This window comes from Brachionichthys hirsutus, chromosome 19 (genome assembly GCF_040956055.1).
Source record: "Brachionichthys hirsutus isolate HB-005 chromosome 19, CSIRO-AGI_Bhir_v1, whole genome shotgun sequence".
NCBI lineage: Eukaryota > Metazoa > Chordata > Actinopteri > Lophiiformes > Brachionichthyidae > Brachionichthys > Brachionichthys hirsutus.
Window position 1 is genome coordinate 11,579,276 of NC_090915.1, and position 70,808 is coordinate 11,650,083.

Below are 70,808 nucleotides of genomic sequence, written 5' to 3' on the forward strand. Positions count from 1 at the left end.
TGCATCCTGGAGGTCGAGCCGTAGACAGGCAGCTGCAGTTGTATATCCCCACCGCTGTTCTGGTTTCAATCTTTTTTTAGTCTCTGTCTGTAAAACGCAACAACACCGCCCTGGAGGTCTGTTGTTAATTAGCTCTGTGGTGCAGGGCCTGAGGGGTCAGACTCCAGCCATCCATCCCAGCGCTCAGCCTTAGCTGACAGGTCCTCTTTGCTAGTGCGTTAGTGTGTGCCTGACCTGTCTGTGTAATGGCTTATCAGTTTGCCTCTCCTAGTTAGTCTTTGTTGTCTGAAACAATTTAGTCTGGAATATTGACGGTAAATATTGAAAGTGGTTGGTACGCTTGATCTGGCTTACATTTCAAAATCTATTTTATGATTGCAACAAACTGTTACCAAACGAAAACGTATTCATAGTGGCACACACAGAATGAAGCGCTCGTCTGGAATCTGTACTTTTAAAATGTGGCTATAATGAAGTCCTTCTGCTTGGCAATTTATTGCCATTCAAATGGTTTGAATTATCAGTTTAATTTCATACAAAGTGGCTCAGAAATTAGCAGTGATCTGGCAAAATACAGTGGCGCAGACTAGATCCAGAAGGAAGAAGGAATAAATCACATTAGAACATGCCATGCAGTGCTGGCACGGTCCTTCCTGAAAGCACCTGGATGCCTTTGTCATGATGCAGAGGAGGACAAAGACCTGCTGTTTCGTGTTGCAGAGAATGTTTGCAGGAACAAGCTTCAACAAAATTCTGTCGGCAGGCTGCATCTCGTTTTCATTATCTGTCTCCTCTTTCATCTGTTTCTGCTTTTCCATTCTGGAAGTCCTAGCCAATGGGGCCACAAAGGGTTACCCTGGTCCGTATGCTCGAATGTATGTAACCAGAGAGGGTCTAATCACATCCCCTTGGGAAACAAAACAGAATTCAGTGAAATCCCACAGATGCTTTTGTTGGGGCCATAAATGTATTAATCTCATATGTGATTTGTTCAGGTTGCATTTTGTTCTACATTTTTAGGTGTCTTTGAACTTTGAAGATCTTCAAATTAGTTTGCTCATATTCACTATTAGGGGGTTAGGACTGATCAACACCACCTGAGTCCTTGGATACTATCTATCTTATCTATGCATTTCTTTTTGTTGCCTGAATGTGACTCTAATTGTACACTATGTCTGACTGTTTGCATCTTGTCCATCTGATGGCCTCCCTCTATAGCATCCTCCTCTGTGCCCCCTGACTGTGCATACAAATCAACAATTGATGGGTTTTCCTGTGAGCTACACATGGAGTGAAATTATGTTATGCTGTTGTAAATGTGATGGATGGGCCGACACCATCTTTTGGTGGTGTTTCTGAGGGGTAGTCCTCGCCTCCACTACTGCAATATGTTGTCCAACAACCTTTTATTTTTATCAAATCCCACCACATATATTCTCTGTAATTCAACTCGGGTGACTGTGATGACAAAATTAGAGCATTTTAGTACTTTGGCAAGGGGGAATCAGGATGGCAGGTAAAGTTGGGGGTGGTTTCATCACCCAAGATGGAGTTCCAGCCACGGTTGTTTTCTCAATGCCTCAACATGCCCAAGCTAATAATTGTCCTGTCCAAAAGTTTAATTGGGTATGGGATATATTTGATGTTATGTTCTTTACAGGAGTGCTTCTTCAGCAGCTGCTTGTTCCTGTTTCTTTTCATGAGCACTTAGACCCCTACAGTCCAGGTCACACACTGAAGATGAGACAGTTATGTTTTTAGCACAGACGGCAGTGATCTCTGGAAGCTACTGGGGGAGGACAAAGATATGTCTGGACTCTGGGTGTTGTTTAGAATTCTTGATTTCCCCTGCATCTGTGTTACCCCAAATCATCCTCTTGCTGTTATGCCCCTGCCAGGATGTCTTCCCTAATCTCCTCAAAATCCTTAATACCAGTATCCCATGCATCCTTTAACTTGACTAGTTGTGTTTATGTATTAGCATGTGGACGAGGACACCGCTACATTTGTTCCAAATTGATAGAGTAGCTCCAGTGACAGAGAGCAGCCCAAATGTGATCGTTCCTCCCAGGGAGGTCTGCTATCTGAATATAATCCGGTCAGCCTCAGAGAATTGTTATTGAAACCCTCCCCTCAAATAGTTTTTCCAACTATGATGATTTCCCTTAGTAAAGAATAAATGCATACGCTGGATTTAGCGAGGTTGTAGTTTTCAGCTTTCACAGAGCCCACCCTAAGGCTTAGTGGGCTGAGCTGCTGTCATGCCAGATGCAGTGTATTCAGTGTATCCCATGGTCGACACTAGCTGAAGGGCGTGTACCTGGTAGGTGTCTGAGCGTGTCAGTCGGATGCTGGATCGGCCTCCTGCACAGAGTCCTGCCTGTGAGTACAATGTAAATGGAGTTATGCTGACAGACCTGCAGTCTCCTGCAGCCATGTTTTACCATGTTGGATTGTACGCACTGATGGGATTCTTGCTCCTGGATTTAGGTGGATTGCATGTGCAAGGAAAAGGGAAACAGAAGGGAAGCCAGGTACCTCCTCGCGCATTCTCATTTTCTTTTGTTCCTTTGACAAAAATCAGGATGAAAAATGAAGTGCAGATTGTTCTAATGCCTTCTTCTGCACCTGGCAATGCTTTGGCAGATTTTACAACAATGAAATGCTTATCCTCTCAGAATGGCTATTGCTTTAACGTTTGTGTCTGCATCTCTCGGGAAATTGATTTTTAAAGGTCAGGGTTAGACTGACGAGAACTGTCCTGATTTGTGTTCTCATACCCCGTATAGTGGTCAGTGTAAAGTTTCACATGGGAGGTCCTGCTGGCAATAAACTCCCCGACAATGATGGTGTTAATGCTGAGCTCAACCTGCTGAACTACTGAACCAGAATCGAGTCACATGCTCATTTGTCTGCTGCACATGGCAGCCCAGATGACAAGCACACAAAAAGAAGTTCATTTTGTGTTTTGGGGCTTATTCATGTTAATAATCACAAATAAAGATTTGCTTTTCTTAATAGTTTTTATTTATTTATATTATTCTGGACACATAGCTTGTATGCTATTGTGTAATTTTCCAGGCTAGATTCCTTACTGCTGCTTGCAAGACCAAGCCAGTCTGGGAACCTGCACATACCTGAGTCGTAGGTAGATTTACCGACCTTTCCATTTGATTGTAGGGCAGAGTGTTTATTGTCTGTACGAACTGATGGTGGCACAGCCTGCAGCGCTTGTGTCGGGCATTGAGAAATCATAGGCGTCTCATTACTCATAACATTACTCGAGCAGACTGACTCCTGAGGAGTTGACGACACAGCAGTTTCATTCTATAAAATAATTGCCTGCAGGCCCACCAACATATAATGTAAATCTAATCAGCAATGTTTTCCCACATTGGTTGAGAATGCTCTCAGTTCAACGTTTCCTTTATTGTTTTTTCTGCAGCATGTACTAGACAGAGGATTGACATTCCGTTTCTCTCAGACCCTATTGGTGCAACAATGAGCGTTCATAACTAATAAACAATAGAAAAACGAGACAACTCAAAATAAAAATGGGCTAGAATAAAGCAGAAACAATAAACAGAACAACATAATGTATGGCACAAAGCAGTTCTTCAAAGGCCGTAATGCAATTTGGTAACGGTTAATTGGCAGTAGTACAATTATGACAAGGAGCTTTCATGAACACTGCGCATGGAGGGTTTCACCTAAATCCAGCATCCTGTGGTCGCACACTAACGTCTTCTTATTTATTTATCTTATTTTATTTATATTTAATTTATTATTGCAGTGTGTGTGTAAAACTTGTGTGTTTGCTGGAAAATTATTCTTTTCCAAGTATAAATTTTAGTTTCCAAATAATTGTAATTTTTTAAATTAGATTTATCTCAGATTAAATTTGATCTGAAAAAACATGTATTAAGTTTTTCTTCGCACCTAGTGTAACCGGTGTGGTTTCACACATATCGCACATTTCTTTAAAGGTTTTTACCCACGATTCTCATGCAGTTTTTTGGGAATAAACATGTATTTATTTTTCATGTAATTTATGCTCTTTTGTTCTGTCCTGTAAAAGAGGTCAGATTTGTCACTAGTTGATGGTGTTGGCAGAACTGGAGTACTTTGACGCTTTCATCGGACGCCTGAGCAAACGAGACATCTGATCCGATTTCCAGCAGAAAGGAAATCTGGCCCCAAACTGCTGTGGGAATGAGAGACCTTGCTGTTGGGTGTATAAATGTCTGTTATAATCATTTAATCATCATTAAAGGAAAAATCAGGCGTTGCATCAGAGGATAAACCAATAAAACGAGTTCATGTTTTTATATTGACTTCTCACCCTTTGGCTTTAAACATGGCTTAACATTTATATTTGTGTGTGAGATGGCACTCCTTTTTTAAAAAGTAATTTGTTGTACTATTGTACTTTGTTTCTGAGAACATTGAACTTACTACTCCATTTATTTGGTACAAGGACGGTCTTCATTAACCTGACATTTATGTGAGTAATTTGTGTTGTCACTTTGTGCATATTATTTGGGAGAGACTTACGATCAATATAGCTATACACAGACATCAAAACGTCATGCAAAAAAAATAATCACAAATTCCGTCTGTTCTTGAATGCCCTCCACTTGTGATTGTTTTCTCAACAGAATGTCTTTCCACGACAAGGGAGACCTCGAGGGGATGGGACAGTGCCTTCAGGAGTCAATCGGTCCAGAGTTATGGTAGGCCGAGGGGATGTCTTTGTGGTAGACGAAGACACAGACTTGTTAGACCCGGTCTTCCAAAATGGTGGAAAAGTACATTCTCAGTGGAGGCCGTCCAGAAATGAAACCCAGAAGAGGAAGCCTGAGATGTCACCGAAATTATTGGAGGATAACATTATGACAGACAAAAAGACAGACGCCCACGTGAGGACGTCTACACTGTTCTCTGGAAAACCATCTAATGGCATCAGTGATCCGCCAGTACGTCCAGAAATGGCTTCAGACCCGAGAACATCGACAGATTCCAGTAAATTGAGCAAGGAGACAGACGAAAGGTCCCGGCCTGTCTCATCTGCCCCTCGTGTCACCATCTCTGATCTATCTACAACAGCAGCAGCGAGGGAGAGGAGCCCCTTCACCACTGAGTCTAGAGCTGATCACGGTGGTAGGCTGCGCAGAAAGGAGCAACCTGGCATTGTGACTGTTACACACCGAGACAGAGACCTGGTGCTGGGCTCAGATGGTAAAACGTACCGCCTCCAGAGAGGCCCGCCAGGCCCAATGGGTCCTCCAGGGGAAGAAGTGAGTGTCTGTATGGCTGATTGTCCTTGCTTTAATGTAACATATATCACTGTATTCAATACTATTTTTCCAAACAACTGAAAGACAGCAAGACTTTGTCTTTGGCTCGTGATGTCTAAATTGTGCCGTGAGATCTACATTTTTTTGCCTTTATTGTATTAATAATGCATTTTATTTAGCGCTTTTCTAGACAGTCAACGTCGCTTTGCAGAAAGTACATAAGTGAGAAACAACAAAGCAATACAGACAATAAAATATGAACATGAAAATAAATGAGATAAAATGTAAAAAGAGAAATTCGACATTAATGATTAAGGCTAATGCTCGTTTCCTCGTGGAAGAACACTACCTTTGCATGATAATATCTGAGTTATCTGTTGTTAGATGAGATGTAAAAACAAAACAAAAAGAAGAAGCGTTTTGCTAAAAAAAATACACTCCAGCAAATGAGCTGTTCTGAAACCGCTACCGTCTGAATCTGATCAGGGATATTGGCACCGCTCAGGTAAATTGATAATGCGAGCCGAGCACTATGGGAAATGCTCGGTCAGGAAGTCTCAGCGGTTCGTCAAAGCGTTATGAAATGGGACAATCAGGACCTATAGCCGCTAAAGTAAACGATCTGTAAAGTCACTTCACACTATCCAGTGAGAAGGTGGCTGCTGTTAGACGTAGGTCATCAAAGCCTACGGTGTGAGGGTCATGTGGCTGCACTGGCTGATTGGCCTACGACTCACACCTGTTCTCAGCCTCTCATCCCAGACACACCTGAGGCTGATTACGACCGGCCTTCATAAGCCCTGCTCCGCCCGCTGTTCCCAGTCGGCGTACAGAACGTCTTTCTGCCGCTCCTCATCCCGAGGATCTGCCTTTGTTAGAGTTTTGTATTTTGAGCTTGCTTATTTGGTTTGTTCTTTTGGCTGTGCCTTTTTGTTTAACAAGATATTTTCGTTGGGCTCCAGCCACCCCGTAACCCGTGCGCAGCTCCGGGATAGTGACTCGGCTGATGAACATTACAGTAAAGCTTATAGTCACGTTTGTACTGTCTCCGTCCTCTGTTTCTTGGGGTCCTCTCGCACCAGTCCGTAACATACGGGACTGACAGAAATGGAAACAAACTGCACATCTGGTCACATCTGGGTCAGTCTCTAGAGGCATTCTGCCATATAATCCACAGAATCACTCAAATACGATTGAAGAACCCTGTAGAGAACCTGAAGGAAGTCATCCTGTTGATTGTCTCATCTGAAAGAGGATGGAGAATGGATGGTGATGAATTGTGAAAGATACCCAAACTCCATAGATTTCCAACCGTACAGCTGTTTGTTTGATGGGTGATGAAATCTTTTGTGTATCCTTTGTGTGTTATTGTCTTTTGAATGTGTTTATACACGTTACTGTTACTGTTTTCAAAGGGACTTTGCGGTGAGCGTGGCCTGCCTGGGTTTAAAGGCAATCAGGTAAGAGAACTTTGTTTACAGCATAATGGTCTCGGTTACCTGCACCTCTGAAAGGGTGTCTGAGGTTGTGTCTTGTTTTAATTTACACCAGAGCTCAAATGTTCCTTCAAGTCTTCTTGATATGTTAGCCAAGGCAGTGCTAATGATTCCATGCATTGCCTAAATTAAAGCATATTTTTAATCACCATGGCTGGCCAGTAGCACTTTGTTTCAATCTTTCACAGGGCAAGAGGGGCCCTGTTGGGAATCCAGGAAGGAAGGGGGAGCACGGACCTCCAGGACCAGCAGGTTTACCAAGCTTCTATCTGTGGAAGAACACAGTCGAGGAATGGACTGCTTTTCAGGTAAGCACAATGTGATTTAAGCTTTATTTTTTAAAGAAAATATTTAATGAAATAATAGCATAAATATCTTCTAATTTTTGTCATACATCTTTGTATAGAATTTATATATATATATATATATATATATATAAAGTAGGTAGTGTGAATTAAAATGATTGTATTATCTTTTGTATTTGAAACAAAAATGGGGATATTATGATTGATTTGGAATTCTGGCCAACAATAAGTAGTGTTTGGAATGCATTGGGTACTAGAATGTCTAAATATATATTATCTAACGCTCTGATTTTAGAGTTTGCAAAGACATTTTCTTTCAATCGGAGGGACTTTCCCCTTGTCTGCACATTGTGTGCAGAACTCTGCCATGCATTTCTTCATGCAAATATTGGTAACCTCGCCCGGTCCCTCGTGTTCCTTTAAACAAACTGTGTCTCTAGTCGAATTCCTTTGATAAGGCGACTTTCTGTCGCTTTTCTGTCCGTAAGGTCTTTAACATTTCATTGTCAGTTACCTCAAAGAGACACTGGACGTTAAATGTTTCTTGTAGTCCCAGAAGTTCCATAAGATCCCCACGACTATCTGTTAAACCTTTGATCCTGCAGTGGTGATCTGTGGAAGACCTAATCTGTTTCATCTCTCTGCCGCAGCTTGATGCTGTAGAACCGATCCATCAGTAAGTCAATGTGATGGACAGCTGCAAGTCTGGTATTATATGGCATAAGTCCATTTGTCTTCTGTGAAGGGAATGACTGTGCTAGATAATGTGACCAACTCGCAGAGGTCAATCACATACCTCCAGTCATGCTGAATGGGGATCAGTGATTAGACAATGATAGATCTTCTGTTCTCATTTGCTTTCATTGTGTAAAATAACCAGAGCATTTCTATTTCCCTTGTAGAAAACCAGATTCTACCAGTTGCTTCGCAGTGGTTGGCCTGTAAGTATGATGTGACACGTGATTCACTTTGTTGTTGGGGATTTAGTTGTTTTGTCAGTTCCTGCTGACCTGAAGCTGGGGTCCTCTTTGTGAGCTTGCAGAATGAGGAGGGCCCTGCTGGGCCACCGGGAGAGATGGGCAGACCCGGAATACCGGTTAGAGGAGGACACACACAATTATAAATAGAATTAAAAAATCTGGACACTGTACACTTTTGAATCATTTTCTCACTGTCCATTTATTCTAAATGATAGAATCATAACATTTTTCCTTTCCTTCTTAGGGGCCACCTGGTGAACATGGGGACCGAGGACAACCTGGGATCCCAGGAGAGATGGTGAGCAACTAAACCAGCCCCTCCTGATTCAAGTCTGACTTTCAAAATATATTTTATTTATTTATTTATTTTAAAACTCAACTCTCAAGTTAGGATTTTGATATTCAGAAAATGCATTTTCAGGGTAATGGGTTGTCATCAAAGGATTTGATAAAGGGTGAAAACAGTGGCCAACAGCCAGATACGGTAGCCCGAGCGGCCTGTCAAGCTAGATGAGACAAAATGTGTTCCTCTTATTCCTTTGAATTCCTTTTATATGTCTTTATCGTTGTAGAATCACTGGATTTATTACAATTTGAATTCCAAAAAAAGTTTCGATGTGGTAGGTAAAATTGTTGAAAATAACTGAGTCCACCGCATGCTCTTCTCAGCTCATGCCAGTTCATTTGATTAAAATGAGAAACGCCCAAAGCGCTGTCTTCATCGTGTGAGGTCACAAGCCTCCACCCTGTCCATTTAACCTTAGTTTGTGTCCGCTGAACACCAAGGTGCATGCAAAGTGGCATGGATGGCACACGAAGCAAACACTGAGCCAGGCATACGTGCAGTTCCATCATCGGCCTCAGTGTGACGCAAGTCAAGCCGGGCTATGTTCCATGAACTAGCAGCTCTGAGGACCAAACATTGGGCTGATGCCGCACTGCTCCACCAGATCTATGTTTCTCCTGTGCACAGGAAACAGAAGCGGTTTGAAGTGCTTCCCTCGTTTACGCATCACCCTCTTCTCTTGTATCTGAATTTAAATTTGTTTTGAAACAAACTTTTAATATTTTCTGTCCTTCATGGTACAATTCAAATCTAAAATCTACCATGAAGTTTAAACATCAGTTATTGAAATAAATAATAATTTCTAATCACCTAATTTGAAATTATAATTATATTCAATCTGAAATGATATCACATGGCCAGCCAGTTTGAAATAGAAATCCTCATTAGATTCTCGACTACGTCTGCGTCTCCCTGCACGGAGTTTGTCTATTTAATGATCGACAATTATTGTAAAAGGATTTCATACGGAGTTCCAACCGCAGTCACTTCTGACCCTGATGTTAAATGAGGCTCGTAGTTGCAATAAAAAAGTCACTTTGAATGGATCAGTAAAGATATATGGACATTTTATGTTTATTTTCCCATAAATAGAGTATGACAAATTCGGTCTCACTGGAAATTTTTGATGTTGCTCAAAATTGAAAATTAATTTCTGAGGTATTTAATTTAACGACTGCCCATACATGATGATTTTGTAAAAATAAACCCGCCCTTGGATCCAGCGATTGACTGTCAAGTTAAATGAAGCGTAACATAGATGTTGGAGCCAATCTGGTGTGGTTAAAGGGAGTGGGGAAACTCCCTGTGAGGTAATCATTCTCATATTGAGGGAATGAGCGATGAAAGGATTACTTCAATATTGGAGTCTAAATTCGATTGCACAGTTGTCTTAATTTGTCTCGCGTTATGTCATAGGTTTCTCATTCTCTCACGTCTTGCCATATTGTGCAACTTCACATCGTATTTGAAAACCTTGGATGCAATTTGTTTTGGCTGAAAAGCTCGTCATGGTACATTTAGCTGAATTTAAAAGCCATTTGGAGACATGGAAACATGAGTCCTTGAAGTTCAGTTTGATGCTGTGGAAACGTTGAGGCTGTCGGCACTTATTGTGTGAAGTGTCGTCAGAGGAATAGAGTTGTTAATGGTGTGGTGTCGGATAGTTGGACTCCCTTGTTCAACTATCAACTAGTTTTTGTACAGCACAGAATATAGATATATGTATGTAGCCTGCATTAAAACACCAAGGTTAAAATATGAAACTAGTACACGGCTGTTAAAACAACGTAATTAATCTCATATTTCCAGATGTAAGATTTTAATTTGTAGTTTGTAGTTTTAATTTGTAGTTTTGTAAACCGAGGGCTCTGTACTCACCCAAAATAGGTCACAGAATAAATAGCATTATTTTTGCAATCTAATCCTTTTCCTTTACGTGCTCTAAAAAAATGGGAATAAATCAATCTCGGGGGAAGAAAATGACATTCACAAATAATGAATGGCTGCACAATGACAGACAATGCCCCGCTGAATTTCAAATTCATCAATTGAGCCTCATCAGGGAGATATGGGTGAGAAGAGTGACAGAAAGAAAGTGAAAGAAAAATACCCCCCCCCCCACCACCATTTATTCCCACCACCAAGAAACCCTGAATCACCAACTCAACAGTGATCAAAATTCAATTTTATACGGGCAGTTTACAGATGATGAAATTGTTAATCAGTTGTCATTTTGAAAATCAAGCAGAAACACCAAACCAGCTTTTCAAATCATCACAACTGGATGATGTCTTCAGCCTCCCTTTTATGATAGACCAATGACAATGAGAGCAGGATATTTTGGTGACTCCCTGAGCTCCCACCACAGGCTCTTCCGTCATCAACTGTGAATGCATGAATGCTTTCCACCTTCTTCAGCCAGCTATTGTATGCAACAATTTTTGTTCAAGTAGCGCCTCATCAACCTGATGAAAAGCTCTGTTGGGGGGGGTCCTCATTATACAAATGTGTAATTTATAATGTCACTTTCCCAGTGAGAAGCTCATTAGGGTTCTTCTTGCACTTCTTTGACTTTTACTTTGTCAGTTTTGAATTCACGGGGTTTCCTAATTAAATTGCCAGATAGGCTGATTTTAAAAAGTGTAACAGTTCTTTAAACACTTTCTGTTGTCAATAGGGAGAGTGGGGTCACAGGGGCCGTCCGGGAAAGGCAGGGCCACCAGGGAGAGATGGCGAGGATGGTAAAGATGGCCTGCCAGGGCCGCCTGGTGCTCCTGGTTCGCAGGTGGGCACGTCTATCTTTAAAATATACTGCAAATATTACACAAACTGCATCCTGTGTTTCAGCTTGGAAGTTATTGTTATTGCAATTATTGTATTATTCTATTTATTTCAGGGTCCCTGGGGTTACAGGGGAACGCGAGGGGCCACAGGGGAACGAGGTGATGAGGTGAGGAAGGGAATGGCACCACTGCTGTTTATTTAATCTCATTTAAGTTTTAGATTTACCAATTGTGAAATTGGAGCCATAAAAGGTAAGGTTAAACGTGTATAAACTTACCTTTCAGCTCTTCAGCAAGAAAAACTGTATATGGGTCCGTTAATGAAGTCGTGATCACCTCCCAAATGCAATCGCAATTATGCTCAACTATTTTCTGCTGAAGAGAAAAAGCTGGCATTTTTATGAGTTATGTAGTTCATGATCTGCTTTAAATAATATTTAAACTCTTGTAAGCCGAATATAATGAGACTGGCATTATCTTAACGTTGTTCTTAATGTTGTTCTTCCCTACGGCTGCAGGGTTTCATTGGTCCCAACGGTCCAACTGGAGAAGTTGGTGAACCTGGTGTGAAGGTACTGAATATTCAATTTACATTTTTCAAGTATTTTAAAACGTTTTTCTTACCTGAACGACTCATGTTGGCCAGCATTAATCAAACAGCCAGAATCCATCAATGGTTCCGTTGTACTGCCTGTAGCTTCTAGGACAGGGTGGGATTGTGTAATAATCTGCTTTTTGTGTTTGAGGGCTCAACTGGTGAGCCAGGCCCGCCTGGTTCTGTCGGACCACGAGTGAGTGTCCTGTACTCTCCTTTGTGTTTGTGTGTTTGACATTATTTTCATTATCAAAGGAAAGTAGGATGTTAATACACCCCCCCCCCATCTGCTTTATCCATGACACTGAGCTGCTTATGTATGTTCATCTTCATGCACTACTGGATGAGAGTTTAAATTTAACATTAAGGGCCGTCCTGGTGTAACATGTCTTACCCATCCAGCTGGAGGAGTTTGTGAGACAACACTCAATCCTGTAGCCTTTTAAATCTGTAATCCAGTCTCTTTTTGATCTTTGATTCTTCTTGGCATGAAGCCAGAATCTCAGCCCTCATATTATTAGCACGTGCACGCTGACCTTTTGGAAGTCGTCTGATTGGCTAATCATCCCAGATAATGTTGTGCCTTCTGTGTGTTTTAATGATGTGTTGTTATTTCTTTGTCATTGAATACATGAATCTTGTCCACAGGGGCCTCAGGGGGTCCAAGGCAGATGTGGACCAGAAGGTCCCATTGGACCAGACGTGAGTGATGTCTGTAATAAATTGTCCTTAATCTTAAGGCACTTGTTCTGTCTTTATTTTCTTTGTTGTTCCTTTATTGCGTTAACCATGTGTTAATCCTTACATTCACAATAAAAAAGTAAAAGGTCATTCTTCAGAAGCGCTGCGGTCATGCCAGTCGATTCCACTAAATGTTAATTTAGTGCATTTCTTATCACTTTGATGATGATGATGAATATATTTATTAGATAGAATGTTAGCGTACAAATACAGTCACACAGTAGTATGTATTACAGTACAAGTACAGTCAAACATCCTGTCTAAGAGGAGCATTTCTAAAAAGCCCTTGCGGTCTTGTTTCCGTTGAAAGTCCTTAGTACATAAATCATCGACATTTAACAGTACAATTTTCGCAATACAATTTTCTCTTCTTCCCTGTTTCCTATCATTCCTTGTATATTAAGGGTTAGGGTTAGGGTTAGACAACACAACATCTTAAAATAATACTATTATTCTTAAAAATGTCCTTAAGAGCACATTTAGTGCATTTATAAATGACACAAGCTTCAGGTATGCTCTTTCATGTACGATTTACGAAACAGCAATTTAATACAATGTCTAACAAACTATTGCCAATTACCTTCTCAAAGGAAATCTTTAAATCCTGAGCGTCAACACATCATTGGGCACATTTGATTTGTCTTACGCTGGCTTATGGAATTTATTACCACACCAAATAAAAACCCAATATTTTAGGTACTCCCTTAAAAGGTTGCTGGCTGAGGGTTTGGTTTATCTGAGGTATTTAATATTGGATTTGAATGTCTGTTTATATTCTATAATAACTAAAAATTGAATGCATTATTGATGGTTTTATAAACGTGTTTTTATAAGGGGGAGAGTGGACTGGATGCCCCCCCAGGTCTGCCAGGGCCACCGGTAAGCAGACGTCCAGATTAGTACGCGTTACTGTCAACAAATGAATGCAAATATTTAGATTTGATTGTTTTCATGGCAGGGTGCACCAGGTTTTGCAGGAGAAGTTGGTGCTCAAGGCTTTAATGGCTCAAGGGTAAGATTACAAATTAAAATAAAAAATCTAAATGAATCTTTCCTCATTGAGAAATCTCACACGTGGCATTGAGGTAGAATGTTTGGGGATGTTGTTGTAGTAATTTAGCCATGAGTACCATGATGTGTTCCCGAGTTCAGCATGAACTTGTCAGAAAATTGAGGTAAAAAGTCGTGACAAAACTCAAGTTGTCTTTTTAGGCAATTTTTTGAAAACAAATTGCATTTAAGATTAAAAAAAATGTGTCAATAATAAATGGAGTGAATGTAAGCATTAGTGTTGTAGTTTATGCCTAGAAAGTTCTGGTCTGAAGCTGCGCCTCTAAGTGCTTTCATAGATCAGTAGTTTATTGTTCCTTTCAGGGAGACCTGGGCCCCGCTGGCAGCGTCGGCCCCAAAGGCCCGCAGGTATACTTCTTGTGAAGTTATATTTGCTACAGCTATTTGACTTGCAGGAAATGTTTAGACACTGTTTGATTTAAAATGTGTTACTAGGGGCCTCCAGGTTTGGAGGGACAGAGAGGACCCCCCGGACTCAGAGGAACCCAAGTGAGTACAGGGTTAGGGTTACGCCTGACAAGGTCAAGACCTTGAAGACTGTGGTTGTTGAGGTGTTGCGTAATACTTCATTGACTTTGCAGCCATTGAAGTATTACGCTGATACTGTATGTGCTTTGTGACAGGGTCTCCCGGGACTGATCGGCGCTCCTGGACCTAAAGGAGATCCCGTGAGTTTGTCTGGATGCACTTTAAGCGCATGGAGTTTAATGAAAAATCCTGAAAATCAAAACCTGCTCCAAATATTTTCACACAAAAAAATTATGAAATCTCCCATTCAAAAATAAAATAACAATTCGACAGGTTGACTTTTTTTAGTGGATGTTCTCCATTGTTATGTCATGAATAAATTACTTAAGGTGCTGGTTAGAGCTATCAGTGTGTTTCAGCCTCAAGAAACACGCTTTATTTCTGTTCACACAGATAATGTGAGGAGTTGAGAAGGTGTCTGTTTGACCATGAAGGACAGAGGACACGTTGTGTTGCCATTGCTTACCCCTCTGTTGTTCTTTTCATATCAGGGGCCTGTGGGGACCATGGGTTCCCGGGGAGATTCTGGCCCTGAGGGGCCCATGGTGAGTTGCACTTACATTCTCCAGGTGCTTGCGTCATTGCATTGCAGTCAAACATATGCATATGAACAGACGCGTGTAATGCTGCTGTGGGCAACTATCTACAGTGTTGGTACTTGGATACGCTGTTCTATTTACTCATTGAGCTCTGCAAGTACTGTTTGTCTGTCTCACAGCGCCATCTCCTGGTTGTAGAGTCTCTCTGGCTCATGACGTGATGCTGAGAGATATTGGAGCGAGTGTTCATTCCACAGAGTTTTTCTTTATTCAAGCTTTTTTTTTAAATCACCATTTAATCTTTGATTTATCTTTAAATTAATCGTAAATAAGCTGTGATAACTTTGTCTTCTTTGAATAATTGCCTTTTAAATATGCTTACTGTGCTGTAGTATTTAATCATCATTACCCTTTTTTTGGGATTGTTTCTAGGGAGCACAAGGGGAACGGGGTCCTCTGGGTTTCTCCGGCGTATCGGTATATACCTATTATGTACTGCATGTAACAATATTACATGTTTATGGAGAAATATGATTGGTCTCACATCTTGTTGGGCATTCGCCTCTTTACAGGGTGACGTAGGACCAGATGGTGACAAGGGTGATCCGGGACCTGAAGGCGATAAAGTAGGAGCCTGTTTAATAACACGGAAAGAAGAATGTTAGACTTCCTTATAAAGATAGTCAAAGACTGATGTACAGTATAAATATCACTCACACACACACACACCCTTGTTATCTCAGGCTGTCTTCTTTGGGCTTTGACTTTTTACATTCAAAGGGCTGTTTGGTGCTTTATTTAACTCTACGATGACAGAAACACGATGATCTTTAGTCAAGAGGAACAAGATGTTATAATGGAGGAATATTATTTTAGATTTATTTTTTAGATAATTAAATATTAGAATTAGCTGAATTAAATATTTGGGTTCATATGTTGATTATATAACTCCCAGCTGTGTAGAGATTCTAGACTAAGTGGATGCAGGATATTTAACCATTACACCTGATAATCACACTCAAGTTGATCTCTGGTCGAATATATGAAACTTAGAAATCACTTTTTGGCCAAGTCAGAGTGAAAGCAGTATTATTACATTGTTTGTGATAAACATAAATACACGAATCAATTCACTAATCAGTCTGACTAAATGATAGCAGAGTCTGCAGCAGCTGAGATGACCCTTCCAGGGGACAAATACAGGATCAGACAAACAGTCATAATTAAATAATGGCATAATGAGTGGACTATTGACCAAGAAAAAGGAGTCATTTGCTATTTGTCATTTTCTTTCCTCGTTGGTTGTTGTTTTTAATCCGGATTTGCTGTCAGTGACTCGTGTGACAGGATTGGACCACTTTAGTCCTTGTTTTTTTTTAAAAAAGGATTTTCTCTTACAAATAAATCCAGTCCTGTGAGGGGTGCTTGGAGATAATGTGGTCTTCCAGTGTTTTCTTGACAGGCATTCTTTTGAGTCTGACGACTGCAGTGTTTGACTGGCAGCAAGTAGTAATTATAATACTCAAAACTAAAAGACTTCACTTACAATTTATCCTGAAGTAAAGCTTTCAGAAAATCCTCTCTGCCATACCACATTGCTAAAATAGTTTTTCTTCATGTTTTCTCAGGGTGCTCATGGAGCAGCAGGTATTAGGGGTCCTCAGGGAGAGAGGGGCCCCAGCGGCTTCCAAGGTTTCCTAGGCTTCAAGGGCCAGCCGGGGCCCACAGGAACAGAGGTACCCTTAACTCTGTTTGTTTGGTTTCGGTGCGCTACTGATTCTGTTCGCAGCACTGAACACTTGATGCTTTCAGACCAGACCTGCTGCATCTCAGGTCATGAATGAGCGGCAACACAAACGCATAACGCTCCTGATGACGCAGCGTGTGTTTGCTAGCAGTTGTGTTGGTGTTTTATTGATTTACGGCAGAAATAAGTGAGGCAGTCTGCATGCAACTTGTTTTCTTTTTGTTGAGGTGAACGATAGTACTTGGTGCAACCAAAAAAAAGATGAGCTTGACTTACTTTTTATTTATATTCAGGGCACGCTCGGTGAAACTGGTCCTCAGGGTCAACAGGGCAGCCGAGGGTTAAAGGTCAGTGATGATTTGTGCTTCTGAACCCTAAGAAGTATCAAATAACTTCCTATGTTTTATACACGCCTAACTGCCTCTGCACTCCACGGGAATGGAGTGTACTTTGTAGCGTTAGCAAAGTGTAAGTCAAAGTGATTGCGTCTCTGTGTGACGTTCAAGTTTTAATTAGAATATTCATCACAGCAGAACTCGTGCTCCAATTTCTATAATCGATTGTTGTAGAACAAAATGATTCAGACAAATCATAAATAAGTCTGAGTTCATAGTTGGAGGAATGATTCCAAATATTTTCCTCTAAAATATTAACGTAGGCAACACAGTGGCACAGTAGTTAGCGCTGTTGCCTAACAACAAGAAGGTCACAGGTTCAAATCCGACTTTCTGTGAGGAGTTTGTATGTTCTCCCCGCACCTGCGCGGGTTCTCACCGGGTTCTCCAGCTTCCTTCTGCCTCTCGACAGCACGACCCGCAACCCAGCAATGAGCAAAGCTGTTAAGAAGATGAATGAATGAATATCAATGTACCGGCTCTTCAGTTCTGAATGCTCAGGAAACTGAACCATCGTCTTCGGTGCTGCAGAGTCTGTCTGCAAAGGCACCACCTGCAGAGGGAACATTTGTTGATTTGCAGTGGTGACTTTAATGATGATGTCAAGTAGAAAATAAAAGAGTGCTTTCTGGCTCTATGACAAGAAAACAATCTGCATCATCATCATCATCATTATTTTTGTGAAAGTAGAAATGTTGAAATATGTAACTTGATACTTCCACATACCATTTCTGCCCACGTTAAGAACAAAGATCATGAGAATATACAAGGTAAAACCGTGACAAGCGGAGGGAGTGCTGTGTTTGTAAATCTTGACTTTCAGCCAGTCATTAATATATCAACCGTCTTCTAGGGGGGCAGGGGACCGGTTGGACGAAATGGCAAACCAGGACCCAGAGGGAACAAGGTAATCATGGAAATGATACGACAGCGATGTGAAAAAAAGCTTCTGCTTATGTTATGTATTTATGCACAGCTAAGACCTGTGTGGTTTTGTTCCCAGGGCCGGATTGGACAGAGGGGCCACGCTGGCCCCCAGGGCCCGCTGGTAAACTTTAAGCCCATTTGAAATGTTTCCACGCTTCAGTTGTTTCTGGCTTTGCTAAATCTTATTACATGAATATTGGTATACGAGGCCCTAAGACTGAATATAGGAGGGCATTTATACTTCTAATATCAGATCTCATTTTCATCGTTTTATCATCATTAAACTAATTTATTTGGCAGTCGGAAGATCTTAAGGCCGGTAAAACTCTATATTAAACGGTGTTAGCAGCCACATTAAACTACAGCTGTCCTCTTTAATCAGCTGTCACTATGAAAAGGCATGAAAGCAGTCGTTTAGATTTTGTTGAATTGATGTCAGACCACACCTGTCAGATGAACAGTTTGAACAGCTGTTTCTGGTCGATCCCCTCACAGGGTTTGCCGGGGCCACCTGGACCAGAGGGAGCTGAAGGAAAGCCTGGTACACAGGTTCCCATTCTCTATCATATTTCAATTCCACCCCCCCGTAATTATTCTGTCTGTGTCTGTTTCAACTGCTCTCTGCACTACCCTTTATCATATGGTCTAATTTTACATGTGTCACATTACCTTTCTTGGTTTTAGTCTCAACGTCATGTTTTTGAGGGTAAAACTGGTGGTAGAATTTAGAAGGAAGGAACACTTTCCTTTTTCATTGGTTCAATTCTTCTCTGATTCCACTTTTTAAATGTTGGATGCAAGAAGACAAGCGGCAGGCAAGAGAAGGAATCCAACAGGAAGTCGGTATGAGAAACATGGGTGCTCGAATTTACTATAGAAATAAAATGGAATTTTATTAGAGTAGAGTATATACCGGTAATATGATATATAATGTGCGAGCTGATTGGAAGATGAGCCACAGGTGTCCACAGCAGCACAGGTGATAGGAATGAGGTGATTGCATGAGGTGGCGAGGGATCTGGACAGACAGGAGATGTTAGTGCATCGAAAAACGCTGCATATTACTCCTGCGTCAGGACGGGAGTACACCTGCACTGTACTGTACTGTTAGTGGTGCAGAGTTCATTCTGGCTCCTTCAGTCTCAGGTTTGTTTTTATAAAACACCAAAAGAAATGTGCGTCAATATAAATATAAACACATTGCAGCATCTATATCCCTTTGTTTTACAAAATCAATCACCAGATGAATTAGTAGTTCAAATACTGTTCATTTACAGTCTTAAAGTGGGATGAGTCGGTTTCACTGTTAATTAGTGATGAGAATTCCATTTTCGATTCCGTATAACGGTTCAGTTCTTGGTCGATTCTCTTACCGATTCTTATTCGGAATAAAGGAGAACAAACGGGTCGTTTAACATCAACTTTCAGAATTTTCAGTTACACGACCTCACAAACCCAACAGTTGATGTTTTTATTCTTTGAAGATAATAATCATATAAATATTCTTCTGTAGAAATTAACAAAATACAACAAACTATTTTGTGGCAGTTACAGAAGAATGTCCAGAAATTAAAATTTTCTCATTTTTATAAGAATATAAGAGCTGAGCACTCAAAACTAAAACTACATCAGCAAGTATACAAAGTATATATATATAGATCAAGCAGCACTCCTGTTCTGTCTACAGGTAACAAGCCCTCCATCCAGTACCTCTAACAGTCGATAATAACACAATGTCTGGTTTGTAAATGAGTGTATCTTGTTTTACCATACATTCTGCTGTGGCCGTAACGTCCTATTTTATCAGCAGAAATAAAAGTGGCATCAATCCCTCTCATCTGTTGGCAAGAATGTAAAAGAGTGTTTAAACTGTTAAACTTGAACATTAATGTTAAATCTCTTGTGTCCTGAGTCTGTAATTTAACTCATTATAGCGACAGCATGTTATTTGCTCACTGAATGACCTCTGCCGTGGTGAAGCATTGTATCATCTTTCCTTTTTTTTGTCTTATACTGTGTTTCAGGGTGCCCTGGGTGCAGCTGGGAGTGCTGGCGATGAAGGGCTGGCGGTAGGTCTGCCTTACAATTAGCGCACGACATCATCCTTCCAGCGTTGTGAGCTCAAGCTACAGGCTTCAGCCGAATTAAAACACATTGTTAGACTTCTACTTGTCAGCCCAGCAGAAAATGTAGGGGATTTTATTGATTCAGCCACAACACCCACACACAAAAACTGAACAGGATTTGACAGTGCATGATGGAAATGTCCAGTGTGTGAATTTAAAGTGGTTGTTCAGAGTTCCTATACTGATTCTACACAGACACATCAGCATTTCCTAATCCTTTTTGACAAATAATTAATTGTTTTCTGCAGGGGTACTTGTTGTTGAAGTTTGCAGCGTGGAGCGAAATGGAAAAACCCTAAGTTGTATGATAAATATAGGAGATTAATAGAAAGAAGAGCAGTTTAAATGATGGGGAGAGCGCTGAGGAGACCAACGAGGGAGTGAGCTAGCAGGTAGTGGGTTGGTAGTACGATGGCGAGCAGACTGGAATATGAGTGATGATCCTGGGGCAGAAAGGAAAGAGGTTTGCTAACTAGACACCTGAATCATCAGCAGCTAACACAAACACATGCAGAGTGAAGCAGGAACCCTGGTACACGAAGAAGGGGAAATGCAGTCCGAGAAGAAGTTTACTTTGCTCAAAGACGAACATAAACGACTCCTACTTTAAACTATCAGTCACTAATACGTGATCCACAGTGAAGCTGTAGCCTCATGAATGAAATCGGCTGAAATGGCCCAGAAACAATTAAATGGGAAATCAAGCAACTATTAGTGAACATCAGCTCATTTTAACCAGCAGTTTAAAACAGCTCCGTGCACATCTGTTCATTAAGCTCTGTAAGAAATGGAGTGCATGGCAGTCACAACCCCATTTGCACTTTTACATTCATAAATCATATTCACATGTAATTATCATGGCATTTCTTGCATCTTTGACTTCTGCTGCTGCTTTCCAGGGAGTTCAGGGAACAGCTGGAGAACGCGGAGCAGGCGGCCCACAAGGTTCTCCGGTACACCTTTCTTATTGTTAGTGACTTTTTTCAGAGGAGACGAAGACAGCCAGGAGATGAACAGAAGCTGAGAGCAGCTGGGTTTCCTGCAAAAGCCCTTCCGTGTGAAGCATGTGTTAAATCAGCAGGTGTTTGGACTCGAAGCCGAGCGAAACTATTAAAACATGCACTGTTGATTTCATTGTCAGTTTCGTTGCTTGTGGTATTTCCGTTGCAGTCTTGAATAACCGAACACAAACGTGTGGTAATGGTTGGTGCTATGGATCTTTGGTGATACAGTTGTTGTCCTTTAGGGGCCACTGGGAAGAGCAGGACCTCCAGGACCCCCAGGACCCCCAGGGGACAGGGTTAGTCCATGGCCACTCATGACGTCCATTACATCACACACGGATATCTGATGTGTGGGTTGAATAATTAGGTTTCTGTGTGTGGTTTCTCAGGGTTTCACTGGGAAGTCTGGCATGGAGGGACCTCAGGGCCCAGTAGGCATGTATGTAAGTGATTTTGCAGAAGGGCGCATACAAGTAATGCACCTCTTGTACCTGTTGATAATATAACATTTACATTATATATAACAATTATACACCAGAATTATTATAGATAATGACGATATTCACCTAATTTATGCAGAATCCACAGTATTCATCTCAGGGCAGCAGTACTTCCACTTTGTCTTCTCTCTCGCATGTTATATTTGTCTTGCTAAAAATTATTTAGAGTCCAGATAAACTCCACAATGAATTCATGCTCTGGAAATGTATTTCTCACACCAGCTAACTCTGTGACTAATCAGTGTGAAAAGAGGCTGCCGATTAATTAAATGCTTCCATCTGTTCCTTCTCCTATCAGGGCATCCAGGGCAGCGTGGGCATGCGTGGGTCTCCAGGGTTTGGGGGAGAAAGGGTAAGGTCATCTTCCTCTCACTTAATTTAACATACTCAGACGCTGCCTCCTTGACGGGGGGAGATGAGAAAGGAACAAGACGGGAGCTTCAGCTGTTAAAATAAGCAACGATGTTACAGCTTTAACTGTAATGAACAAAGGTTTTCATCATACATTTCTCGCCCCACCAGGGTGAGCAAGGTTTACGAGGTTTACCTGGACCTGTTGGGAAGCCAGGACCTGCAGTAAGTGTCTGGGTTCATTTCATCTTCAACTCATGGTTACAGTTAAGAGATGTGTGAGGCTGTTGATCAATAGATTTGATTAAGAGAAGCTGTGGTGAGTCACAACGAAGGGGGGTTGGTGTAATTAAAGTAAACCAGGCAAGTGCTAAACTTATGTGGAAGGACCTCCTTTTCATGAGGTCATGAGGTCGCACTGATTGTGGGGGGGGCTGCAAATGAATATAGGAACTCATGTTCAACCTGTTCGAGGAGCAACGTTTTAACTATCAAGCTGAAAGGTCAAACCTACTTCTGGAAGCTAAGTAGACTTCCTCCCTTTTCGGTTGCCTGGATCTGAGAATAAAGTCTCTCTTGCATTACATAATAGAAGCAGGAGTTTTCTCAGAAGCCTACAGTTCACCCTGCCGTGTCATTGGACACACTCTTTACTCACTCACTCTCATGGTTGCAGAGAAATCCATCAACATGTCAGAGTTGGTTAATACGCAGTACAAAGAAGGTGGATTCATCACCTGCTGACGGTTTGATACAGCAGCGTTCTGAGTCAAACATGGCCGAGGGCGTTGAAGGACTCACTCCTCATAGAAGTAACAATCCTGTTAAGAAAGGAGACGAGCTGCTGTTTGCTTAAAATATCCACCCAACCATCACATCCGTAATTCACTCCCAGAGGAGGGGGGGTGCCGGGTGGAACCCGTAGACATTGTTTGTCCATTTCTGTTGCATTTACTTTTATGAAGATTTGTTTCATGAAGAAATAATAAATGGAGAAAATAGTATTTGTATATTCAATGATTATGACACGTACATTTAGCAATTGAATTCACATTTACATCATTAGTTCAGTGGTTATTCAGAACCTTTATTTTGTCAATGTTTTTCTACTGGTGTGAAAATGTTCTGGCTCCAAATTATACACAACCTGACAACAAAAGATTTGGACGTTCTCGTTCTGGGAGTAAAATATTCTGATGCAGGGTCATCCTGGTCCCGCTGGAGAGAGAGGACCCCGAGGACATCAGGTAAGAACTTTAATAGGTTCTTGTGCTCTAAATTCAGAGAGCACTCGATAGTTTCCTTTACAGACATGTTGCTGACGGACCTGAGCTGCATTCGTCATTTCATTATTTAGATCTAGATTTAGATTATTTAAACTACATACATGCCTTGTGAACAATATTAGTGATGTAAATATTGTCAATATTAGCGTGTCTCAACAACCCCACAACAGCTGATTGATTGTTTCTCACAGGGCCGCCCTGGACACGGAGGACCCAAAGGGATACAAGGCCTTCCAGTAAGCTACGGCAGTTTGCATTCAGAGAAGTGGATTTCAAAATGTCACAATACTGTCAATATTTTAAACTGCACAGTTTTTTTTCTGGGTTATTTGAATTGAGAAGGCAGGAGGGGTTTGTTGAGTTTTATGGCCGACAGCAACTCGATCTGAGCTGCTGCTGCTCGTCTCCTCATTGGATGAATTCAGCTGCTGCTCTGTTGAACAAGTCGGACTTTAACTGTTGAACTTTAGTTTGGTCAGCATTGCTGTACAATGTGTAATGAAGTCTCTGACGGATCTCATCCCTGCTGAAACGCTGTGTGCGGTATGGCGTGCTGGGCTGTAATCATGGATGCTATATAAACTAAGAAAGCCTTATCACAGGATAAATACAACGCGTGAGATAAGGCACTGAAAGGCACAGGTTCTGACGTTTCACTCAGACCAGCCATGGCAACCCTTTGGGACTTTTAGGGCCTTCCGGGTCTTCAAGGTGGGGCTGGTACAACTGGTAAACCTGGACCCATAGGCAGCCAAGGACCTCCAGGACCCAAAGGAGCACAGGGTCCAGTAGGAATACCAGTAAGTGGGTATATTGTTAAAACAGCATTTCAACTCATATGTTCCAGACTTCTGAATGTCCAGAAGGATCGATCAGTATTTTAATTTAAATAAGTGTATGAAGGAATGAGTAATAACTTCTCACATGAAAACGTGATTGATACTGTGGTGGGTCCCTTTAGGGCCCACAGGGAGCTGATGGATTATCAGGAGCGGCAGGGGAAAGAGGACTCAAGGTAAACTAGAGGTCCTATACGAATAAACAGTGTTTATGTTGAGGTTCTGAACTGATACTGTACCCTTCAGGGTTTACCGGGCTTGGCTAGTGACGCTGGCCCCCCGGGACAAGATGGGCAGCAGGTTGGTGTTGTTTAGTAGTAAAGCATCACATTATTTCACTCTTTATTGAGCCGTATGATGAAGAGCGGACCTGCCTTTTCAAGAAAGTTCTTTAAAATCTCCACTCACTAAAAACTCACATTAAAAATAAATTATTCTCATAAGCTAGTCATTCAACAATAGGCCTGAAAATCAATGTTTTTGGTTCAAGCATTGCGTCTGTTCATGTGAACGAAGCTGATGATTCTAACTTCTCGCTCACCAGGGTCTCCATGGTCAGACGGGAACTGAAGGACCACCTGGACCGAAAGGAGATCAGGTGGTTGCAGCAGAATCCTTTCTTCTGATCGCTCTCTGGTCACACCACAAACAGTTGGACAAATGACCTTGAATTGAGGTCATGGCCATTTAGTTTTTATCTTGTGGAGCAGTGTGAAGGAGTGAAACCCTTTTGACAGCCCATGACATGTAACGGTGTTGATAAGCCTACGGCCACTATCCATAACTGAAACCTGTTCTCTCTTGTTGCCATGTTTGACAGGGGGACAAAGGGTCCCATGGTAAGCCTGGTCCTCCGGGGATACCAGGTGAGAGAGGACTTGAGGGCATTAAAGGCTTGCCTGGCTCACCTGGACCAGAGGGTAAAGAGGTAAATGTATATAATAATTATTCAAAGCTGATTGCAGATGTTAAACTACAGTGTCATAAACCAGCTTTAACAGGGCTGATGACTCTCTCCACAGCTCAGCAGTCATAATAGACTTTATGATTGCTTTTGTAAATCTGAGGGAAAAAATAAATCAGTCTTGAAAAACAGTCAAATGTGATTGTAATTTTTCATCTGCCCGGTTGTTTAAAAGGTTAAAGGGGGGGGGGAGGCAGCAATAAAATATCACATCACATAGAACAGTTGCAGCTTAATTTTCCACTGGATTGTGTCCGTCTTATTGTTCGCGCCAATATATATATATATATATAATCCCAAGCTGCTGACCTATTTTTTCCAGTGTGCTGTAAGACAATTATTTAGCGCATAATTAATTCTCTTCTGCAGGGTGATATCGGGCATCCTGGTGAATCTGGAGATCCTGGACCAAAAGGGGAAAAGGCAAAATGCATTCCCTCTAAAATAATAATAACAGTTCTCTGATATGGAAAATGATTGTTTTTCTGATTTTTATCATTTTCTCTTGATTGCTGTTTTTGGCAGGGGGAGGTGGGACGTCGAAGTCTGTCTGGTCAAGAAGGCCCTTGGGGACCCATAGGGGAAGTTGGGGAAAGAGGTGCAAAGGGGAAGAAGGGCAACCTCGGACTAATGGTGAGCCACACATTGTGGAAATTATGCATTTAATATTTTGGTTACTTTTTATCACACTCGTTGACTCCAAAATATTTACCTCCGCCGAGAAGGTTCTGTTTTCGCTTGCATTGGTTTGTTTGTCTTTTATGATGATGATGATGAGTGTATTTATTAGATAGAATGTTAGGGTACAGGTACAATCACACAGTATTGTATTACAGTACAAGTACAGTCACACAGTAGCATGTATTACAGTACAAGTACAGTCACACAGTAGCATGTATTACAGTACAAGTACAGTCAAACAGTAGCATGTATTACAGTACAAGTACAGTAACATCCTGTCTAAGAGGAGCATTTCTAAAAGCCCTTGCGGTCTTGTTTCCGTTGAAAGTCCTTCGTACATAAATCATCGACATTTAACAATACAAATAAAAATAAAATAAAACCAATATTAAATTACTCAATTTATACAACATAACAATAAAAATAAAAAAACATTACACCACAGATGCTAAATAACAATAAATGAAAAATGAATTACACCACAGATGCAGAATGACAATAAATTACAATACATTCCAAGGACAACCATCAACATAACTCAAAATGTTCTGTCCATATCCAGATCGGATCTAGAATGTGGATACCGTCACAATTCGGATTATCCCATTTACTTATAATGGAGGCTTTTTCAAAAAATCATATCTTGTCAAATATGCAGTCAATTCACTCACCAAAGGTCACAGTCATAAAGGGGTCTGATATGCGCCATAATGAAAAATGTCTTCTGGATCTGATCCAGAATGAGGTCAGGACATCAAACCCTATTTGTGAGGCTTGCTTTGGTGACTGTTGCTCGCAGGTTGTCTCGTGCCTCGGAACACTCATATGTCAGAGCGCTCTTATGTCGAGGTATTACTGTATAGGTAAACTAAATGTAGACTCATTATTTTGGGTTTAAATCACTAATATAGGGAGACTGAGGTGCTCGGCGGAGGTCTGTGCTCTCTGAGTGCTTTTCTTGTTGTATTCCTGGCCCACAGTGTTACATGTACTTCATTATCATAAACACTTTACCATTGAACAAATGCATATTACCATTGCACAGCACTGCAGTAAACACAATGGAAGTAATGTTTGAGAATTGAACTGCTCAGATTAAACTACAGATCTTTTTTTGAAATGAAACTAAATGCTGTGTATTCATAACCCCAACCACCAAAGAGTAGAAACTGCTTATGTCATGTTTTTCCTCTTTAACAGGGTGAGCCGGGTCTTATGGGAGAAGTGGGGCGTCCTGGCCTGACCGGGCTAAAGGTAAATATGTTGCCGTCTGTGTCACGATGCTCCCAGCATTCTTTAAATGAACCTTTATTTCAACTGTTCAAACCCTGGGATGACATTTGTTAATCCCTTTTACTGACACTTTTGTGCTTTTCTAATTACTTTAGGGAAACACAGGCCCTCAGGGGCCCCCAGGATTAGATGGACCTCAGGGCCAGAAGGTAATACTACTTTCTTTCAGTTCCGAGCCATTGTCATGTGTTCACTAAAATATTTCAGATATTTGTTTCATGCAAGTACTGGAGGGCAGCAATCTGAAGCAGACTGCTGCAGAGATTACTTGGTGGCTTCATGTAGTTTGCTGAGTTTTTTGAGTCAAATTTGTTTTCTTCATCACTTTTCGGTTTGAGTGAAACAGTTTTCTTATTTTGTAACGATTGCATGATTGGGAGCCCATTTCCACAATCATGCATTTTTTTTTAACAAAGCGCGGCACAAGTGACTTCAAGAGACTTCAAACAGAACAGCGGATTGTGAGATGGTGGAGGCAACGGGTCGCCCGCCGAGGATCACGTACTCTGGTTGTTCTTCCATGAAGACATTGTTTAAAAGCACTTTGGACGTAGGATTTGATTGATCAGGCGTGTATTTCTGCAGACGGAAGTGCAGAAATCCAGCTGTTTTGATCCCAGAAATGTAGTTAATAATTAATTATATCTTATATGCAATTGGCACCTTTTGCTTACATGTACCACCTAAACGATGTTAGTATTTCCCTCTATCCTCCTACCGTTCTGCTACTGCGTTACACTAGCATTACCACTGCAGGAGTGCATACGAATGATAATATTCACATATACAGATAGTAATACACAACACACAGCTAAATTATGTTCTCCAATTTAGAGAGTGATTACCCACTGGATATTTTACTCCACTGGCGCATCAGGATTTATCAGGACAGCTGTTTGCTAAACAATTGTCTGAACTTGTAATGTCTGCTTTAATTTGCTTGCATGTTTAAAGTTTAATTAACATTAGATCCTGTCGGCATGCCAAGTGAGTAAAATGAATGACGTTATGGTGCTGTGCCGCATCGTGCACTCATCATTTCGGTTGCTAATCGTCACTGCAGTTAATGTAGTAATGAATATTTTCCTCAGTAATGCACACATCGCGTACCTAGTTAATCAAAGGGATCATTTTTACAGCCTGGTTTGCCATCCTGCTGCCTCTGTACATCACGAGGCCTATGGACACACGCGGGGACGAATAGCAGCACAGTCTCCAAAAAGCCCCCCCTCACTTCTGGTTATATGTACATGTCTCTCACCCATCTGTAAAATATGACCATAGTACTTAATATGTATATCACCTCAATCTGTTATCAACCTGTATAGTACAGTATTTATAATATGTCATTATCATTCATATACTGTGTCCATGCACTTTAATCTATGAATATTATAATTTCATCTGTATATTTGTCTATATCCATCCATCTTTTGTACATCTCTGTCTAGTAATTGCACTTCTGATGAGATGCTAGACTGCATTGCGTGACCTTGTACTTGCGTAACTTTCATTCCGGGACATAAACTGAACTCTTTCAAACATTTTCATCTGTCTCTCCAGGGGGAGTATGGGCCTGCAGGACCTGCTGGACCCCCAGGGGTAGCGGGTCAGCAGGTAATTTCCTTTAACACTTTGTTTTTAATGACAGCTTCGGAATATGACAGAAGCTGTAGATGTCCTCCCTACTCCATCACACAGGGAATAACTGGTGCAGGTGGCGTCGGCGGAGACGCCGGGGGAATGGGCCCACCTGTGAGTATCCTGTCTGAGGGGGCTTCTCTGGCCTGCGTTGATTCTTGCGTCTGGCATTAGTGGTGTTAATGGCAGCTCAAATTTAATCAGGTGGTTTTCCATCTGTTCTATCACAACTTACATCCACAAACTAACTAAAGATGGAACTCAAGCGTTACTTACAGAGTCATCTAAGCAGGACACACTGAATGCATCAGCTGATCCTCTAAAACAGACATTCACGAGAGCACAAACCAATGTCAAAACGGGAATCCGATCCTTCCAACTTTGTTTATAGGCATGCGAGCAGACTGGCACTGCTGGTCTGTCCACCAGTCTATTATTGGATGGATGCTGTGACATATGGTTGTATATTCATGGCTCAGGGATTGAGGAATCCTCATGACTTGGTAATCACCTCAAGGTTGACAATAACTGCTCCTACTGGAACTCAATACTCATTGGACCGATTTCTATCACTTATGGCGAGACAGCAGCCATGATCATTACGATGTGATCAGGGTTTCAGGATTGGGTCTTGCTGAATGGCTTGACAGCAGTCCTAGAACTTTTCAGAGTTCCAGGACTGCGTTTCACCTCGTAGCATTTGGTACATACATTACATGTGTCATCTCAAGTTGTTATTAACATGTTGGTGGTCACTCATCCAACGGCTATGTCTTCTGATCAGATTTTATTTTTTAAATGCTTGTCCTCGTTTTGTTGTTCTGTCATCCAGAGGTCCATTAGACACAATCGGGTTGTTTTGTGGAGCTTCTGCTCGGTCATCAGTATTTTATTCTTGTGCTGTTTGAACCGATCAGCTCAGTCCGAAGCTCATTTTAAATTGCTAAAATCAAATCATGATAACTCATTAAGGTAATTGTACACTTCTTATTCTGTCTGCTGGCAGGGTGTGGTTGGAGTCCTTGGACCACTGGGGGGATCAGGACCTGAAGGTCAACGTGGGCCACAGGGACTGAAGGGAGAGCCAGGCGCTGCAGGGCCAACAGGGGAACAGGTTGGTGATGTTTTCACATTAGACTCGTGGCATTTTGAACAAAGTCCATGCCAGTGAGGTGCTGCACCTTCATGATGAATAAGAGCTATCCATATGACTATGACTTGTACAGGGTGACGAAGGTCTGCCAGGAATACAAGGTCCTCCTGCTTTGCCGGGGATTGAGGTGAAGGCTACTGAACTATTGAATCAACGCTTGCTCTGATATTAATTGCCTTTTAGTAAATCTCTAACTGTCATTCATTCAATACTTTTGTATACATCTTCAGGGGCCCTCTGGAGAGATGGGACCCCAGGGTCTCCCTGGTCCCTCAGGGGCTCCTGTAAGTGTGAGGGCATGTACAGCAATGTTTTTATAGATTTTGTTGGTAGTGATTATTAATTATTGATTAAGGAATAGTCAAATTGCTGTGCAGCTGTGTGCTTTCTGGGTCTGATGGCCAGAACGACGTCCTTAAGAGCTGACTCACTTGCTTCTTTGCAGGGAGGTCGTGGAAGATCAGGACCTGAAGGGAAACACGGCATAAAAGGGGAGAAGGTACGTTCCAGTGTGACATGCATTCATTTTCCAAACCGCTTTGTTTGATACCGGGTCGCGGGTCGTGCTGGAGCCTATCCCAGCAGTCAACGGGCGAGAGGCGGGGTACACCCTGGACGAGCCGCCAGTTCATCGCAGGGCCGCACATAGACAGACAATCATTCACGCATAAACCTACGGGCAATTTAGTGCCACCAATTCACCAAATTCACATGTTTATGGTGGTGTGAGGAAGCTGGAGAACCCAGAGAGAGAACCCATGCAGACATGGGGAGAACATACAAACTCCTCACAGAAAGGTGGATTTGAACCTGTGACCTTGTTGCTGTGAGGCAACAGTGCTGACCACTGTGTGACATGTATAAACGCTTGTTTGTAAGCCAAATGCATTTGAAAGTAAATGTATCGTTCAGACGCTGAACGTGTTCGTCATTAGCCGTGCACTCTCCCATGTCCTTTGTGTTCATATGGCTACGTCGACAGGAGGACGGTGAAATGACAAACAATGAAAACCGTGTAAATGAGGGCGATTGTGACATTAATGCCTAGTAAATAAGAAGGAATGTTCTAATCCGTGGGCTGTGAGGCCATTCATTAGACTACGACGCGGGGATCAACCCCCTCCCAGAGGGTTATGGGAGAAGATTTACTTCGTAACACTGTAAACAATGAAATATAGATCTTAATCTGTCTTTCATCAACTAAATGCAATTAATGATAGCTATATAATTACCCACATATATAACCTTTTTGCAGATTAAAAATGCTGTATATATAATTACACACACAGCTTCAGAAATGTTATTTTCTCCAGTTGTCCATTATTCACTTTCTCACAATGTGGATTTTACCTCCTTAGGGAGACGATGGCAGGAATGGATCTCCGGGGAGGGCAGGTCATGCAGGAAGGAGGGTGAGAGTTTTCAATCGTTACCTTGTGACAACTTGGTGACAGAGTTTTTGTGTAGTCTTGAAAAATGAATAAAAGCAAGAATTAATTCTGAAAGGGCTGCATGTAGAGAATCATGTTCGGTTCCTCAGCACAACTCTCTCATTGTTCTTTCTGTTACCATGAAAAATGGCAAACTTTGTCTGCAGGGGAAACGAGGTAAGGCAGGAGCCAGAGCATCCAGAGGAGACAGAGGGCCAAAGGTGGGATAGCTGGTCGCAGGGTATCTGCACACCTTATTTATGAGTCTGTCATACACTGTGTTTTGTTGTTCAGGGGCAAAAGGGAGACACAGGAGAGGTTGGCCTCCCTGGATGGACGGGGCTGATAGTAAGAAAATCGTTTTGCTTTTCTTTTCTTTTTTTTATATCATTTCATCTGGGGTTTTCTTTGCCCATTTAAAAATTCAAAGATGAGAATAAAATCAATAAAGATGTGAATTTTACAAATTGAGTGTTTTAACATTTAGTGAGTTTATATCCACCTTAAGATGTGTCTTGCTTTTGTTTTCAAGGGAACCCAGGGCTTGCGTGGGGAGCTGGGGGATCAAGGTGAAAAGGGGAAAGAGGTGAGCATTGATATACGTGTCACTGGTCCAAACCCCAGCTGCAAATAATTAAGATTAAAAGAATATATTATTTTCTGTGTCAAATATTGTTGCTCATTACAGTATGACTTGGGTTACCATTGAATAGGGTAAAAAAAAAAATCCCCTGTAGGTCATCATGATCAGAAGCTAATAAAGAAAGCATTCACTGTGACTAATCACAGCAACTCAAGCCTACCTACGAGTACAAATAAAGCAGCCTTGAGCCTTGATGTCTAAATATGGATCCTAATAGGAAATAATTGTATCATTAAGCAGAAGTCTTTGAGTTTTCAGAAAAGCGCTAAATAAATAAAATGTATTATTATATTATTATTATTAGAAGTAAAGAACAAACACAATACGGTGCTCAATTTTCACTTTGTTTGTCCTCAGGGTGAGAGAGGTGAGAAAGGACTCCCTGGACCAGTTGGAGATGATGGCATGAAGGTACGACAGCAAAAGCATCTTACTGCACTAATATTTACAGTGACGGAGTAGAAATATCACCAATAGTTTTTTTTATTTGTGGTTATCTGGGGCCGCTTCCTGTTTATATCCCGCCTCTCGCCCATAGAAAACCTGGGACAGGCTTCAGGAACGCCTGTGACCCGGAAGGTAGATAAAGCAAACGTGAAAATGAATGAATGAATGAATGAGGTTCCTGACGAGGCAGAAACAGCCAGACAGAACTCAACTTGTGCCTGAGCCAGCATTTAGACAGCATTAACATCCAGCAGAGCCTGCAGAAGGAGGCCAGAGACACGATGAGACAGGCTTAGGAGCAGAAGTAGCAGCCTTTAACATGGTGTTAAAGAAATAGATAAAAGACCATCTTCCTACATCAGAGGGGATTTCTCTTTGATTTGACCAAAGCAATCGCAAAAATATTTCATCCCAGGCTGTCTTGAATCCGAAGACAGTCTTGTACTTGTATTTTTGCAGCATGTAAACTCAGGAATATTACAAGATCTGTGGTATTTGTTCAGGAGGAATCAGGAACATATTACTTCCCAGGAATGCCCCCGGAAGCTGATGTCTGCCTATATGCATCATATTAGCAGCTGAAGCGTCTCCAAAAAGTACTGAGCTGTCTTTATATTAAAGGCCCCGTATATACCCTTTTTCCACGTTAATGCAGGTCCCAAAACCTTCTATGAAATATCTGTCATTCTTTGGTCAAAATAGCAAACAGATGCTGCTTCTAAACCCAGAAGGAAAAGTATGTTCATAGTTTTCCCCGCTTTCCCCACGGTCACAATTTCTTCCAGATGTGTTTCAATAGGTGATTACAGAACTACTCAAACTACGCAGGATTGACTGGATGGTTTATTTTGCTGTTTTGGGGTTGATAAGGACCCAGAATCAACATAATAGTGTAGAAACATGGCAAAAGTGAGTTTTTCATAAAATGGGACCTTTAAAAACATTTGTAGCAGATGTTGAAACTCTTAATTAGCTGTAGATTCTGAAAGCATAACTATGTTGTCGAGCATTGAACAGTGGAGTCCGATCTGAGTCCGCTCTATCTACAATCATTCATTCATTCATCTTCTGAACCGCTTTGTCTGTAATTGCTGATCACTAATTTTTTAATGCAAAGTGATCAACAACTTGAGACGTCAGTACACCGAGGCCTCTCGTTTGTCCAGGCTCGGTTAGATATTTGTCAGAGCTTGGATGCATTCTGGTCCATATTTAAACAGGAAAATGAAGAATGCTGAAGTCAGAAAACAACTTAATCCATACTTACATTCTAATTGTCTGAATTTCTCATGTGTCACTGGAAATATGATGTCGTTCTCATTTTTGGTGTGTGTTTCTTCAGGGTGTTCGAGGTGCTGTTGGGTTACCAGGACCCCCGGGTCTAAAGGGAGAGCAGGTGCACTAATCAGGATTGTAGCTGCTGTTCTTATTTTCACTTCTTTGTTTTGAAACTTTTTTTTTCATTTCCATTGACTAAATTATCATGATTTCCAACTTTGACAAATGTGTTTCCATCCCGCTCATCTCAGGGAAACAGTGGTCGAACAGGAACAATGGGAGCACCAGGAATGCCAGGAATGCCTGTAAGTTTTAAGCACAGTACAGTTAAGATATTTTATTTATCATTTGAATAAAATAAATACCAGAGCAGAGCGCCTTTATTTATTTATTGATATTTAATTGTATGTATATATTCATTTTTGTATTTTCGTACTTTGTTCACATTCCAGCTAGCTGGCGTTTCCCAGAATCAGTGACGTTCCTGTCCTTGGACAAACATGAACTCATTTTAGTTTGGCTTTAAATTTGTTTTTTTATGTAGGTTCGCTGCTGTGTTAAAATTTGTTTTGGGTAAATTAAATTATATTCTATATTTTGAATTCATGCATGTTCGTCTGTCACTCAGATACAAAACAGAGGCAGACTGTTTGGTGGAAATGTTTTTTTTTTAATAATGACTCAATAACTTATTCCTGCAACGTGCAGACTGTTATCTTATCTCCAAGCAATTTTTCTTTGGCTGCCACTCTGCTGAGTCAGCAGTTCAGTAACCTACTGTGTCCTATGATTTTAAAAATTGACTGCGATTATAAAATTTGAAGGCCATAACTGATGAGTTCTTAATGTGGCAGCTGACGTTTGATGATGCATTCACTTCACACTGAAAAACCATGCTAATGCCCCTTTCTCCTCATGGCCCCTCCTCTGCAGGGTTCATTTGGATTACAGGTATGATATCCTCTCCTGACAGATCAAGCTCTCCTCAGCTCTTACTCACCATTATCTGAGGCGAATGCCCTGCAAAACAATCTCCATCTGCATTGATCTGCCTTATGTCGAATCACAAAGCTGTCACACTTTAAGTCTGTTGGATATCAATGGGCTTTATGATTAATGGTGTCATATTGGAGACCTGTGTGTTGTGCTTCATAGATCATTTTGCCTGCAGGGTTTGAAAGGCCACCAAGGTTTCCCTGGTACGTCTGGGAGGAGGGGGATTCCAGTAAGTCTCCATCAGAGGAAAAAACGAAATCAAATCTGAATGGATGAAATATATGTGTATACTCTGAATATCCTCCTGAGACCCAGCCCGCTGACATGCGTCCTCTGTAATGGACAAATGTCCTCTGTAGTGGACAAAGTACAAGAGCCCCAAAGTGTGCATTGATGCTTACTTTACAAAAAAAAAAGCTTTTTCAGTTCATTAGCTGTTACTGAAGTTATTGTTTAAATAATAACTCAATTATCTGGAAATATTCGCACTGCCTTACTTGATAATAAAATGAAGCAATATGTAAATTCACCCCTTCACTGAATTGTTCTATGGATCATCTGCATTTTGAATTTGAACTCATGAACTCGTTTTTTTCAACGTGAAAGATTTTATTTTTCTAAAAATGTCACTACCGGTAATTTTAAGTATTTCTGAGGTGTGTCGAAGAAAGTCCCGACTCATGAGATCGCTGTGCTCTGCACGTCGCTCACGGATCCACTGCTTCTCTCGGAGTACCGACACATTCGTTTGCATGGCGTTGGTGGCGTAGTGGTTAGCATAGCTGTTCGATTCCCAGCCAATGCAGCTCAGATCTGTAGATCTTGGTGTTTCCAGCAACAGGGAAACACAACCTGCTTTCTTTGTGAGGAGGAGACTCAAGTTTCTAAATGCTGTTATTTTAGACCTACAGTTCTTATTGTTCTCGCAGCGTGGATACAATACGTACAATATAATCATTGAAAAGATTCCTCCTGTGCAGTTGTCGTAGCGTAACATGTTCCTTTCGTTCAAGGGTCGTCCTGGAGTTCCTGGACCCCCAGGACCATCACTGAACATGACGCTGACTCAACTCAAGGCAAGTAATGAATGTTATATTCAGGGCGACGGTGGCGCAGGCGGTTGAGCGGGTCGTCCTGTGATCGAGAGGTTGGCCGTTCGATTCCGGGCTGTGTACACTGTTGTTGTGTCCTTGGGCCAGACACTTCACCCACATTGCCTGTGTGAATGTAGTGAGCGAGTGAATGTTGGTGGTGGTCAGGATGGCGATGGCGCAAATTGGCAGCCTCGCTCCTGTCAGTCTGCCCCGGGGTAGCTGTATCTACCCCGGGGCAGCTGTATCTACCCCGGGGCAGCTGTATCTACCCCGGGGCAGCTGTATCTACCCCAGGGCAGCTGTGGCTACAGTAGTAGCTTCACCACCATCAAGTATGGAGTGAATGAATAAAGCACAATGTGAAGCGTCTTTGAGTGTCCAGAAAGCGCGATATAAAACCAACGCATTATAATTATATTCCCAAAGCCTTTTTCAAAAGCACAAACAGCCACGAATGGAGAGTATATCAAGCTAATTCTTCTGTTTGCCTCTGATGTTACATGTTCCCTTCTGTTTTCTCTTCTGTGTGCAGAGCCTGATGTATGTGTCCGATAAGTCCGGCTACACTCTGCTACAGCCTCTGCTGGATTCTCTGCAGCAGGATCTTCGTCTGCTGGTAGATCCTCCTGACGGCAGCAAGCAGCGTCCTGCCACCACCTGCCTGGAGCTCTGGCTCTGTCACCCTGAATACAGCGATGGTCAGTTCAGGGCAAAATAAGAGACGCCCATGAATAATGCTGCACACTGTCCTCTCTGTTCCTGTCCTGCATTAAGCAACATGGTTTTCATTTGGCACTGCACTCAGTGCTTTCAGTAAAGTTACCACTTCAACCTAGCTCCTCGTACTCTCATTGAAACCAACACAATAACAAAGTATTTCATTGATTAATAACTGACATTTTTCAGGAATCAGCAGATTGACGTGTTTTTTTTTTTTTATTAATCAAGGTTAGTTTGTCGGTTCAGTAAATCTAATGGTTGATTTTCTGTTACAGCTGTAGCACTATTTTAAATGAACTTGGAATGAGATGGTACTCCATTTATTATATTCATAAAAGGTACATTCTGCATACTGGATACTGCTTTACTCGCTCAACACTAATAATAACAGCAAGATGGGTTAAATATTGTTTTCTTTTAAGGTGCAGGAAATATTAATGCTATTATTACATAGATATACCGTATATGGAATATTCCATTCCTGTCAGCTGTGTCGGAGTGTTCTCTTTATGAATTTTCTGGTCTCTGTAACTGTGGAGTACGACGCTTTGATCCCCTCAGAGCTCTTTGAGCATTCACAAACCTTTATGTGCAGGAATGTATTACATTGACCCCAACCAGGGGAGCCCAGCCGACGCCCTGCTGGCCTACTGCAACTTCTCCTCCACAGCAAGAGAGACCTGCATTCATCCCCGAGACTCACAGGTAGAAAGACATCACCAGAGAAATACCTCTCTGGATCAGTGGCGTGCCCGGTAACGTCCCTGTTGCTGTTGCATGGCTTGGATCTTGAATTGTCAGTTTGCTCACACTCTGTCTGACTTAAATTTGAACTTGTGGAGGAGAATTTTTTTCCAATATAAAGAGAGTAACAAAGTGAACCTTAAAATGAAAAATGTTGCTTTCTGCAGGGAGTAGTTGAGCAATGTATGGCTAAATAAGAGGCTTGAATTCAAAAAGGCACTGGGACGATCAGGAGACAAATGTTGGTCAATACAATTAGCGTGAACGCAGACCTAAGAATAATGAGGCTGGTGGATGCATGTTGCACAAAGGTAGCTAACATATTTCTCCTTCACTCTTGGGCTGCACGTTGATCTAGACTTCGCCAGCAGCTTGCTGAAAACTGCTGGCATTCCGTCTCTCACCCGACAGCAGGACTATATTAGACATATTTAGATTTGCAAATGTGTGACTTTGTCTGCCTGCAGTTGGTCGTCCGAGCCTGGATGGAAGACTTTTCTGAAGAAGGATCTTTTCATTGGCTCAGCAGGCTGGAGGAGGGATTCCAGGTGAGGGAATCCTTCTGATGGGGACAAAATAAGGTCATATTCACTGATTTCACTGATGTGGTTTAGATGCCGGGAGGCGGTAAAAATCACGCCGCTCTCATATAAAAGAGGCTAAATGGTGTTGCTGATAATGAAATGTTGTGCTCTTATTCATTTCCGATCAGTTTTCCTACCCAGGTGCTAATGTGGTCCAGGTGCGTTTTCTGCGGTTGCACAGCAGCACTGCCGTCCAGAAGATGACCTACTCCTGCCATCCAGGAGCTGCACTGGGCCAGACGGGCAGAGGCGTCAAATTCCTGACGGACGCAGGGACGCAGAGTTACCTCGGTGCTCTGAGAGAGTGCGTGGTATGTAAGAGGTTTGCGTTCTCTCTGTGGGCCCAATGCTAGCTGACCTGGTATTGGTACACTTACCTGTCTGTTACCTCATCATTTGTATTTATTTGGATACTTTAGCAATAAAATTAAGAGCATTTAAATGTATAGAAAACAATGATTTTGTTTCTGTGTGTCAGGCTGCAGAGGAGGCTGCTTCTGGACCTCAGGAGTCTGTGTTTGAGTTCGAGGACCTGCATCTGCTTCCTCTGAGAGATGTAGCAGTAATGGGAGGTGAAAATGTCTCTCATCCGTTTGGCTTCACCTTGGGACCTGTGTGTTTCAGCTAGAGGATGCTGAGGTCCAGGATTATTCAGGACGTTCCAGGACACAAACCTCAAATCAGAGATCTGAGGAGGAGAACTGGAACAGCTCTTTCCTAGGAGGTCTCTTCCTTCCCTCTTCTTTAGTGGAATTTGATCTCTCAAGTCGTGTGATTCCATGCTCCTGGGAGAACACAAGCATCCCCAGGCGTTTGTCATGGATAAGTCAGATTTGTTTACAGAAACGTTTACCTTGTATCGAATAATTTAAAATGTATGTTTTATCCTTTATATTCAGTGCATTTTTTTCTCGGTCTAATTTGTGTTATGTGGTTGGAGCTTCCAAATAGTCCATCTGATCTCTTCATGTAAAGCCAGATCACCCTGAATGACCTCTGAACGATCAATGTGCTCTGTGTTGGCGACACAGCTGCTGTCATCCTCTGACGGTGCGTTTCAACTGGCTGCAGGTCAAATGCTGTAAATGAGCTCAGATGTGTCACTTCTGTCAAGGTGCTGATTTGGTTTAATTTGCAAGACCAACATTGATTTAATCGAAAAAAATAAAGAGGGTGGCAGTCATATAGTCTCAACTACAAAAGCAGTTACCTACAATTGTGTTTTTGTGCGTCTCAGGAACGATTCATTGCAGGTATGCCCTTGGCACTGAAGGATGTCAGTCAGTTTTGTAGTTTATCGTTAAAACATGACTTAAAGGTCATTTGTGGAATATTCTGAAAATGCTTGTGAATAATGACACTGGCTGCCATTAAGTGAGCTGCAGTCAGCATCCTGCAAGTATCATCCGAGTCTGATTTTTGGTATATCGCTTAAAACATCTTTGACTCGGCCAGTGACGTACACGAGACTGGGCTTATCAATGAACACTACATGCTGGAAAATAAATTACAGTTATATTTAAAGTACTGAACTGTGTGCAAAATTATTTGGACCATTGGTTCAAACATTTCCATGTTGTATTTTTGGACAGGGAGGTTATGACTGTAATGTCAGGGGCTTTCATTTCCCCGCTAAACTGACTGATCGCAGCTGCCTGGTCTGCTGCCCCACCGGGACCACGCCTCCTCAGGAGTCACTCTTCACTCATATCAAAATAGTTAATTTTGGAATCTGTGTGAAACTCCATTTCTAAGATAATGTCGGGTGATGCTGCAAACTGTTGGCCCTGGAGGTAAGGGGAAGAGAGGCCAACATTTAGCAGTGTCTGATTTTCAAGCTATCTGGCGTCCCACTGATCAATCATACAGTCCAGTAATCACTCACATTTTAAGCTGCATTCACGCTTTAATAAAACAAAATGAAATGTAAAAGGATTACATGCTGTAACTTTAAGAAATGTGAAAATTTGAAATGTCTAAGGAAAAAAATCCATGCAAAGACCAAAACCAACACTTAAAGGGTTAAACCTCAAAACAAACATTGATTCACAAACAAAGCCTCGTGTGTTTGTAGTCCAAAAGTCCAAAAGGTATAGAAAACAGTACGCCACAAAGCTGGTGCAGGAAAGCACTCGTTCTCACTGCAGGTCACAGGCAGAGGAGGGGCACGCCGCGGGGCCACACATAGATAGACAACTATTCACGCACACACTCGCACACTACGGACAAGTTAGATTGGCCAATTAACCTAAATTGCATGTTTTGCAATTCAGGATCTAACGTTTATCTTTACAAACTTATGCTCTCTCAGGAGACACTGAGACTCCTCCTCCTGTCTCTGAGGGTGCGTCCAGCCACCCTGCGGAGGAAACTCATGATCGCTTGTATCTGGGATGTTGTCCTTTCAGTCATGACCCAGAGCTCATGGCCGTAGGTGAGAGTAGGAACGGAGATTGACCGGTAAATCGAGAGCTTTGCCTTTTGGCTCAGCTCCTTCGACAGACCGGCACAATGACTGCGTCACTGCAGCAGCCCCGATCCGTCTGGCAATCTCACGCTCCGTCCTTCCCTCACTCGTGAACAAGACCCCAAAATACTCCTCCGCTTGAGGCAAAGGGAACTGCCACCTTATTGTGGTGGGGGAGTTTGAGTGCCCGAATGATCCCACTCAACTTCCCTGGGCTTTTATACTGGTGTGGTGAGAATGTATCAAAATATTTTATTTACTGTTTTATTGCATGGGTATACAAGTTTAGACTAAAGACCGATCATGGAGTAAGTTTAAAGGCCCCAAACAGGACCACTCTCAACCAATCATATTAAGCATGGTGACATTGATTCCTGCGTTTGAAACAACACGCTGCATCCACCTGTCATTAAGTGAAATCACATCCTCGTTTTACTTCAACTCCTCATTTATGATATTGAGATTATGCAGCTCTTCCAAATAGGAGCTACACTTTTCTTTGCCACTCTTCTCTCTCTTGCAGCAGTTTCTAAATGTCTTTGCTGTCTCTTCCAGCAGATCCTCTCTCTGCTCCAACTTTCTTTTCCATACTTCTGGACACCCACTATATGTATGATCCTGGAAAATTAATGTAACCTACAGTAAAGATAGCATGACTGGAATATCTGGAATAAATCTTAATTCATGCAGTTGCAAGAAAACAACATATTTAGCTTCCTCATTAATGCATTTATGTTGGGAAATGGTATTTTGATTTTCCGAAGCTGGAAAAGTCTGCTGCTGTCATGAATGTATGATCCAATAACACGGGTTCTCTGGTTTCGTCTCACCTCCAAAAACATGGAATTTAGGTGAACTGATTACTCTAATTGTCCGTAGTGCATGAATTGTCCATCTCTGTGTGGCCCCGCAATACGCTGGCGACGCATTCGGGGTGTACCCTGCCTCTCGCCCATAGTAAGGTGGGATAGGCTCCAGTGACTTCAATGACCCGCAACGCGGAGGAAAATTTATTGATGGAACTCTTTATGTGTATTTTTTTTTTCTTTGTAATACTGAATTACATTTTTAATTCACAATAATATTATCCCAAGTGTCGAATAAATAATGCTATTTATGTATTCCCGATTTGGCCCGGAAATAAGTGTTGTATTTGGACACTTTTGTGCATGATGTTTGCCTATATGTGCTGCTGTTTACTTTCATCACGTCAACACTTAGTAATGGCGTCACGGTGCGCACGTCGGTGGGCGTGTCGATAGCTGGAGTTCGCTCTGACACGAACCTTCAAAGCAAGGAAGACGTGGTTACGTCACGTGAGCTCCTACTTTTCTACGTCTCTGTGCTTCTTCCATCGACCCTTTAGCCTCGTTTCCTCCACTCGAGTTTATTCCACGTTTCGTCCGGCAGCAGGCCGGAGTGTGTGACAGTCGGACGGGCCGCTGCGTGACGTGTTGCTTCGTGGATTAGCCCACCAGCGTCGCTTCCGTTCACCACGACAGGAGAATTAAGCTAGCGTCTCGAAGTTAGCTAAAGCTGATAAGGTCTCCGCGGAATACCGTCGCTGTGAAGCAACCAACCAGGCGCGAAGCTAAAGGTGAGGAGGAAGCAGCTGGTCGCCATTAAAGGCTTCGTGATGAAACATGCTATCAAAGACGAGGAGATAGCCTGTTTACCCCTATAGCCTGTTTACCCCTATAGCCTGTTTACCCCTATAGCCTGGTTACCCCTAAAGCCTGTTTACCCCCTATAGCCTGGTTACCCCTATAGCCTGTTTACCCCTATAGCCTGTTTACCCCCTATAGCCTGGTTACCCCTATAGCCTGGTTACCCCTATAGCCTGTTTACCCCCTATAGCCTGGTTACCCCTATAGCCTGTTTACCCCCTATAGCCTGGTTACCCCTAAAGCCTGTTTACCCCCTATAGCCTGTTTACCCCTATAGCCTGGTTACCCCTAAAGCCTGTTTACCCCCTATAGCCTGTTTACCCCTATAGCCTGTTTACCCCTATAGCCTGTTTACCCCTATAGCCTGGTTACCCCTAAAGCCTGTTTACCCCCTATAGCCTGGTTACCCCTATAGCCTGGTTACCCCTATAGCCTGTTTACCCCTATAGCCTGGTTACCCCTATTGCCTGGTTACCCCCTATTGCCTGTTTACCCCCTATAGCCTGGCTACCCCCGGTAGCCTGGTTACCCCTATAGCCTGGCTACCCCCTATAGCCTGTTTAACCCTATAGCCTGTTTAACCCTATAGCCTGTTTAACCCTATAGCCTGTTTAACCCTATAGCCTGTTTACCCCCTATAGCCTGTTTACCCCCTATAGCCTGGTTACCCCCTATAGCCTGGTTACCCCTATAGCCTGTTTACCCCCTATAGCCTGTTTACCCCCTATAGCCTGTTTAACCCTATAGCCTGTTTACCCCCTATAGCCTGGTTACCCCCTATAGCCTGGTTACCCCCTATAGCCTGGTTACCCCTATAGCCTGTTTACCCCCTATAGCCTGTTTACCCCCTATAGCCTGTTTAACCCTATAGCCTGTTTACCCCTATAGCCTGGTTACCCCCTATAGCCTGGTTACCCCCTATAGCCTGGTTACCCCTGTGTACCGCATTTCTTTAATTGACTTTATGTGCAAAGGACGATGCAAAGGACGGGGTGAAGTGGAGAACGTTGGGTTGCTGTGGCGACCCCTCACGGGACAAGAATAAAGTACAGTAGTAGACGCGTATATTAAAATCCAGTTTATATGTCTACATTCATTATATCTTCCATCCGTTCATTTCGGTATCGGGTAGTTCTGACACTTCCCATCTCCTTCTGGAGATGATCTTCACCCCAAATAATTGCTGCCTTAATAAGACAGAGGCTTTAGTCCCTCCGTGAGGACACCTCCCAAAATAAGTTGCTCTCAGAGAAAAGGCCAGACAGAGTGATTTGAAGACCCAACATGATCTGGCAAAATAGGAATGATGTCACCGGGCCACCGTTAGAGAGGGTCCTCTCTGGAAGAGACCCAGACAGGGAGCTTACTTTATCTGGAGGACGGTAGCGTTACATTTGTGATTAATGCACCAGCACGACTAAAAACCTCCGACCAGACGGGACCAAATCAAATCAAACCTCCTCCCCTGAATGTTCCAACACTCGGGAAAGAGATCAATATGAAACGGATATCTGTGCAGGAATAAAGTGAACATCCTATTGGAAACACAAAGGCGTGTTTTTATGCGATGGGTCTATTCTGCACAAAATATCTGGAGCATATCTAAATGGAAGGATGCATGTCATGTGACATGGAACAGGCTGTTCCCGGTCTGTTTTCAGATTAGTCCTGATTGGTTGGTGCATTCCCCTTTAATATTTAGACATGATGCTCCAGAAACTCACCGGAACCCTTCCGTGACTTTACCCCTCATCCCAGCGCAGCCTGGCTTTCCTGTAGATACTCTGAAGTATTAGTCCAGGTTCCCATTGTGCTGCACACACTGGGAGTACGCAGTTGTGTATTAGTCCCTGCCTTCCTTTGTCCTCAAACTGTATTGAAGGCGTGGTAGTTGTGTTAATAATGTGATCATTAGAGTTAACCTTTCCTCTTCTCATTCAGCTTCTATGAGCTACGACCTTTGACCCCATCAGATGATGCACCCACCTTCCAGAAAGGACTTCATCTCTCTGACTCTCGGTGATCCTTCCTCGTACAACAACGGCAAACACCGGAGGACGTCCTGCTGGAGGGTGAGTCTCTCTCGAGTCTCTCTCGAGTCTCGACCGAGTCCAGAGCGAGTCCAGAGCGAGTCCAGAGCGAGTCCAGAGCGAGGTTATGAGCCCGCGTTGAACGTCACAAATCCATCCCAGATTAACCACCAGCAACGTTACAATGCTGCAGAAATACTTCAAACATCGCTGCTTGTTGCTTTAACTCATGCTGCCTTTATCACAGTAAAAAGCTCTTTAGTGATGACGCTGGGTGGCTGCCTGTTTTGCAGCCTGATCCATAATGAGATATCAGAGGATGCCTCAGCTGGATGTGAATGGTAGAGCAAGCCTTCTGCTTGTTGACTGATCATCGCCTATGATCGTGTGTGCTGAAAGGCTTCAGCTGCTAGCGTCCAGCTAAGCAACGGTATTTGATCGCTTCATTGAGATGGAGCAGCTCTGTTCAACCAATCGGTGATTTGTTTTCATCCTTTCTCCTCTTTTTCTGTGACGCCGCCTGAATGTTTCCGGTCATCACAGTGGAGTAAATTTAGTTTTGTTCTTCTCCTACGATTGATGTTCAGGTTTTGCAGGTATATTGTTTTTCACAAACTGTTAATAACTAACGCTTATTCACATGATCTGTTCTCTTCTAGGAAACTCGTTTTTCCTTTCTGGATGGGCAAATATTTGATAGCCATCCTCTGAGTCGTGTTCTTTGGCTTGTTAGTTTTTGTTTTTTTGTTTTTGTTTTTTTTTTGTTTTTTTTTGGCTTGTTAGAACAGCAGTAAAAAGGATTTCGATTTGTTTTTAACGTCTCCGATCAGATGCTAGGCAGGCTGGGAATCTCTCCGGCCTGGTGAGGCCTCATCTTTGAAAGGAATTCCCTCTTCTGATATCAGGGGTTAATGTCCCAGAGCTTTTACTACAGTATATGACTTAATATCGACACCTGAATGCCACAAGGGGAGCTTCAGAAACAAAGTCTAAACCAGTTTTACTTAAATAAATGCTTCTTTTGTATAAGCACAGTCCAGAATAAGGAAAACCAATTCCATGCAAGCTTTGCTACGGCGCATTCTTAGAATGCTTCAGTTCCGGTGCATGAGCTGCAGCCCAAAAAGTAAACGTCCTCAGAGATCGAGTGTGCGCAACAGTTTCACGGTGTTGCCCGGGTGTTCATTAGACCAGGTAGCGGGGTGGTGTCCTGAGAGACGGTGATCACGTCTGTCCCTCTGCCTACAGAAATGGAAGCAGCTGTCCCGGCTCCAGCGCAGCATCGTCCTGATGCTGCTGGGTCTTCTGCTCTTATTTGGACTGCTCTGCTTACCCAGCATCACGGAGCAGTGGTCAGGTAACACACACACACACACACACAGTGATAAATGCATGTCTGTGCTTGTGTGTTTACTAGATTTAAGTTTTGTGTACTCGTGGATGAGCTGTGCTTGATGTCTATGCTAAGCTAGCGTGTTTGTCGGCGGAGTAGATCGATCTGCTTCTCGTGGAGGCTCGACTGCTCGGCTTCAGACGTGCTGACCCGCGGCCTGTCTTCCTGTTCACTGTGTGCGTGTGCGTGTGCGTGTGCGTGTGCGTGTGCGTGATTAGGGTTGGACGACAGGGCCCACTGGCTGGAGCTGAATGAGAGGTTCCTGAGGACCGTTCATCCGCATGTGAAGTCTGCGTTGGGTCAAGCTGTGGCTCCTGTGGCAGGACCACATGTGGGGCCAGCTCTGAGCCTCGATTCAGGTCCAGATTCTGAGGCCAAGTCCAGAGAGCCAGACGTCCCCATGCTGGCTAAACCTCCCATAAAGGTGAGATCAGAACTCATCTCACCTTTACTCACTCCAGTCCAGGTTTTTGATTCTCCAGAGAGAACATCTCAACTTTACTTTGATGAAACTTTATTGATATCAGGGCACTACTGGACTGACATACAGATGTGTTTTAGTTGTTTTCCATTATCTGTTCACGTCCCCGTCCCCCCCATTTGTAGTCCTAGCTGCTCTTTTATCCACAGAAAAAGATTTTCACAAACAAAAGAGGTCCGCCCAGTCTGCACAACGATGTGGACACAGCAGGCAGGGAAAAGCAAGAAGAAGAGGTGGTTGAAGAAGAGGAGGATAAAAACAAGAAGATTGTCAGGTGAGCGGTTTGATTTTGTATTAAACAATTGCTCGGCTTTGTCTTAGTCTGACTTCAGATGTCCACATTAGATTAGATCTTCTCTCTGTTATTATAAATATTAAGTTGAATTACCCCCCACTCTCTCACACGCACACACACTCTTTTTCAATTTTATAATCCACTATTGGCACTCACCTTTATCTGTGAGCTGCTTGCACGTTGCCCATACTGTCTTATTAACTTTAATCTATTGTAATTTTGCATCTGAGGTGTAATTTAATTTGAATTTATTGTTATTTTATATCTGTGGAGTAATTTATTTTTAATGTATTATTTTATATTGCATCAATTGAGTATTTTAATATTAGTTTTATTGGTATTGTTAAATGTCGATGATTTATGTACGAAGGACTTTCAACAGAAACAAGACCGCAAGAAATGCTCCTCTGAGACAGGATGTTTGATGTATTTGTACTGTAATACATGCTACTGTTTGACTGTACTTGTACTGTAATACATGCTACTGTTTGACTGTACTTGTACTGTAATACATGCTACTGTTTGACTGTACTTGTACTGTAATACATACTACTGTGTGACTGTACTTGTACTGTAATACATACTACTGTGTGACTGTACTTGTACTGTAATACATGCTACTGTGTGACTGTACTTGTACTCTAACACTCTATCTATTAAATATATTCATCATCATCATCATCATCAGCACAGAGGAAACAGGACTGCTTTAGTAAAAACACATTTTGTCATGTTTTGTTTGGTCTTGTTTTGTCACGCAAAGAAACATATTTAGGTTGTTATTTTTCAAATGGTATTACTAAGTGGTAACAGCCCCGCCTTTATGAATACTCGTGTGCTGCAGAGGACGCGATCAGGTCCTATTGCCTCGTTAAACCCAGGCTCAAGACGGCTTTATTCTTCACATGCAGCTGGAGAGGAGCCATGATCGAAGCCGACCAGGCCACAGAAGCTTTACCGTTCACTGCAGCCGCCCCCCCCAAACCTGCTGACCCAGTCCCACAGGCAGGTCAGTACAAATCTGAGGAATGGAAATCCCAGAGAGAGCAACAATTACTCCTGCAGTCTCTCCTTTGTTTTTAGCGTTTTGAAAGTTTGGACATTTTCCCAAAGCAACAATATCAACACATCACAGAGAATGTTCTTCACTGACTCCTAAAATGAGATCTGGACTGCTGAGAGACCGTCAACAAAGACGTAACTGCCGGTTGTGTTTATTTATTCCTGTGTTTGTTTGTTCCAGCTGGAGCTGTGGACAGACTGGAGGCCGTACGTGACGCCTTCAGGCATGCATGGAAAGGTTACAAGAACCATGCCTGGGGTCACGATGAATTCAAACCTATCTCCAAGTCTTTCGGCGAGTGGTTTGGACTCGGGCTAACGATTGTTGACTCTCTGGACACCATGTGGATTATGGGCCTTAAAGAAGGTAGTATCATCAGTTATTGGAGCGACGTTAGATCTTTGCATATTTTGAGCTGTGCGCAGATCGGTGTCGCTCAAAAATATCCTTGTTTGAGCCCAACAAATGTTACAGGAACGAAACATGTTCTGTTGAGTTTTTAGTGTGACGTGATTCGTACCAGACGATTTGATTTTTAGACTTTTAATTAATGCCTCTCACTCACTCCAGAGTTTTTAGAGGCAAAGAACTGGGTGGAGAAGGAGCTCTCCTTCAACAAGAACGTGGACGTGAATCTGTTTGAGACGACTATCCGGGTCCTTGGCGGCCTGCTGAGCACCTACCATCTGACGGGAGACCAGCTCTTCCTAGAAAAAGCTGTGAGTCGGTCCGTAAAAGCCCGTCGCTGCTTTGAGTCTGACCAGAATAAGAATTAGGCGCTCGGGGCCTAATAGATCTAATTTTCTACCATAATAATGTTTCTTTTCTCCACTTAAAGACGGACCTTGGGTCCAGGTTGATGCCTGCTTTTAAAACCCCGTCAAAGATCCCGTTCTCAGACGTAAACATCGGGAAGGGAACGGCCCACCCGCCCCGATGGACTTCAGACAGTACTCTGGCTGAGGTCACGAGCATCCAGCTGGAATTCCGAGAGCTCAGCCGTCTCACCCAGGAGCCACAGTACCAGGTCGGGAGCGACGGAATGAGAAACGGCTGGAGGCAGCAGAAAGAGCATTGCATTGTGTAGCCTGCCTGACGAGCATCGAGTCCATCATCAGCCCAGTCCAATTAAAATGGAGCAAGCGCTGATACGCAGTTGAAAGAGCACTTTTTAAGCAGTTCAGCATGCTGGCTGTCGGGCGTGAGGCGGTTGATGGCTGTTTTACTCGTTACAGGAAGTTGTGAATGAGGTCATGAAGCTGGTCCACAAGCTGCCAGGGAAACACGACGGCCTGGTGCCCATGTTCATCAACACCAACAGCGGCCAGTTCACCCACAAGGGAGTGTTCACGCTGGGAGCCAGGGCAGACAGCTACTACGAGTACCTGCTGAAGCAGTGGATCCAGGGAGCCAAGAGCGAAGACGAGTACGCGCTTTCAGAGGAGTCACATTTCAAAGCTGAATATTTAGGATCATCATCGGTCCGTTCTGAGTGTGACCGTGTATCTCTGTGAGTTTGTGGCGCCGTGTGCACGATGTGTTACGTTAGCTGTTGCCTTCTTGTGATTGGTCCAGCCTGCTGGAGGATTACATCCAGGCTGTAGACGGCGTGAAGAAACACCTGGTGAAGCAGACGGGGCCCAGCAGACTCACCTTTGTAGGAGAGTTGTCCAATAACCGTTTCAACCCCAAGATGGTGAGGATGCTCAACCTGAACTTCTTGTACAGATATGGGGGGGGGGGGGGCATGAAGTCACATGTTCCTTCTTTAACCAATGGAGTGGCTGGAAACCCCCATTTTCAATCACATGCATGTGCTGCACTGCCAAAACTCAACAAACCCACATCGACAGAACGCCTTCCGTATTAACGTGCTTGTGTTGGTCCGTCATCGGCCAGACCGACGCGTCTGCCCCTGTAGCAGCCGGGCCTGTTGTTGGTCCGTCATCGGCCAGACCGACGCGTCTGCCCCTGTAGCAGCCGGGCCTGTTGTTGGTCCAGGGCCAGACTGACGCGTCTGCCCCTGTAGCAGCCGGGCCTGTTGTTGGTCCAGGGCCAGACTGACGCGTCTGCCCCTGTAGCAGCCGGGCCTGTTGTTGGTCCGTCATCGGCCAGACCGACGCGTCTGCCCCTGTAGCAGCCGGGCCTGTTGTTGGTCCAGGGCCAGACCGACGCGTCTGCCCCTGTAGCAGCCGGGCCTGTTGTTGGTCCAGGGCCAGACCGACGCGTCTGCCCCTGTAGCAGCCGGGCCTGTTGTTGGTCCAGGGCCAGACTGACGCGTCTGCCCCTGTAGCAGCCGGGCCTGTTGTTGGTCCAGGGCCAGACCGACGCGTCTGCCCCTGTAGCAGCCGGGCCTGTTGTTGGTCCGTCATCGGCCAGACCGACGCGTCTGCCCCTGTAGCAGCCGGGCCTGTTGTTGGTCCAGGGCCAGACCGACGCGTCTGCCCCTGTAGCAGCCGGGCCTGTTGTTGGTAGCCTATCATTTCAGTTCCCTCCCTCCTGCAGGATCACCTTGTGTGCTTCCTGCCAGGAACCTTGGCGCTGGGGGTTCACAACGGCCTCCCGGGGGACCACATGGATCTAGCAGAGAAGCTAATGGAGACGTGTCACCAGATGTACAGACAGATGGAGACCGGGCTGAGCCCCGAGATCGCACACTTCAACCTGCAGTCGAGTGACGGCCGTGACGTCGTGGTCAAGGTGAGGCTGGTGGCTGACGGATTGTAAGTCTTCATTTTTAGCTTGTCTTTGGGTTTCTGTCCCCGTAGTAAGCAGGTGAGAGCTTTTTCTTTATTTCACAGTTGTGTACTGATTCTTTCTTTTGAATGCACATTTTAATCAGTCTAATTCCATCATGGGGTCGTAGCCACAGCCTGCCGGTGCAATCTTCATTTTATTAACTTGTCTCCACTGCTGCCTTCACTAACCTCAAATATAAATATAAAGCAGGAGCTCATTATGATTCTAGGCTTAGCGGCTCCACTTGTAGAGCACTTACCTCTGATCGGCATTAATGCTCGCAACATGTTTATTAAAATGTTTCCTCGGTTCAAAATAATGTGTAATGTGTGATCTCTGAAATAATTTTAGTTTGACACATTCCGTCCCCCAGCCTGCCGACAGACACAACCTGCTGAGACCAGAGACGGTGGAAAGTCTGTTCTACATGTACAGATTCACCAAGGACACCAAGTACAGAGACTGGGGATGGGAGATTCTGCAGAGCTTCAATAATTACACGAAGGTGCGATCCTCAGCGTGTATATGTACGTAGAAAGACAGAGCACCAGTGTGTGAGGATCCTGGGTTGGACCCCTCCCTCCAGGGATTATGTGTGACTCGTGGATCACTTGGACTAAAAGGGTCTGGAAGGGTCTGGGTCTTTTTAAGGAGCTCTTTAGCAATGGAGACGCAGTCAAAATGTTAGCTAATGCTGTTAAAGAGGAAGACGCGTCCTACGAGGAAGCATTAAATGTCCCGGTGTTGCCATGGCAGCCTCCTAAGATGGGCTGCAGGGTCACAGTGGCTGCAGAGAGGTCTATAATTGACGTTCTCAATTTGAAAAGAAACTGTGAAATTCTGAGCTTTGGTCTGTTTTGCTTCGTTTCTGGTGTTCTTCTTTGAATAATGTGGACCTGCTATTATTCCATGACTGTTTCTGTCATTCAACAACACTCAAGGAACTAAGGCATCATTGCACTTTAAATAAAGATTTAAGAATCATTTTAAGATTTTACTAAATGTGGATTTCTTTAAGACTATGGTTCCATTTTGTATTCATACTTTTATCTGACAATTGATCCGACTTGTAACTTAAAATCTGCTCTGATCCAAACTGATTTGTGATCCGTTGCACCTCAGAACTGACCTGAATCTCACTGGTTCTGCAGGTGCCGGATGGCGGCTACACGTCCATCAACAACGTCCGTGACCCGGCTAACCCCGGGCCCCGGGACAAGATGGAGAGCTTCTTCCTGGGCGAGACGCTGAAGTACTTGTATCTGCTCTTCTCCGATGACATGGAGCTGCTGAGTCTAGACAAGTTTGTCTTCAACACAGAGGCACATCCTTTCCCCATATGGCCCTCCCCTCCCAAATGATATCACCCTGGGGGAGAGGTCTGTGAAGAGGAGTCCCACAGGGTCCTGTTTGAGTCAGAGACTGTCATCGCTGCTCAGTCAGGCGTCTGAAGCAACCGTCCAGGCTGGACTGCTGCGCTGAGCGGGGAACCAGATCTATGCCGTCCGCCTGCGTGGAGGAATTTACTTTCCCGTGTCTTTACTTTCCTCTTTATTTTGTATTCTTCCTCAGGAAAAGGTTCCCGTTAGAGCTGGTCTCTAATGTCTAAAGAAAATGGGCATGTGGTGCTAGCAGGAGACAGGACAGCGTGGGGGGGTGGGGGGGGGCTCTGTAACTCGTTCTGGTGTGTGTCTGTGCTAACTACAGCCGTTTCTTCCCTGGGGAAGTCATGCGAGGTGAAGGAGACTGACCTCAGTGGTCGCTGGTTCTTACTGAAGGTCCAGTCAGTATTACTTGTAACTATGGCGATAATCAGCTTGATTTGGGTTCGGTGTTTCTGGTGGATGAGTGTCGTTACGATTGGCTGACGTGAACAGACATCAGAGAGACATGCTTGGACACGTCTGTCCTGGCTGTTGTCCTGGAGTCGGAACCAATTTCAGTTTTCCAGCCAGTACATTTTTTTTATTTGATAAATAATTCAAGCAGGATGCTTTTAACTAGCAAAGAGAAGATTTTATTAGGCCCGAGCGCCTATCCTAGGCGTAATTAGGCCCGAGCGCCTATCCTAGGCGTAATTAGGCCCGAGCGCCTATCCTAGGCGTAATTAGGCCCGAGCGCCTATCCTAGGCGTAATTAGGCCCGAGCGCCTATCCTAGGCGTAATTAGGCCCGAGCGCCTATCCTAGGCGTAATTAGGCCCGAGCGCCTATCCTAGGCGTAATTAGGCCCGAGCGCCTATCCTAGGCGTAATTAGGCCCGAGCGCCTATCTTAGGCGTAATTAGGCCCGAGCGCCTATCCTAGGCGTAATTAGGCCCGAGCGCCTATCCTAGGCGTAATTAGGCCCGAGCGCCTATCCTAGGCGTAATTAGGCCCGAGCGCCTATCCTAGGCGTAATTAGGCCCGAGCGCCTGTCCTAGGCGTAATTAGGCCCGAGCGCCTATCCTAGGCGTAATTAGGCCCGAGCGCCTATCCTAGGCGTAATTAGGCCCGAGCGCCTGTCCTAGGCGTAATTAGGCCCGAGCGCCTATCCTAGGCGTAATTAGGCCCGAGCGCCTATCCTAGGCGTAATTAGGCCCGAGCGCCTGTCCTAGGCGTAATTAGGCCCGAGCGCCTATCCTAGGCGTAATTAGGCCCGAGCGCCTATCCTAGGCGTAATTAGGCCCGAGCGCCTATCCTAGGCGTAAGGGGCTGTTGCTTTTGCAACGCAGAGGACGACGAGCGCAGGTCGTCAACCCTCGACACATGCGTCAAGTCAGGGCAAAAAAATATATATATTATGGCCACGCCCCCAGACACACAGGAAGGCGGCCATATTGGATTAAAACTTAAAAACTGCTGAGTCAGCGTTTGCACACGCACACTCCAATCCAAACCAGATTTTAAACACTTATTGACCCTTCCTACCTGGACACTAGGGAAACTTTGACAATCAGCCTTACAGCGCCCCCTAGAGAACGATAACAAAAATTGAATGGGAATTTAAAAAATACTTTGCCAGAAATGATTGAAATTTTCCAGAAAATTCCCTCATGTGGTCCCGATCAAAAAACACAATCGTAACCATGTTGTTGTTTTTATGCTGTTGCCATGGCGATGGCAACCCCTCCTATGGGGAGGGGTCCGACGCCAACTTTGTCGGACAGCCACGAAATTCGGTACAGACATGCGTCATGTCAGGGCAAAAAAAAAAAAAGGAAGGCGGCCATATTGGATTGAAACTTAAAAACTCCTGACGGCAGATGGCCATATAATCCAAATAACGATTTGACTAAACTGTGAGCTACTCATGCAGCTCAAATCTAAACACTTGTGAAGCACTCAGGACAAAAGCGCCGTGCGTCGGCGGGTCAGCTCAACGGCCTGTCGGCCGGCGAGGGCCTACAACGCCGCTTGCGGCTTTAATTTTGATTGTTTTTTCAAGTTGACAGAACGAAACTTGCTTGAGTTGCTGTCATTGCGCTTCCAGCAGAACGTTCTGCGTTCTACTGGGGGTAACTGGTTTTGCTCTCTTTGATCCCAAGTGGTGAAATGCAGTGAGCTTTCCTGCACAGTCTGTGTGTGTGTGTGTGTGTGTGTGTGTGTGTGTGCGCGTATGTGTGTGTGTGTGTGTTAATGAAGGGAAATCTGTCCGTCCATCCGAACATGAAATGTTTATCAGGTGATACGAGTGGACCAGACCGGACTACACACCTACAGTGAGGTCTTGTTATTCCTTCGGGTGAATGTGTGTCTGATTCTGTGGGCTTCGGGTGAATGTGTGTCTGATTCTGTGGGCTTCGGGTGAATGTGTGTCTGATTCTGTGGGCTTCGGGTGAATGTGTGTCTGATTCTGTGGGCTTCGGGTGAATGTCTGTCTGATTCTGTGGGCTTCGGGTGAATGTGTGTCTGATTCTGTGGGCTTCGGGTGAATGTGTGTCTGATTCTGTGGGCTTCGAGTGAATGTCTGTCTGATTCTGTGGGCTTCGGGTGAATGTGTGTCTGATTCTGTGGGCTTCGGGTGAATGTGTGTCTGATTCTGTGGGCTTCGGGTGAATGTGTGTCTGATTCTGTGGGCTTTTGGTGAATGTCTGTCTGATTCTGTGGGCTTCGGGTGAATGTCTCGTCGTTTCCATGCGGCTCTGATCTGGGCAAACATGAGGGCAGCTTATCGTCTCTGAGCTCGCTACTGTTCAGTAATGGATGTCTGTGGCTGCGCTTGTTTTCAATAGGGCAGCATCGACCAATCAATGAAGGACCTCTGCTGTGTTCTGTCGGTGCTTGCAGGGCAGCTGAACTCAAACACTGTTACTACGATTCAGCATCCCCCCCGTCTAAGAGCCATATAAGGATGCACTACATCAGCCAATGCTCTCTGTGCCTATTGGATGTGTATTATGGTATGGCTGCCTGTTTAACTGCTGCTGTCTCAGTGGCGTTTGGATCTGCTCTGAATGAACGCTGTAAATAGTTTGTGTAAATTTGAAGCTTTCTCTGTCATCGTGATAAAAACGAAACGTTCTTGTTCTTCTGCTCGTCTCTCTGCTCATTGGACAGCAGTCCATCTGGCGGCCCCTGGCAGAGTAACACGGCGTGGATGTGACCGACAGGGCGTTTCTTCATGGGATTTCTCTCATATCTATCTGCTCACATGCTGTTAAAGTTAAATCCCATAATAAGTGGGAGTTTAGCATTCGCTGCCACTCTGATATTTCATTTCTTTTGATCCAGGGGCAGCAAATGAAACGTGCTAATTTAAAGGAATATTCTTCTCACAGGTCCAGTGTCTGTGAAGAACATCTGCACCACGGCCGGAACAGGATTCAGAGTTCGTTATTCCTGATTAAACCAGTTTAACTTCTGTTCGATTAAGAACGGTGATCAGATCAGATGAGATGATCTGTGAGGTCAAAGGTCAAACAGAGTGTTCCTACCGGGTCCTGATCCCTTTGATGCTGGAGGAGTCGTTCTGCAGGAAGCCAGCCTTCATGTCGGATATTCAGGATCACGCGTTTGTGTTGTGAGGCCGGTGGCGGAGGAAGTAAACGACCACGAGCTCCTCTGCTCCCGGGCTGAGCTTCTGAAGCCAGTTCTTCACACACGTCTGCATTTTGCTGTCTAATTGTTGAGCACTGCTGATTCCTTTTATGCGTATAAACATTAGTCTGGTGTAAGTCAATTTCATACAGGAAGTTATGAAGTAAGTGCTATCCCGTTGTCCACTTGACATTGACGTCTTCATGCAAGAGTGTTCAGGGGAACTGTCAGAGGAAGCAGAAGAGCCAAGCAAGGTGATGTAGCCTGGACTGCAGCCCTCAACCTTGCGTCACCAAGCCCGCCCTTTGAGGACCCTCTGCAGTCCATCAGCCACGGTAGACTAGTTCAAGAACAAAGAGCGGACCCAGCTATTGGGAAAGTTATGGAATTAAAAGAAAAAGACGTGACGCCAACAGAAGAGGACAAAGCCGAGCTTGACACAAGCTCGAGAAGACTGTTGAGAGAATGGAGTCCTCTACAGAAAGACAACAGAACGTAAGCAACTAGTTCTGCCAGCTCTTATTCATCTTCACAACAATATGGGCCATGTCGGTGTGGAGAAGGTCCTGAGCTTAGCCCGAGAGCGATTCTATTGGCCTTTCATGAAGAGAGAAATTGAGGAATATGTCACCAGGAAGTGCCCATGCATAAAGCAGAAAAAACCAGCGATGCATGAGAAAGCACCGATGGGCAGTATAACATCCAATTCACCGCTCGAATTAGTGTGCATCGACTTCCTGCACCTAGAGACCTGTAAGGGCGGGTATGAGTACATCTTAGTGGTTGTCGACCATTTTACCAGGTTTGCACAAGCCTGCCCCACCAAGAACAAGGCCGCAAAGACAGCAGCAGACCGGCTCTTCAGTGATTTCATACCCAGGTTCGGATGTCCCTCCAAGCTTCATGGAATGTATTGAACCGCTGTGTCGGATTGCAGCTTGAAAAGTGCATTTTCAAAATGAGTTCTTCTAAAGTACGGCTACACCAGGTGGACACGGCGACCTGGCTGACCTGGACAGATGTGGCCAGTAGCTGCAGGGCGGCGGCATCCAGACCGTCAGAATAAAGAACTTCATATTGATCTTTATAGGAAATATGGCTGATAATAACCTGAACCACGTTGGACAGGGTGAATAATTAGCATTTTGACGTTTGACACGTCTACTGAATGAAACACCTTCTGGGAGGAGTCTAACCGGTTCCGTGTTGTTATTACGGGTCAGGATCAGAGAGATGCTCCCACGGGCGCCCCTCCCATCATGTGATCTCTCACTCTCTCTCTCTCCCTCCCGCTATGCTCCGGCTCTGACGTCAGACGTGCTCCTGTTCGGTTGCCATGGCAACACATTTCCCTATACCCCGTCCTCTTCCCTCCCTCGCGCTCTCTCTCTGCTCCGGTCGGTCCACATTGGTACAGCACGATGGTTGCAAGGTGGTGAGCTGGGGAGAGCGAGTGATTCAGCATCCGACCTTTCTTTCTTTCTTTCCTCATCTCCTCTTGTTTGGGGGTCTCCTCCCCCAGCGCCCCCAACATTCTCGCCATCGTTTTTGACTCTGATCGCCGCGATGTTTCGCATTGGGACGTTTTGAAAAGGACTACCGCCGGACCAGGATCGTCATCAGCTGGCACGGAATGGTAAGGCCGGGTGGGCTCGGACCCCAGCTGCCTGGGGGGGGGGGGGGGTGGTGAATATTGATCTTACGGGAAGGGACCAGTGGAAATACTGATGCAGTCACGCGTTGTTGTTTAATAATAGCGTGGATTTCATTCTGGCAAAACGTGAATCACAGCGCACGCCTTCAGCTCAGGGCTGTCTCCATGGCGATCCATCCTCCCCTCTGATATAACATCGGCTTAACATAATAAAGCATCACAGTGTTTGATGAAGGACTGCAGGCTGCATGGTGCAGGCCTGCGCGCAGTGTCTCCATCCTCCCCCTCAGTTGTCAGCTGCGCACCTTGTGCATTATGCAAAGCAGCATGACTTCACCAGGAATCTGGGGCTGGTCCCAGATCCAGGAGGAGGGATCCGGGACAGACCGAGCGGAATGGGGGGGGGGTGGATGCTGTGGGTGTTGATCTGGACTCAGAGCGGTCCTGCTGCAGAGGGGATGCGATGTTGTCCATCCTAATGTGAGCTACAGTCTGTGGGGACACACTGGATTAGCAGAGATGAAGCTACAGGGGGGGGGGGGGGCTTAATCTTCTCTGTTTGGTGCATTTTATTGGCAAGGCGGTTGATTTGAGCGTGCCCAGGTGTGCAGAATGATCCGGCAGGTATCTCTGTGTTGTGTTTTGCTCGCGCTCAGATTGGGAGACGGTGAAGGATTGAAGGCGTCCCAACAAGCCGTCTGTGTCCGGGACAGGGAGGACCGAGGAGGACCGAGGAGGACAGACGTGCTCGTGTTGGTGCTGTGACCTTGCTGCTGAATTATTCAGCAGCAGGCGTCCATGCTTGTGAAAGTGCTGCAGGGAACACGCTTAACAATCAAACAGAGCTGTTTACGGCTGTTTCTGCAGCGGAACACAGAGACAGGCCTCTCATCCTCTTCATCACCATCATCATCATCAGGTGTTGTTTTTCTGTTGCTAGCTGAAGTTTATTGCTCTGTAGGTAGGCAGTGCTGGAAACGGGCTCCGGCGGGCCGACGCTGTCCAGCAGCAGATGCTGCTTGCATTTTAATTCCATTTTGTTTTGCAGACTTGGCAGCATCAGCTTTATTATTTCTTTATTACGTAACAAAATAAAGCAAGACAGATAAGGGTGGGATTAATTCTACAACTGAAGAACTAATTGAATTCAATTAGCAATAAATCTCCTAATTATTATCCAGCTAAATGTATTTGTGGATTTGATTTGTTTCTTTTATGTGTATATTTTATTTTGTGCAGTCAGCAGTTATAAATCATAAATCTAATTTATAATGCTGTAAATCAGTCAAGGTGAAATTGGAGGCAGTATTTGCTTTAAAATATATTATACATGTGGACATTGGGATAAAAATGCTGTCCCAACAAGAATGAAAGGGAGAACATCCCAGAACGGATCCTTCCACGGGATCTGAAGGAATTCTGATTGGAAGCATTCCTTTGAACTCTTATGTAAATATAATGGCGTAAATGTTCCAGAGGAACGCAGACAGAGGGAGGAAGTTCCCGTCCCGTAGCGGCGGGTGAAGGTTGGGGGTGAGACGTTCTGGCTGATCACATCGTTAATGCTCCTCGGTGTCGTCCTGCAGGGTTTCCATCAATATATGGGAGATCAAAGACGTCGCTACGAGGAGACGGATTACCGAGGTTCAGTCGATCAACACTTTATCGCTCTGGCTGAGAACTACAGCCCCCCCACATAGCTCTAATGTATGAAATGAAATCAGTCAGGAGCAAATAGAATCAATACGAAGGAAAGAGGAGTTGAATTGTTACCTGCAGGAAGGTGTGCTGCTAGTTTGGGTCGTGCAGTGATCAGTAGGTCAGTGGTTCGAATCCCAGCTCTGAGCGAACCCATGGTACCGTCAGAACCCTGGAGATGGGTCTCTATGAGGGAGTGTGTATCCGACCTGAAAGGCTCATTTACACAGAAATAAAGTTCTATTTAACAGAATTAAAGTCTCCCTGTGTTTACGTCGGACCTCCCACCAACCAGGCAGGAAAACGGCGTAGCTTTAATTTGTAGAGAACATTTAAAGACGTTACCCTGCGTTATATCCAGTCCCGATCACCTCCAGACAGAAGACACGCGCTCGTCTTCCAAAGACTTCTTGCTTTTGCTTTTAGTAAATCCGGTTTGTTCGTAGGAGGTGCGAGCCTCAAGGTGTGGTGCGATCTATCGAGGGAATGGGGCTACTGGTGCAGCAGCAGCAGCTTTGGTAACCATGGCATTGGAAGAGGGGCGTGATCATGAGAGGACGTCGTCTCACCTGCCAGGTGTGAACATGTTGCTGCATGTAGCTTCAGGAAACTGCAGCGTAAGCAGCGCTCCAGCTAACAGGTGAGCGAGGGAGCAGCTCCTCGTTCCCCCCCCCTCAGCTCTTCCAGCAGCTCCTCGTTCCCCCCTCCCCTCAGCTCTTCCAGCAGCTCCTCGTTCCCCCCCCCCCCCCCTCAGCTCTTACTGCATGCTGCAGGAGACGATGAGGATGCTAAACCAGGCACTCACAACGGAGCTCCGAGGGAGGGGGAGGGGACAAAAGAGAGACAGCAAGGGGAGAACAGTGGCTCCCATCACTGTGAGGAAGAGGAGAGCATGGCTGTCGGAAGGAACAAGGCTGGTCCAGCAGTCAGTAAGATACAGTCTGTAAGGAAGCACCAGCAAGAGCTGGGCCGACTCAGAACCAGCCCGGCGGTGCTGTGGACGATGCTGCTCCTCATTCTGGACCGCTGTCCACTCGGGTTCTGCTGCCCCACGCAAAGACGGGGTCGTCCTTCACTTCCTGCAACATAGTGATCTGAGGAGGACGATGTCCCCGTCACACTTCTCCAGTAGATTCCCGGAGAGGTCAGACCGCCCTCTGAACCTGTGTCCCTGCTTTTTGTCTTGCAGGTATTTATGAGCAGACATTTCTTATATAACTGCAGCCAACCAATCCTGGATGTGAAGATAGCCTTTTGTCAGGTGTGTGTTCCTTACAGGTAAAAAGGTACAGTATGCATTCCCTATCATTCCCCTTCATTGCTCTATCTGCTCAAGCAAAGTTGTTTGTCTGCAAGCCTCGCGCTAAATGGAAAATAAAGAAATGTAATGAAAGATGAAGAATAATTCAGGCCGGCCTGCGGTTGGGTTTTTATCTGGCTCTGAGACTAAAGGCAGTAACAGCAAAGGCCCGTCCTGACCGGAGCTCAGGCGTCTCTCGAGTGGTCACAGATGTAAAGCGTCCGTAGATTCCATCGTGCTGGCTGCATCCTGAGTGTTCACCTGCTGCAGGAGGAGCCTGCAGCTCACCCGCTGCACGCTGCTCCGCGCTGCAGCTCACCCGCTGCACGCTGCTCCGCGCTGCAGCTCACCCGCTGCACGCTGCTCCGCGCTGCAGCTCACCCGCTGCACGCTGCTCCGCGCTGCAGCTCACCCGCTGCACGCTGCTCCGTGCTGCAGCTCACCTGGTGAGCTGCAGCACGGAGCATAGAGATGATCAGCATCACGCTCAGCTGATGTCTGACTCATTAATGCTTCGCCGTGTTTGTGTTGCAGCAACACGCAGCCCTGTTCTGTCTGAGCTGTGCTAATTACTAATTACTAATTACAACCTGATTATTGTGTGCATGTTCCTGAAACAATCATCTACGATTTTCATGTTGTTTATTTGACCTTTCTACTTGCTTGCTTGCATCGCTTACAGTTTGTCCTCTCCATGCAGGGTTTTGGAAAACAAGTGGATGTGTCATATATCGCCAGACATTACAACATGAGCAAAAGCAAAGTGGACAACCAGTTCTACAGTGTGGAAGTGGGAGACTCCACCTTCACGGTTTTAAAACGGTACCAGAATCTAAAGCCCATCGGCTCCGGCGCTCAGGGAATAGTCTGGTGAGTTTCTTGACTTCTATATGGTGTATTTGTATGCAGTATTTAAAGCGATCTACTCACCCGGGTGTTCTTCTTCTTCTCATTCGCCCCCCTGAGCATTAAGGGAGGGGGATCTCAGGTTTATGGCCGGCTGACCATGAGAAACGCAGCAGGCAGCCTCTGACTCACCTTTACAAAGAACAGTTTTGATATTTTTAAGAGCAAATAAACCCGATTAATTCATGTTTTCTGGTAAATGAGTGATGTTTAAATACAACATTGAAACAGGCCTTTATGTCAACACAGAATGAATGAAAGGTTCTAACGTTTGGACCTCGTGGTGCTGGATCCAGTCCCGCCCTGTGAGCCGCTGACATGTCTGTTTAGAATATGGGGCTATAAGGGCCTAATAGGGAAGGGGCTTTAAATGAACCCTTAATCCGGATCATCTCACGCCGGTCCCGTCAGGACACAGCAGAACCGCTGCCGGGGCTCCGCCCAGAGGAATGTGTTCCTGCCTGAGTTGGGTTCTGTTTGTCTGCAGCGCCGGCTACGACGCTGTCCTGGACAGAAACGTAGCCATCAAGAAACTGAGCAGACCGTTCCAGAACCAGACCCACGCTAAGAGGGCTTACCGGGAGCTGGTGCTCATGAAATGTGTGAACCACAAAAACGTAAGTACCGAGAGGCCGGAAGGACGTCTCTGATTAATCCCAAAGTCAGGAGCAGGCTGGATTCCATTCCGATAGGAGGAGGGAGGCAGCAAGGATGAAAGTCTCATCCTCTGTCCTTTGTTCTAACTCCTTCCCTCCATCTCCTGCTCAGTGACGTCCTTCATCCTCACATCCTCTTCCCTTGAAATAACCCAGATTATCTCTGCTCCTCTTCCAGATTATCAGTTTATTAAATGTCTTCACACCTCAGAAATCTCTAGAGGAATTCCAGGATGTGTGAGTATACAAACTCTTTTCATAATTACATGTGCAGCTAAATGGGAATTGAACAAAGACCCTTTGTTTCCATTCACTCTGGTATTTAGAGATTACAGACAGCGACTGGTTTAGTCCTGCTGGTGTAATCTGAGTCCGGTTCACATTGTGACCTCCGTCAATCGAGTGTAATTATTTTAGCTTTAGCTCTTCAGCTAACTATCATCAGCATCTGAAATCAAACCAATCAAAACGAACCTCTCTCAGGTACCTCGTGATGGAGCTGATGGATGCCAACCTGTGCCAGGTGATTCAGATGGAGCTCGACCACGAGAGAATGTCCTACCTCCTCTACCAGATGCTGTGTGGCATCAAACATCTGCACTCGGCCGGCATCATTCACAGGGTAGGAGAGGCTGGCGGCCTGATTCATGCGGCAGCTTTCATTCCTCTCCATGACATCCTCCTCTCATCTCCAGGACCTCAAACCAAGCAATATAGTGGTGAAGTCAGACTGCACCTTGAAGATCCTGGACTTCGGCCTGGCCAGGACCGCCGGCACCAGCTTCATGATGACCCCTTACGTGGTGACGAGGTACTACAGGGCCCCAGAAGTGATCCTGGGCATGGGATACAAAGAGAACGGTGAGGACGGCTGGCGTTTGAGTCCAAGCATGCAGCCTGCACTAGAGCAGCGGTGGGGGGGTGGGGGGGCTCACCTGCAGTCACACCTGCAGACAGGAGGCGGCAGCAGCTTCTGGTTGATCCCTTCATGAAGAACAATCTCAAAGTTCTCAAATGAATGCCGGGTTGATGCGATTAAAATCTCCACGAGCCTGATCCTGATGAAATAAAGAAATGTACGCAAAGATGAGAAATAATTCAGGCAGGCCTGGCGGGCCGAACGCGGCGGGGGTCGAACTGGCGCTCCTCAGCGTCTTCTGTTGGTTTACCAGCTAGTTTAAAGTCGCTGATGTGTCCAACACTAACCCACGCCCTCTTGTCTTCCGTCCCCCTGCATGCATGCAGTGGACATGTGGTCGGTGGGGTGCATCATGGGAGAAATGGTGCGTCACAAAATCCTCTTCCCCGGGCGGGACTGTATCCTTCAAACGCCGGCGTTCTTTGTGTTTGATGCCTAGAATAAAAAAACAGCATCAGGAGAACATCATTTGTGCTGCGTGCCACCGATCGAGAACCTCCTGGTGCTGATCCAGATCACCATGTGCACGGTGTAGATCCGGTTAGGAGGGGAGCGAGCTGCTTGGGGGAGGTCATTAGTCACTAAATAAAGGCAGTGGCGGGACGCTGAGGTGTCCTTAACCCTGGTCCACACCAGACATCGACCAGTGGAACAAGGTGATCGAGCAGCTGGGCACGCCCTCGCCGGAGTTCATGAAGAAACTCCAGCCCACAGTCAGGAACTACGTGGAGAACCGTCCCAAATACGCCGGCCTCACGTTCCCAAAACTCTTCCCCGACTGCCTTTTTCCTGCTGACTCTGAGCACAACAAACTGAAAGGTGAGAACCTGCGTGAGAACTTGGCCAGGTGTCGTTCCACCTGAGCGACTCCTTCATTCAGACGGATGTTTGCCTGTTTTACCCCCCAGCCAGCCAGGCCAGAGACCTGCTGTCGAAGACGCTGATCATCGATCCTGCTAAACGGATATCTGTGGACGAGGCCCTGCAGCACCCCTACATCAACGTGTGGTACGACCCGGCTGAGGTGGAGGCGGTGAGTGGGTCCTCAGTCCTCTCCTCCTGATTGGTCAGCACGGTTTACTGCCGTAGAGAAAACACCGACGGCGTTTTAAAGGTTTACTTCTCATTTTCAGTTCTTCTGTCACCTTTTACATGCTTGAAATCCGACCTTTGAACTTTAACAGCTCTTAAGTTGTGTGTTGGTCCGACCTGTCCTGTAAGAGCGGCGGTGGTTCTGGATGATTTGGTGAAGTCTAACTTCTTCATCAGAGCCTCATTAGTATGAGGTGACAGAGACCGGGAACACGCCATGAGACAACACGCTAGTGCATGAGACAACACGCTAGTGGGTGCATGAGACAACACGCTAGTGCATGAGACAACACGCTAGTGCATGAGACAACACGCTAGTGGGTGCATGAGACAACACGCTAGTGGGTGCATGAGACAACATGCTAGTGCATGAGACAACACGCTAGTGGGTGCATGAGACAACACGCTAGTGCATGAGACAACACGCTAGTGGGTGCATGAGACAACACGCTAGTGCATGAGACAACACGCTAGTGGGTGCATGAGACAACACGCTAGTGCATGAGACAACATGCTAGTGGGTGCATGAGACAACACGCTAGTGGGTGCATGAGACAACACGCTAGTGGGTGCATGAGACAACACGCTAGTGCATGAGACAACACGCTAGTGCATGAGACAACATGCTAGTGGGTGCATGAGACAACACCCTAGTGCATGAAACAACATGCTAGTGCATGAGACAACACGCTAGTGCATGAGACAACATGCTAGTGGGTGCATGAGACAACACGCTAGTGGGTGCATGAAACAACATGCTAGTGCATGAGACAACACGCTAGTGCATGAGACAGCCCATGAACTATCCGGCCGGTTAACATCAGGCTTTGTACAGACACAAATCCTCTGCAGCGATGAAGGACTTAGGAGGAAGTCAGGCTTGATCATTTGATGATGATGATGATGATGATGAGGTTTGCATTTCAACACGTTTTCTGCTGTCTTCCCTTTCTTTAATGTCATCTCATGCTGATGAAGGCCAGAGATCTCATCCAGATATCCATGGTAACTAACCGCCGCCCTACATCAGAGAAACGTTTGTTTTATAGTGACTCCGAGGGTCAGCATCGCCAAGCGATGAAGATGAAGATGAAGATGAATCAGAATCACTAGAGTCTGGATATGGGACTGTTGCCGTCAGCGGCCTCATCGCTAAGAACGAGGGATGAGGAGGGGCGTGTTCTGTTAGATGAAGGACAATCGGTAGCCGATCTGTTCTTGTCTCTGTCTCTCAGTTGTCTTTTCTAAGGTCTGCGATGTTGTGATGGGGGGGGGGGGGAAATCAATGCCCTGATGTTTAAAGATGATCACAAAATGAAAGATCAATACATTCTCTTTGTCTTCACCCTGCTTTCTTTTAACACATTTTACTGTTGGATCTGTTCCTTATATCTTTTGTCATTATGTTCAGTTATTACTCAGTTATTACTCAGTTATTAATCCGTTATTACTCGGTTATTACTGAGTTATTACTCAGTTATTACTCAGTTATTACACACGTATTTCACGTGGCGATGTTCACTAATAGAAACATCGTGTCCGGCGATTCTCGTTCATGAGGTTAATCTGTCACTGACATGGATTTGTCCCCCCCCACTCTAGCCCCCCCCTCAGATCTATGACAAGCAGCTGGATGAGCGAGAACACTCCATTGATGAATGGAAAGGTGAGCACAAACGAATCAGCAGACATCAACACAAGCAGCCGTGAAATGTCGTTTTTCACGTTGACCTTTGTCACCGGCAGAACTCATCTACAAAGAGGTGATGAACTTTGAGGAGAGAACAAAGAACGGCGTTGTGAAGGGGCAGCCTTCACCTTCAGGTACTCTCAGTGCATAACGCTAACCGCTCTGTAAGTGAATCGACTACAACCTCACTGGGGTCACTCGTAACCAGATTAACCCATCGTGTTGTTGACATGTGTCCCCGTCTCCCGTGGCGTTGTTCACCTGCATGCAGGTGTTGCTAAGCCCGCCTCTCAGTGCATGTTTTATGGTTCATGTGTGTGTATGTAGGACACGCATCATGGCTGAAGGTTTGGGTCCCTGTTGGGAGGAGGTTCCTGTCCTCAGCTGCAATTCTAACGTTTCACCACAGGGGGGCAGGATGGAGTCATGGTGGGTCCATCTGCCCACCAGGAGGGGGCGCTGCAGCATGAGGACGGAGGGGAAATGAACGAGCAGAAACCCATTATCATCATTAAAAGCTCTTTTTAAGGCGTGGTCACACAGTCTGGATTAGTTTATTATTATTAGCTTATTATTATTAGTTTGTTATTGTTAGTTTATTATTTGTTTATTATTATTAATTTGTATTAATTTTTTGTTTATTATTATTTTTTGTTATTAGTTTGTATTATTTGTGTGTTATTATTTGTTTATTATTTATTTGTTGTTATTTATTTGTTATTATTAGTTTATTTGACTTGAATGCTACGTCAACGTCGTCGCTAACAGTCTTAAATGACGTCACTAAATGTTTTCTGGAGGCTGCAAAAGCTCAAAATGAAGAGAACGGATTGATTTCTAAAATATCTGAGACAAATTTACATAAATGGGATAAACAGAATAAGTTCTGCCACGTGCCACTTCCTGAAGACCACGCCCACCGGACCCAAACCCCCGCCGTTGGGTGACGTCAGTGACCGCATCCGCCCGCTGTGCATTGAACTCTGACTTACCCCCGTGCTTACCTGGACTCCTTTACGTTGTAACCCCCCCGCTGCTGTTGATTCCCTTAGCACAGGTGCAGCCGTGAACAGAAGCGAGAGCCCCGCCCCCTCCTCCTCCATCAACGACATCTCGTCCATGTCCACCGACCAGACCCTGGCGTCAGACACCGACAGCAGCCTGGAGACCGCTGGGGGGCCCCTGGGGTGCTGCAGGTGACTAGCCGCCTGCCTGCGTAACCCCGCCTTCTTCCGGAGGTGATGAACCCGCCCGGAAACGACCACCTGAAAAAGACCCCAAAAAGCAAAGATCAAAAAGCAGATTCTGGAGTGATGGAATCTGAAGCTTTGTCACTTTGTATTTACCTGAGCTAAGCGATCTGATATGTAACTTATTGATCCTCTATTGATTCGCTGATTTAGTGTCCGAACAGCACCGAATGCTTCGACCTGCATTTACTGGAAAGGAAACAAAAACCTTCAAACACATTTATGCTGCAACCCCCACACGTGTCAAGGTGGGCCCCCGTCACGTGACACTGCTCCATTTTTAACCCCCCACCCAACAGCCCCTGTAAGGTTGCCTGATTTGTCGCTCTCACCTGGGCGACGTTTCGCTTCATTACCTGTAAATATAGTAATCCTGTACAGGGGGGGGGCACAGAGTGGGACGGGAGGAGTTTTTGAATCTGAGGAGCGCACCTTGCTACGTCACTGCTTCCCACCTGTACTGTAGTCCTGCATGAGTAGATCTCACTGAGTCTGTAAAGCGAGCCGTGTTTATATGCGACATCAAGTACCTGGGGGGGTTACTGGCGGCGTGTGATTGGTCCCCTCACCCCCCCACGGGCCCACCTGGACCGTCGGTTTAACACCGGACAGCCAGGGGGGGTCGTGTATTTTAATGACTCTTTAAGGACTCTTATTCTGCAGGGCATTTGGAACCATTCCAGCTTCATCCTTTGAAACGTGATTTTGAATGTGCTCGTTTTCTGAGGTGGTCCAGAAACAGCTGAGTCAGCACTGAATGTAGAAGTCGTTTGAAGTCGACCAACACATTTCAGATTTTCCTTTCGGTGCGAGATCTGAAGTTTTGGTTTTTAAGAATGTTTAAAGGGATGTTTGAAGTAGTTCACGTGTGAATTCATGCCGCCATCGTTGAGGATTAGACCCAGCAGCCCACAGGAGACCCAAATTGATCTCCTGTGGGTTCAGAAAGTCCACGTCTTAGGATCCACTTCACTGTTTCACCGTGGAAACTTTGGACTCTTGTGATGCTTAGTTTTTTTATTTTATCACCTTTTAATTCATTGTAAATAACAACAATCCAACAATGCAATAACCACTTATTGCACTCAGACCGGGAGGGAAGCTGCTGCGTGATGAAACCCTGTGACGTCATCTGAATCACGTGACGTCGTTGTTCGATTCTTTTAGACTCCTGATCTCTCATTTCTTTTATTCCGTTCTCTTGACATTGTCAGGTTGTATAAAAAGATGAAACGTATCCGTTTCACACTGATCTCGAAGCTTCAGGCTATAGCGTTTCAAATAAAGTCAGAACAAATGCAAAAGAAAAGAATACTGAAAGCTGTTACTGTAAACACAAACATTTTAAAGGAACTGTGTATGTAAAAATATATGTATGTGATTGAAAATAAACGAAACCTTTGATCTTGGGCTGCTGTTTGTTTATTATTTTTTCTGTATTTTTCTAGTTCTCGGACCAGAAACCTTTCTTTTTAATCCATAACACCATAAAGTTTTACTTTACATAAAGACGCAATAATTGACGTTAAAGGAACTAAAACATATGAAATGAAAAGTGCGTGAAAATCTAGTTTAAAGATGGATTTAACGGGGCGGATCAGACCAATCACACCGATAAAGGGGGCGCAGAAGAACATTAGCATGCTAACTGCTAAAGAGAAAGCACAGCTAAATAAAGCTTCTTAAAACAAACATATTAAACAAACATAAATCATTAACAGAATTTAACACAGCACTTCAAAGAACGAGACGAAACTCCACCGACCCCCTCTGAGGCGACATGGTGCTTCCTGCTTCCGGGGGCCCATCAGTTCCGGTCAGGTGACGTCACACGCGGAAGAAGTGTTTTTTGAATCGCATATCTTTCAGGAATGATTCTATATTAATATTTTATTGTAAAACGTTTTGTTTAACATTAAATCTACAACCTTTAACGACACACAAAGCAAATGGCACGAGTCTCGAGTGAAAATGCGTTTTTATTCGTATTATTTCAAAGTACTTTTGAATGTCAAGTATTGTGATGAGAACGTCCCACGCGTCCTGGTCCTGGTCCCAGAATCCTGGTTACTCCATCCACAACGGCCCCCCCATCGACACGGACGGCGACATGCTGCCCGACGACGGTCTGCCCCTCGCCGTGAACACGATGTCGGTGTCCACGGTCCCTGCTGAACGCTCAATGCTAACGTGCTAAATGTTTGCAGGTATTTATATTTGCAACATCAATTTATGACAAGCAGAAAGAAAACCTTCCTATCAGAGGGGGGGCTTCACGGGTCCCCGGGGCCCGGCGTCCTGAGTCAGCACAGCCGGTCCCGGTCCGTCTGTAATTCATCTGTGCTGAGATGCGGCTGTGACCTGCTTCCCCATCTGCTTCCTACCTGGCCAGTCAGGCAGAATCCAACCTGCATCCAGCAGCTGGGGGGGCTATAAATACAGCGGGGGGGCTATAAATACAGCGTCCATGCATCAACCCAACGCCGAGACGGAAAGGAATCCGGCGCAGCCCCGCCTCCACCGCGTCGTCCTCTGTGATGCAGGTGTGAACTCAGGTACGCGTGTTGAGCCCCCCCCCCCCCCCCCCCTTCACTTCAAAATGACTCAAATAAATATCTGTTATTAGCAGGAATCATTAAAAGATGTAAAGACTGAAAAGCAACATGTAAACATAAACATAAACAGTTGATGTCATTCATCCTGTTGCGTCTTCATTCACCGCCACGGATAACCCCCCCCCCCCCCCACACACACACACACACAGTTTCTAATTAGGCCACCTAGTTTTATTTCCATCCAGGTGAAATTCACAAAATGTCTTTGGTGAGTTTGAAAGAGGCAGAAACCTGCCGGGTTTACGAGAACGAGCCCCCACCCACAGAGATGACCAGTGGGGGGGGGGGGGCTCCACCTCCAGCCTGCTCCCTGATCAGAACCATCCTCCAACGCACAGCTGTTGACCTGCAGCGTCTATCGGATGCAGATGGATGATCGTAGGATGCTGAGCGCAGGTGAGATCATGTGATCACCAAAATGTTTCTTTGCACCAGGAGAAGAGCTGCCAGCGACTGTTGATGACCTTTGGGTTCACCTCTCATCCAAGAGACGTCTTCAGGTCTCCGTCCCTCCTCCGGAGGACAAGGCAGGTCTCCGTCTCTCTCCGGAGGACAAGGCAGGTCTCCGTCTCTCCTCCGGAGGACAAGGCAGGTCTCCGTCTCTCCTCCGGAGGACAAGGCAGGTCTCCGTCTCTCCTCCGGAGGACAAGGCAGGTCTCCGTCTCTCCTCAGGAGGACAAGGCAGGTCTCCGTCTCTCCTCCGGAGGACAAGGCAGGTCTCCGTCTCTCCTCCGGAGGACAAGGCAGGTCTCCGTCTCTCCTCAGGAGGACAAGGCAGGTCTCCGTCTCTCCTCCGGAGGACAAGGCAGGTCTCCGTCTCTCCTCCGGAGGACAAGGCAGGTCTCCGTCTCTCCTGCATTTTTAACCAGGGACGGTGTGACCTACATGGCCTCACTGAGGAGTGACCGGTCACCTGATCCCATCCTGGGGGCGGGGATGGGCGAGCTGGTGGGTGACGTGGTGACCCGGCCGGGGGGGGGGGGGGGAGGCACCTCTCGTCTCCTCTTACAGCACAGGTGACCCCGTTTACCTCTCAGTTTCAGCCGACCGCTGGGATGAATAATGCAGCGGAACCGAGTCGCTTCACAACCAGAAGAAAACCAGAAGAGAATCACAGACCTTTATTTGAATTAAATGTTAAATAGATTGTTTGTTTTGATGGATTTATTGATTGAATTATTTCTGGTGTCACCTGTTCAGATTTTTCACCTCACAAGCTAACTTTATCTGTCGTTAACTTGCTCCTCCCACTTGATTGAGCGGTCCAGCCAATCAAGCGGGTCGAATGCCCCGACTCAATCCTCTTCCCTTTAAATCTCTGCCATGATGCGTCCTCCGAGCGCGTGTTCAGCTGCAGCTGTCCCTCCACCCGTCCTTTGCACGGTGCTTCAGCGTGGATGTCCCGGGCCCGACCTCCTGGTCCCGGGCCTGACCTCCTGGTCCCGGGCCTGACCTGCTGGTCCTTACGCAATAACATCTGGTCTGGGGCCACGTGACGTGGGACCAGCCCGCCTTTTTAAAAAAGTGGTGGAGATTACATCAACAACAGCCCCCCCCCAAATGGATCAGAACACGAAGGGAACTTTTTATATTTGCTAATGATGCTAAAAGCAGGAATCGTTTTCTCTTCTCAGTAATCATGAACATCTGGTGTTGAACATCTGGACATGTTGTTGTCGGATGGGCTCCACCACAACGTGTTCCAGCTGCTTTAGACTCAGATTAGAGGCGTTCTGATCGACCTCCTGACAAATCTGAACCCAAACCATCACACAGAGACCTCCAAAACAAAACACAGCATCTAAAGCAGGCGCGTGTACTGTCGTGTACCCTCGTATTCCTTGTATACTGCCGTATACCCTCGTATACCCTCCTGTACCCTCGTGTACCCTCGTATTCCCTTGTATACTGCCGTATACCCTCGTGTACCCTCCTGTACCCTCGTGTACCCTCGTGTACCCTTGTATACTGCCGTATACCCTCCTGTACCCTCGTGTACCCTCTAATTCCCTTGTATACTGCCGTATACCCTCGTGTACCCTCCTGTACCCTCGTGTACCCTCGTGTACCCTTGTATACTGCCGTATACCCTCCTGTACCCTCGTGTACCCTTGTATACTGCCGTATACCCTCCTGTACCCTCGTGTACCCTCGTATTCCCTTGTATACTGCCGTATACCCTCGTGTACCCTCCTGTACCCTCGTGTACCCTCGTGTACCCTTGTATACTGCCGTATACCCTCCTGTACCCTCGTGTACCCTTGTATACTGCCGTATACCCTCCTGTACCCTCGTATTCCCTTGTATACTGCCGTATACCCTCGTGTACCCTCCTGTACCCTCGTGTACCCTC

The 70,808-nt window shown here is 44.9% G+C and overlaps 3 protein-coding genes and 1 long non-coding RNA gene across 5 annotated transcripts; all 4 read left to right on the forward strand.

Annotated features, from left to right (window-relative positions):
* The first annotated feature begins 8,348 nt into the window (after positions 1-8,348).
* On the forward strand, positions 8,349-11,365 carry LOC137908134 (uncharacterized). The gene is made up of 3 exons (XR_011105961.1): positions 8,349-8,376; positions 11,102-11,209; positions 11,321-11,365. It is a non-coding gene; the product is annotated as an uncharacterized lncRNA (long non-coding RNA).
* A 12,557-nt stretch (positions 11,366-23,922) lies between these two features.
* Positions 23,923-39,019, forward strand: LOC137908835 (collagen alpha-1(II) chain-like). Its single transcript, XM_068753256.1, has 28 exons — positions 23,923-24,032; positions 24,103-24,156; positions 24,401-24,454; positions 24,677-24,776; positions 25,346-25,453; positions 26,702-26,755; positions 26,890-26,943; positions 28,358-28,411; positions 28,496-28,549; positions 29,442-29,549; positions 29,662-29,715; positions 29,819-29,872; positions 30,034-30,087; positions 30,947-31,000; positions 31,186-31,239; positions 31,313-31,366; positions 31,551-31,604; positions 32,019-32,072; positions 33,451-33,504; positions 33,638-33,691; positions 34,320-34,337; positions 34,558-34,611; positions 35,396-35,458; positions 36,009-36,174; positions 36,792-36,901; positions 37,408-37,488; positions 37,653-37,835; positions 38,003-39,019. Exons 1-28 carry the CDS (start codon positions 23,923-23,925, stop codon positions 38,150-38,152), a joined length of 2,115 nt encoding a protein of 704 aa, XP_068609357.1. The 3' UTR covers positions 38,153-39,019.
* A 4,615-nt stretch (positions 39,020-43,634) lies between these two features.
* LOC137908640 (endoplasmic reticulum mannosyl-oligosaccharide 1,2-alpha-mannosidase-like) lies at positions 43,635-51,020 on the forward strand. The gene is made up of 13 exons (XM_068753057.1): positions 43,635-43,730; positions 44,937-45,045; positions 45,300-45,505; positions 45,712-45,836; positions 46,769-46,866; positions 47,101-47,286; positions 47,491-47,639; positions 47,759-47,947; positions 48,156-48,346; positions 48,496-48,616; positions 49,426-49,620; positions 50,033-50,164; positions 50,811-51,020. Exons 1-13 carry the CDS (start codon positions 43,635-43,637, stop codon positions 51,018-51,020), a joined length of 2,007 nt encoding a protein of 668 aa, XP_068609158.1.
* Positions 51,021-59,216: 8,196 nt separating this feature from the next.
* On the forward strand, positions 59,217-65,790 carry mapk10 (mitogen-activated protein kinase 10). Of its 2 annotated transcripts, XM_068752736.1 has the most exons (13): positions 59,220-59,288; positions 60,028-60,197; positions 60,721-60,850; positions 61,068-61,126; positions 61,373-61,511; positions 61,585-61,750; positions 62,135-62,206; positions 62,445-62,627; positions 62,717-62,841; positions 63,879-63,905; positions 64,503-64,566; positions 64,647-64,724; positions 65,648-65,790. In XM_068752736.1, exons 1-13 carry the CDS (start codon positions 59,223-59,225, stop codon positions 65,788-65,790), a joined length of 1,422 nt encoding a protein of 473 aa, XP_068608837.1. In that variant the 5' UTR covers positions 59,220-59,222. The 2 variants fall into 2 exon arrangements, with proteins under 2 accessions (XP_068608838.1, XP_068608837.1); XM_068752737.1 differs by lacking the exon at positions 63,879-63,905 and having other exon boundaries at positions 59,217-59,288.
* The last annotated feature ends 5,018 nt before the right edge of the window (positions 65,791-70,808 follow it).

What these genes read in the sequence shown, in the direction of transcription:
- LOC137908835 (XM_068753256.1), top strand. Translation starts at nt 23,923, where the DNA reads ATGAGTAATAACTTCTCACATGAAAACGTGATTGATACTGTGGTGGGT. An exon ending in CGGGACAAGATGGGCAGCAG is followed by an intron (nt 24,157 to 24,400) that starts GTTGGTGTTGTT and finishes CTCGCTCACCAG; the next exon opens with GGTCTCCATGGTCAGACGGG. An exon ending in CTGGATGGACGGGGCTGATA is followed by an intron (nt 31,367 to 31,550) that starts GTAAGAAAATCG and finishes TTTGTTTTCAAG; the next exon opens with GGAACCCAGGGCTTGCGTGG.
- LOC137908640 (XM_068753057.1), top strand. Translation starts at nt 43,635, where the DNA reads ATGCACCCACCTTCCAGAAAGGACTTCATCTCTCTGACTCTCGGTGAT. An exon ending in ACCGTTTCAACCCCAAGATG is followed by an intron (nt 48,617 to 49,425) that starts GTGAGGATGCTC and finishes TCCCTCCTGCAG; the next exon opens with GATCACCTTGTGTGCTTCCT. An exon ending in GCTTCAATAATTACACGAAG is followed by an intron (nt 50,165 to 50,810) that starts GTGCGATCCTCA and finishes CTGGTTCTGCAG; the next exon opens with GTGCCGGATGGCGGCTACAC.
- mapk10 (XM_068752736.1), top strand. Translation starts at nt 59,223, where the DNA reads ATGAGCAGACATTTCTTATATAACTGCAGCCAACCAATCCTGGATGTG. An exon ending in CTAGAGGAATTCCAGGATGT is followed by an intron (nt 61,127 to 61,372) that starts GTGAGTATACAA and finishes AACCTCTCTCAG; the next exon opens with GTACCTCGTGATGGAGCTGA. An exon ending in ACCCGGCTGAGGTGGAGGCG is followed by an intron (nt 62,842 to 63,878) that starts GTGAGTGGGTCC and finishes ATGCTGATGAAG; the next exon opens with GCCAGAGATCTCATCCAGAT.